At 35.9% G+C, this 72,089-nt stretch overlaps 3 protein-coding genes across 3 annotated transcripts; 1 reads left to right on the top strand and 2 right to left on the bottom strand.

Moving 5' to 3' along the window:
• The first annotated feature begins 40,818 nt into the window (after positions 1–40,818).
• Positions 40,819–44,811, top strand: LOC120072522 (soluble inorganic pyrophosphatase 4-like). The gene is made up of 9 exons (XM_039024903.1): positions 40,819–41,035; positions 42,594–42,732; positions 42,834–42,862; positions 43,119–43,184; positions 43,261–43,368; positions 43,457–43,522; positions 43,598–43,718; positions 43,818–43,899; positions 44,435–44,811. The coding sequence occupies exons 2-9, from the start codon at positions 42,603–42,605 to the stop codon at positions 44,475–44,477; spliced, it is 645 nt and encodes a 214-aa protein (XP_038880831.1). The 5' UTR covers positions 40,819–41,035; positions 42,594–42,602; the 3' UTR covers positions 44,478–44,811.
• Positions 44,812–45,741: 930 nt separating this feature from the next.
• On the bottom strand, positions 45,742–47,711 carry LOC120072871 (probable histone H2A.4). The gene is made up of 2 exons (XM_039025397.1): positions 47,410–47,711; positions 45,742–46,249 (listed from the first exon to the last, which is right to left on the bottom strand). Exons 1-2 carry the CDS (start codon positions 47,620–47,622, stop codon positions 46,001–46,003), a joined length of 462 nt encoding a protein of 153 aa, XP_038881325.1. The 5' UTR covers positions 47,623–47,711; the 3' UTR covers positions 45,742–46,000.
• Positions 47,712–50,483: 2,772 nt separating this feature from the next.
• On the bottom strand, positions 50,484–52,623 carry LOC120072760 (organelle RRM domain-containing protein 2, mitochondrial). The gene is made up of 3 exons (XM_039025239.1): positions 52,410–52,623; positions 51,213–51,281; positions 50,484–51,119 (listed from the first exon to the last, which is right to left on the bottom strand). Exons 1-3 carry the CDS (start codon positions 52,531–52,533, stop codon positions 50,875–50,877), a joined length of 438 nt encoding a protein of 145 aa, XP_038881167.1. The 5' UTR covers positions 52,534–52,623; the 3' UTR covers positions 50,484–50,874.
• Between the last annotated feature and the right edge of the window lie 19,466 nt (positions 52,624–72,089).

The raw sequence follows: 72,089 nt of genomic DNA, 5'->3' as shown, positions 1-72,089 counted from the left end.
TTTGAAATCATGTGTGACGCAAGCGGGTATGCGATAGAGGCTGCATTAGCACAAAAGAAGAAAACTATTTTGCACCCCATCGCATATACGAGTAAAACTCTAAACCCTGCTCAAATAAATTATACCACCACTGAAAAAGAACTCTTGGCTATGATTTTTGCGTTGGAGAAATTCAGGGCATATCTGTTGGAAACAAAGATGCTCATTCACACTGATCACTCGACAATCAAATATTTAATGACAAAAAAGACTCAAAGCTGAGATTGATCAGATGGGTTCTCCTCCTTCAAGAATTTGATATTGAAATAATTGATCGAAAGGGGACAGAGAATCAAGTTGCGGATCACTTGTCCAGATTGGAAAATCCTGAGGTTGACCGCAATGAATCTGAGGTGAGTGTCGTGTTCCTGGATGAGTAGCTGTTCCACATAGAAGAATTGCCCTGGTATGCGGACATCGTTAATTATTTGGTTTGTGAACAATTTCCTGAAAATTACACCTACCATCAACAAAAGAAGCTCAAGCATGAATGCAAACACTATTATTGGGATGAGCCGAATTTGTATAGAAGAGGTGCAGACCAAATAATTTGATTATACGTACCAAATGCTACTCAGCAACGCATATTGTCACAGTGCCACGATTCACCATATGGCGGGCACATTGGAGGGCAATGCACTGCACCTAAAGTTTTGCAAAGTGGATTCTTTTGGCCTTCATTATTTAAGGATGCTGATGACTACGCAATGAAATGTGATTGGTGTCTACGCACCGGCAACATTTCATGGAAGAACACAATGCCAATGAACACTATCTTGGAGCTGGAATTATTTGACGTATGGGGGATTAATTTCATGGGACCATTTCCTCCTTCGCATGGTAAGCATTATATCTTATTGGTCGTCGATTACGTTTTCAAGTGGGTAGAGGCAATTGCATGCGCCGCAAGTGATGCGGTTGTAGTCTCCTAGTTCCTCAAGAAAAATATTTTCACTTGTTTTAGTACTCCCCGTGCTATCATAAGTGATGAAGGATCACACTTTGTCAATCACAATATAAAGGAGTTGCTGCACAAATAAAATATCCTCCACAAGGTGGGCACCGCATACCATTCGCAAACGAATGGTCAGGTTGAAGTGTCTAATAGAGAAATTAAGTTGATACTTGAGAAGGTGGTAAAACCTTCACAGAAAGATTGGGCGATGAAGCTTGATGATGCGTTGTGGGCATACTGGACCGCATTTAAAACACCTATAGGTCTGTTCCCCTGTACGTTGGTATTTGGCAAGGCGTGTCATTTGCCTTTGGAGCTAGAGTATAAAGCATTATAGGCGGTCAAGAAATTGAATTTTGATTTGAAGAAAGCAGGGGAAGTGCGAAAACTGCAGTTGGTCAAGCTAGAAGATTGGAGGGTCAACGCATATGAGAATGCGAAGATTTATAAAGAGCGCACCAAGCGCTGGCATGATGAACACATATGCACTAGAAACTTCTAAGTCGGGCGAAAGGTCTTACTTTTCAATTCAAGATTGTGGCTCTTCCCGGGAAAATTAAAATCGCGCTGGTCCGGTCCCTTCATCATCAAAGCAATATTTCCACATGGTGCGATGGAACTGATCACTAAGGATGACAGTCAAACATTTAAAGTTAATGGACAAACGGTCAAAGGCATATTGCAGAGGAGATTTCCAGCCAGAAACAATCTCTGCAAAGTTGAAAAACCCGGACTATCCCTTACTCAACTCTTGAACATTTAACTCTTCGTCACTTTACTATTATCTTTATTTCACTTATTTTTCTCTTAAAAAAAACTTGTTGTTTTGTTTTAAAATCATTTGACCCTCTCTTTGTCTGTTTACAAGGATTAAGGCACAGGATTGCAACGAAGCAAATGATCTCAGTCCATCACCGTAATCCACAGAAGAAAATATCGTCGCAAGGATGGATGAATCAATACACAATGCGAGCGACAACGCAAAATTTGAGGGTGTACTCTTCCTTATCTTTATTTCAAATTTTGCACTATCACATTGCATTTCACTTTTTACAGTTTTATCACCGCATACTCCTTGATTACCACAATTATTTAACAAGTAGATAAATTTAATAGTTCACCGCATGTTGTTTCTTTGCCAAGTATGATTTCAATGATGAAAAATATGCTTCTATGTCTTTCGTATATATCAGAGTCAACTTAATCTTAAGATAGTCACCTTATGAAATATTTCTAGAAGTTAGGGATTTGCTAGCTTTCTTTCAAACTCTCTTTACAACGTATTCTATGACCATCGCATGACCTATTTTAATTTCTTTTGGCAATGAGGATATTACCGCATTTTAAATTTGGGGGTGAGGTATTTATTTTCGATCTTGCTATAAAAAAAATAAATAAATATATATTTTTTTTAGAATAAAAACTCCATTGTCAATGCAATGGGAAACCCATGTTGATAAAAGTTAAGTTGTGAAAGGCACTTACCTGTAGTTGGATGTCCGCATGACACCCGTGGGGGCAAGCCAAAACGAAAGTAAGACATCAGGATCAAGGCATAAATAAATAATCGTAACTCCAATGCCAAATCGATATGAGTTTAGTTTTAGAAAGAGTGCATTGCACGTAGTTGGATGTCCACATGACACCCGTGAAGGCAAGCCAAAACGAAGGCAATACACTCGGATTAGTGCAAGGTCAGAAGAAAAAAATAGCAATAAAGAAATTTTTTGTGCAAGGATAAATCATTTAACACCCCGGAGGAAAATTTTCTTTTTGAAATAAATCATGCAATGTTCCAGAATTTAGTAAAGTCCTTTTGAAAGTTAAGCTTGCAATCCCTAAGTCTTAGAAATATTTTAGGAAGAGACTTGAATAAGACTTAAGAAAATTCTAGCATATAGGATTTGAACGAAGTATCTCTTAGAAATCTAGGGAAAGAACTTTGTGGTTAACTTGTTAAAGGAATCTTTAGCTTATGCTTGAGGACAAGTATTATTTAAATTTGGGGGTGTGATAACGGGTAGAAATGCACGTTATCATAGTACTAAGTTCTTAAATAATATTGGATTGCGTTGATGAAATATGTTAAATTGCGTCCATTAAGCATAAATTCTATAATATTGTGGTCGCATGCGTCCAAGCATTAGAGCAGTTGATCTTTACATTTTTGTGCAGAATATGCATTAACGCAATGCAGAGATTGCGATCATAGGAATACATTGATCGAGCGTAACTTCACCGCAAGACTTTGCGATGATCATGCTCGCAAACATTCGCCCAAGAAGAATCATTCGCCCAAGAATTTGCGATGATCGAGCGTAACTTCCAAGTGAAAGGATAATTGAGAGCGATGGGACAGAAAGCTGATGATAGTCGAATCCAAATTAAGTTGACAGCCGATAATGGTCACGAAGTACATTCAGCTTTATCGATGACAATTATCCAACGCATCAGTCAGGAATTAAAGTTGTCCCATCTGTACAACTGGGAGAGAGAAGCCGCCTTTCACCGTGGAAAATCTATAAATACCAAGTGCACTCTTCAGAGAAGACGGAAGTAGTCGATTAATTCACCACTTTACAGTTTGCACATCTTCATTTTTAGTTTTCCTTCATCTTAAGGCAGACGCGAGGGAGAAGTTGTGCTGGTAGATCCTTCTGATAAGCTTGGAAGAGCGTTGGAAGTTACAAAGATAGAGAGAGGGCCGACGCCTGCGGAAGCGGGAATATCTTTAGATCAGAATAGAGATTCCAGTGTATGCGGTCTTAGCGATAAGATATGATTGTATGCGGTCACCTTGCTTTCATGCATTTTGCATCAACGTATAGGACTAGAGTAGAGACTTAGAGATAAGCTCTATGGAAATTTTGCATTCAACACATGCGTCCTAGACTTAGGAGCATCGCATTTACATTGGAAAATGACTTGCTGTGCATGGTAGTAACATGATCTCAAGGTCTACGCATTTTCAAGTAACGCCAGCTAGAGATCTTCTCAACCCATTCATCGCATACTCATTGCATCTATCAACGCAACTTTGGTTTCTCAAATCTGTCGCATTTATTTGTTTCTTTTTAATCAATGCAATCAACAACCAAACACTTTATTTATTTTCCCCATTAACGCAAAGTTTTCATAAAAAAGTATCAACGCAATCTATTTTTACAAGTCCCTGTGTCCGACCCTGGACTTACCAAGAAACTCAGAGGAATTTACACTTGAATTCCGCTGGGGAAACTTGAGTACACAACGCAATCCATCAACGCATATCATCCGTATTTCCACTTAATAAAATAACGCATCAAGTTTTTGGTGTCGTTGTCGGGGACTTCGGCAAAATAGTTTGTTAACGGTAATTTTTTTTTTTAATTTCTTTGCAGGACTCTCAATCTCTGGCGAATTACGACCCGGAGATTGAGAGGACTTTTAGACGAAGATTAAGAGACCGCCAACAGCAACCACAATCCGATAAAGAAGAGATGGAAGAGCAGCTTGAAGGTGGAGCACCAAATGATAACAATGTCATGGCGAATCCGATTCTGTTGGCAAACGATCACAATAGGCCCATTAGGGACTATGCATCGCTAAACCTCTATGATATCTCTCTGGGAATCATGAGGCCTGCCCTCGATGGAAGCAGATTCGAGATGAAACCGGTGATGCTGCAGATGATCTAGACTGCAGGTCAATTCAGAGGAAGGCATGGCGAGGATCCACACGCCCACCTCCAAAGTTTTATTGAAATCTGCAATACTTTTGTGTTCCCAAACATCTCTGTTGAGGAAGTTCGACTAACGTTTTTCCCATTTTCTCTCTGTGATTAAGCTAGAAAACGGGCTTATTCGCTCGAACCAGGAGAGATTACTTCTTGGGAGCAGGTAATGGAGAAATTCATGAAAAGTATTTTCCACCTACCGAGAACGCAAGACGAAGAAAGCTTATTACAAATTTGGAACAATATATGGACGAATCGCTCAGTGATGCCTTTCTGGGCGAGGTTTAAAAGGTTGGTCCAAGATTGTCCACATAATGGGCGACCAGACTGTCTTCAAATAGAAATGTTCTATCACGGTTTGAATCCCGCTTTAAAAACCACTGCCAATGCAGCAGCCGCTGGTGGTATGCTTTAAAAAACTTACGATGAGGCGAAGAATAACCTAGACCGCATCTCTAAGAACCATGAAGACTAGAAGGAGAGAAACCAGAGATTAAGACTTAAATATTTTAACGCAAATAACAGTGCTATTGTTTTATTACAAAACCAAATGACCACAATGAAGAATTTGATTCAAGGAATGGTGATCGACAGCCTAACACCGCAAGGTGGACAAATCAAAGCAATCAGTCAAAACACCTCAAGGTGTACGACTTGCAGTGATGGACATGCAATGGAAGATTGCTCGCAAAATCCACATATTGTATATTTTGTAAAGAATAACCCCTTTTCAAACACTTACAACCCCGGGTGGAAAATCCACCCCAATTTTGTTGGAAGAATCAACAACAAAATTTTCAATCTATTGCGCAAAAAGAAGGGCCACTAGGATTCTTCCAACGGAACAACGGTCAACAGAGCAATCAAGCAAGTAGATCACAACAACCAACGCAATCTTCTTCTCTGGAGAGCCTGTTGAAGTAATATATAGAGAAAAACGAGACAGTGCTTCAAAGTCAGGCTACGTCTATCCGCAACCTCAAATTGCAAATAGGCCAGATTGTGTGTGAGCTGATAAGTACACCGCAAGGGTTCTAATGGGATTAGCAACCTAGTTTAATCTTTTTAAATCGGTTTAATAGGATTAAAATGATTGACATAAAAGATTAAAATTGTATTAAATCTATTTATAAGGGACCTTTTATCTAAGGCGGGTTTTGTCTAGGCTGCGGTTCTTAAGCTAAGGGAAACGGAACACCCTTACTTGGGAACCTACCTGGAAAGGTGAATTAGATAAATTTGCTACAAGCATGCGATAGTTGGTCAAAGTCTCCGTTAAAGAGTTTAATGGATGATGATCAAAAGTTGTTTCAATTATCTAAGATAAAAGTTACTATTGGGCAAACCTAAAAAGTCACTTAGTTAAAATTCTTAGACGTGTTTTTTCTAAGTAAACTAAACCTTAGGTTATAAAATACTCAGTGGGAGGAAGAGATGTATCTGATATGTCAATGATTCCACTCACGTTTCTCCCTGAATGTTTACACCGTGAGATTCTTGTTTGGCTTTGTGGTGCCTTGGGAGCATGATCCTTTAGATGGTGTTTGCATGAGTCAATATCAAGGTGGATGAAGATAGTGTTTATAGTAAGTGGGTGAAGGGTGTGTGTCAATATGTCCTACGATCTCTGTCATTGATTCACACCGTGAAATCATTCTGTACTCCCTCGTGACGCTCTATGAGTGTCTCCCGTCGGATGGGTTTTGTGCAATTGGTCAAAATCAAGGTGAGCTCCAGAAATGGATAGGGTCGCATTAGGTTTTGCCCCAATCAGATTTTTTTCCCTTTGGATTAGCTGCTTGGGACAGATCTCTAGGGCCTAAAATGGTGGGTCACACTTACGGGAGGTTGTTAAGTAAGTTATTGATCTATTGACCAAATCAATGATGGCTACTCGTTATAGGAGCAAGAGTTATTTTGGTATTAATGTCTGGTTGAGAATTTCTCAATTCAGAGGAGGGATAATTGACCTCTCTTCGGCGGCTTTTGTCCTAAACCTTTGAAGCATCATTGCTAAACTAGATGTCACACGGGGTTTATGTTAGTTTTGCTAAACCTTATTGGATGTTGTACATTTTTTTAACGGGTATTCGCTTAAAACCTAAGATAGGTCAATGTGTTTTTGTTTTCAGCAACTTGTTAGTATTTTCGTTTAATGCCTCAAATTTGACCAATTATATACATTGGAAAGAGTATCGTAATATGTCTTTCGTGGTAAACGATCTCGAATTTGTCATGGTTGAGGAATATCCTCAAGTCTCGACCCTTGATGCACCGCAAAGTGTTTGTAATGCATATGAGGTGTGGATGAAGGCTAATTCATTGACCTGACTTCACATTTTGGCTAGCATACCTAATGTTTTGGCCAAAAGGGTTGAGAACATGGTCATTGCATACGAGATCATGGACTCATTACAAGATTTGTTTGAACATCAGTTTTTACTTTTTGAGGATAGAGGGATGGATGACATAAACAGTTGTGTCAGTTCCCAAGTTAAACTCCAGAAAGAGAAAGCAAATATTGTTGACTCGGTTGCAGTTCATAGAAGAGAAGTGTTTTCTAACACAGAACTTGGAGATTATTTAGGTTATGATACAGATCCCACAACTCTCCAAAAGAAAAGGATGTCTAAAGACAGTAAATCTGATTTACTGGTCTTGGAGACGTGTTTGGTAGAGAATGGTGATTTTGTCTGGATCCGTGATTCGGATGCTACTAATCACGCCAGTTCCTCTTACCAAGGATTTAGTTCCTTGTAAACATTGCCATAGGGAGAAATGACTGTTCGAGTCGGTTCTGGTGAGGTTGTTTTGGCTGTTGATGTAGGCAGACTGAAGTTATTTTTCGACAAGAAACGTTATCTGTTCTGGTAATATTTTCATAGTTCCTCATATCCAAAGGAACTTAATCTCGGTTTCTTATCTCATTGAACAAGGGTACACTGTCTCCTTTTCTGAGAATAAAGTGTTTATTTTCAAAAATAAAATGAAGATTGGTTTTGGTTCAATAGAAAGTAACTTGTATGTACTAAGGCCGTGAGTCATAAAAGCCTTGTTTAATACTGAAATGTTCAATACAGCGACAAAAACTAAAAGACCAAAGGTTTCTCCTAAGGAAAATGTCCATCTTTGGCATCTAAGGTTATGTCACATCAACCTCAATAGAATTGAGCAGTTGGTGAAAAGTTTAGAAAAAAAACTCCTTGCCGGTGTGTGAATCATGCTTCGAAGGCAAGATGACCAAACGACCTTTTACTGGAAATGGTTACAGAGCCAAGGAAGTCTTGGAGCTTGTACATTCTGACCTCTGTGGTCTGATTCGTGTTAGGGCTCGAGGTGGGCATGAATATTTCATCTCTTTCATAGATGATTATTCAAGGTACGGGTATCTCTACCTAATGCAATGTAAGTTTGAAGCCCTTGACAAGTTCAAGGAGTGTAAGGCTGAAGTTGAAAACTTGTGATAGAACATGGGATTTCATCCCAACTCTCGTCCCCAGGTACACCTCAGCAGAATGGTGTATCAGAAAGGAGAAACTGGTTGGACATGGTTCGATCTATGATGAGTTATACTCATCTTTCAGACTCGTTTTGGGATTTTGCAGTGGAGACTGCTGATGCTCGTATTTATGAAGTGGAAATATGGATGATATGTATTGATGGAATTGCGTTGTGCACTCAAGTTTCCCCAGTGAAATTCAAGTGTAAATTCCTCTGAGTTTCCTGGTAATTTCAGGGTCGAACACAGGGACTTGTGATAGATTGCGTTGGTAATTTTGATGAAAACTTTGCGGTAACTGGGTAAATAAATAAAGTGTTTGGTTTGTTGTTTGCGTTGATGAAAAAGAAATATATAAATGCAGCGGATTTGAGAAAAAACAATTGCATTGATAGATGCAATGAGTATGCGATGAACGGGTTAAGAAGATTTTTAGCTAGCGTTACTCGAGAATGCGTCAGACTATGCGACCATGCATAACAAGTCATTTTCCAATGTAAATGCAATGCTCCTAAATCTAGAACGCATGTGTTGAATGCAAAATGTCTATAGAGCTCATCTCTAAGTCTCTACTCTTGTCCTATGCGATGATGCAAAATGCATGAAAGCAAGGTGACCGCATACAATCATATTCTATCTCTAGGATGCATGTGATGCGTTGATAACAAATAGTGCTCATTTCTAAGCGCCTATCTCTTGTATTATGCTTTCTAATCTGACTCTCCCAAGCCTAGATTCTAACCTGACCTTCCTATGCCTAGATCCTGTCCTTAAACATCTTTAGATTTCAGTGTAAATAGTCTCGGTCAACAAGGAATTGCTACCAAGTTCTCTATCTTTAACTTCCATTGGCATTTTATACTCAACTCATTTATAAGAATGAAATTTCTTTCCCTATATCTGTTCACTCTCTGTGATTCACGCATGAGTAGCTATTCTTATCTAAAGATGTTTCCGCTTCCGCAGGTGTTGGCCCTCTCTCTGTCTTTGGAGCTTTCAGTTCTCTCCCAAGCTTACTGGAATGATCTATCGGCACAACATTCTCCCCCGCATCTACCTTAAAATGAAAGAAAACTAAGAACAAAGACGTGTGAATTGAACAACTTGTTGTAAAAACAGTGAACCCCTTTTCTGAAGAGTGCACTTGGTATTTATAGAGCATCCATGGTGAAAGGTGGCTTCTCTCTCCCCGTTGTACAGATGGGATAGCTTTAATTCCTGATTGACGCGCCAAATAATTGTCACCGATAAAGCTGAATGTACTTTGTGACCGTTATCGGTTGTCAACTTTATTTGGATTCGACTGTCGTCAGCTTTCTGTCCCATCGCTCTTAATTATCCTTTCACCCGAATGCACCCACCATGTTGTGCTGACCAAGTTGCGGCGATCCTTCTCGGACGAATGTTTGCGAACACGATCAACGCAAGGCCTTGCGGTGAAGTTGCGCTCGACCGATGATTTCTTGTGATCGCAATCTTGCATTGCGTTAACGCATATTCTGCACAAAAATACAAAAATCAATAGTTCTAATGCGTTGAACGCACGCGACTGCAATATTATAGAATTTATACTTAATGAAAGCAATTTAACATATTTCATCAATACAATCTAACATTGTTTAAGAACTTAGCACTATGATAACGTGCATTTCTGCCCGTTATCACACCCCCAAATTTAAACAATGCTTGTCCTCAAGTATAAGCTAAAGACTCCTTTAGCAAGTCAACCGCAAAGTTCTTTTCCTAGATTTCTCAAGAATACTTCGTTCATATCCTATATACCAGAATTTCCTTAAGTTTTATTCAAGTCTCTTCTTAAAATATTTCTAAGACTTAAGGACTGCAAGTTTAACTTTCAAAAGGACTTTACCAAATTCCGGAACATCGCATGATTTATCTCAAAAAAAGAAAATTTTTTTTCTACTAGGGTGTCAAATGATTTTATCCTTGCACAAAAAATTTTCTTCATTGATATTATTTATTTATTTATTTATTTTCTAACCTTGCGCTGATCCGAGTGTCTTGCCTTCGTTTTGGCTTGCCCCCACATGTGTCATGCGGACATCCAACTACAAGCAATGCACTCTTTCTCAGACTAAACTCATACCTATTCGGCAGTGAAGCTGCAGTCATTTATTTATGCATTGAACCTGGTAACTTACTTTCGTTTTGGCTGGCCCCCACGTGTGTCATGCGGACATTCAACTATAGGTAAGTTCCTTTCACAACTTAACTCTTATCAACATGGGTTTCCCATTGCGTTAACAGTGGAGTTGTTATTCTCAATTTTTTTAAGAAATAAATAGCAAGGTCGGAAACAAATACTCCACCCCTAAATTTAAAATGCGGCAATGTCCTCATTGCCAAAAGATTAAAATAAGTCATGTGATGTTCTAGAATGCGTTGTAAAGAGAGTTTGTAAAAAAAGCTAGCAAACCCTTAAGTTCTAGAAATATTTCATGAGGTGACTATCTTAAGACTAAGTTGACTCTAATGTATACAAAGAAATAGAAGCATATTTTTCATCATTGAAATCATACTTGTCAAAGAAACAGAATGCGGTAAAGTACTAAATTTATCTATGTCGATTTGATTGCGGTGATGAAAGAGGATGCAGTGATAAAACTTGTAAAACTAACATGCGATGTGATAGTGCAAAATTTGATATAAAGATAAGGAAGAGTACACCTCCAAATTTTGTGTTGTCGTCCGTATTGTATTGACGCATCCATCTTTGCGATGATCTCTCTTCTGTGGATTGCGGTGATGGGGTGAGATCATTTACTTCTTCTTGAAACATCTCTGCAATCCTGTGCCTTAATCATTGTAAATGAAAAAGTGATGGTCAAATTATTTTAAAACAAAATAAAACTCGTTATCACATGTTTTTTATTTTTTATTATTGAAATAACAAACGAAAGACAACCATGAGGTAAAGAGTCTACGATCTACTATCCCTTGTGCACGGTAGATAGCTACTTACTACTGGGAATCGTGGGTAGTAAAATAAAGATAGATAAAGATTAAAAGGATAAAGTGCAGATTTCGAATAGTGGTGAAGAATTGATGAGTTGATGCTTCCAAAAACTTGCGTCTCTGATATGTTGCGATCATTTGATAACATAGGGACCACTTATTTCAGCTGGTTTGTTCACGTCCATGGTGGTTTTCTCTCTTTTCTTTGTCCTCGAGGATCTTTACTGCCTTAATCGGAGTTTTTCCCCATGAATGCTCATTACAATTTCCCCCTTGCGCACATCAATTTGAGCGCGACTGGTTGAAAGAATGGTCATCCCAATATGATGGGCGCATCTTCGTCCGCTTTATAATCCAAAATGAGGAAGTCTGCCGACAAGATGAATTTATCGATTGAGATTGCGACATTTTTCAACTCTTCTTCAGGTTGTATTCGAGATCTGTTCGTGAGCAGGAGAGTTTCCTTTGTAAAGGGTTGGAAAGCTTAATAGGTCCATTTATGGGCTAAAACAAGCATCTAGATCATGGAACATTAGATTTAACACTGACGTCATGTCATTTGGCTTTGATCAGAATGTTGATGAGCCTTGTGTTTACAAGAAGTTCATCAACAGCTCGATAGCTTTCCTGGCAATGTATGTGGATGATATCCTACACATTGTGAATGATGTAGAGTATCTGACTGATATTAAGAAGTGCTAGGTGCCCAGTTCCAAATGAAAGATTTGGGTGAGGCACAGTATGTTCTAGGGATCTAGATTATTTGGGATCGTAAGAACAAGAGGTTAGCCTTGTCTCAAGCATCGCACATTGATGAAATGTTGATCAAGTATAGGATGCAGCATTCCAAGAAGGATTTATTACCCTTCAGGCATGGAATCATTTTGTCTAAGGATCAATATCCTAAGACACCTCATGAGGTTGAGAAGATTAGATGAATTCCCTATGCTTCAGCTATAGGAAGCTTAATGTATGCAATGTTGTGTATCAAACCTAACATTTGTTATACAGTAGGGACTGTCAGTCGGTATCAGTCCAATCCAAGATTTGATCACTGGACGATGGTCAAGATGATCCTCAAGTATCTTCAGAGAATGAGGGACTACATGCTTGTGTATGGAGATAAGGATTTGAGGATACTGATAGAGATTCTCGAAAATCGACATCGAGGTCAGTGTTCACTCTGAATGGAGGGGCTGTAATGTGGCAAAACATCAAGCAAGGATGCATCGCAGACTCCACTATGGAAGCCGAATACGTAACCGCTTGTGAAGCAGTTAAGAAAGCTGTTTGGCTGAGGAAATTCTTTACAGATTTGGAAGTTGTTCCAAATATGGATTTGCCGATCACTCTTTATTGTGATAATAACGGGGCTGTGCAATTCGAAGGGGCCTCAGAGTCATCATCGGGGCAAGCATATAGAACGAAAATACCACTTGATCAGGGAGATTGTACATCACAGTGATGTGATAATCACGAAGATTGCATCGGAGCACAACTTGCTGATGCCTTTACAAAGGCTCTCATGGCTAAAGTGTTCGAGGGTCACCTGGAGAGTGGGTCTGCAGGAAATGCAACATCTTATCTAGGGCAAGTGGGTGATGATACTACGGTATGCCCTAGTTTATTGTATATTATACATGTATTTATCTTGTATTGTACATTAGTCTCCGAGGCATTAGGACAAGTGAGAGATTGTTGAGTTTGGTGTCCTTAATTCTCTCCAAAGTCTTGTTGTTTGTAATTTATACACATTTTTATGAATAAAATAAGAGTTATTTCATTCTTACATTTACTCATATCCAATAAACAAAGCTCCATGGTTATCATATTGTAAACCTTAAAGCATGTATATGAGATATACAAGTGGATCATATCTTAAGTGATAACCTAAATAGGTCTGTAGTATAAGGATTAATGAGGGATTCCTGATCCTGGTGACACTACGGATACGACCCACTTTATAGTGGTTTACAAGTGTTGTGAACTACTACAGATGGTAGATCCTGAGTATGACCAGATTGCCAACTCAACATGCCTACCTTTTTGGGGACTTGTCTGATTTGAGAACTGGGAACTCAGTTACACAAGATGGAATTAATTCCTTCCCCGAAGTAGGGGTAAGTAGATAGATTGTTCCCTTATGGGCTGATTTCGGGGCTTGAACATGGTAGCCACAACTTCTCTTTGGAAGAGAGGACTTAGTCATAGTAGGACTATGACTTATGTTCATTAAAGAGATTAGTGGTACTTAAGGAGTTAGATGTAACTATAGGGGCATAACGATTATTGGCCAAGTTGTACTTATGAGCGACCTATGAAGGGTTGTCGCACTATTGATAGGTTAAGATGGACACATAATATATCTGTAGTAAGGAGAGTTCAGCTGACGGTCTTTAGTGGACTGCCTGGCAGTTAATGGATGGTGGTCCCATGACTAAAGAGTTTAGTTAGTTATTCACATACCGTTGGAGCTTCGAGCTACAAGTCCATAAAGTCCCCTTGGTAGCTCATTGGATTTAAGTTAAAAATCAGTTCTTGGTGTTGATTTGAAATGTTCAAATTGACAAGAGGTAATTTGATTATATATCATATGATTGGTGTGGTGTATGAGATACATTAAGTGCTATGAAATAGAAAAATAGCTATGGTTTATATGTCTCATGAGATGAGATATGAAAACTATAGGTTATAAATATAGTATGGTAAGTTGGTTATCATTTATATTTATAATAATATTAATTATTGGATAATTATCTTTTTTCTCTAATAATTAATTGAGTGGGCGGTTATTGGTAGTTTCATGGTAACCGTGAGATAAAAGGAAAATTTTTTTCCAAAATTTAGTAGTTGTTGATTTGAGATTTTCATTCTCGAAAATTACTCACGATGGCTGTCAAGTAAATTAGATTTGCTAAACAATAGCTTTGAAAGACTAGACGATCGTGGAGTGTTTCTATACGAAAGATCATTTCGTTGGCCAATTAGCTAAACGATCGTGCAACTTTTGCTAAATGATCGCATTTATTAAACGATTGGGCATCGTCTATGTGATAGGCTTTGACATCTCCCACTTGCTCAATCGTTTACACGATTGTTCTCCTCCGGTCTCATCCTCTAACCAAGTCCACACAGAACCCACACTTTTGAATTCTCACAACGAGAATACCAAGATAGCCATTATGGTGGTGTCGTACTCAACTCGACACTAGTCGAGGTTTTGTGGAGGTCGTTCGCTATGTTCATGATCTGGGTGATCGCTCTATTTGAGTTCACTATGATCGTGCGGTGTAACAGTCATGGTGTACGAGCGTTTGTGTTGCAATCTTGCGAGTTGTTCGAGTGTTCGTGATCAAAGGTGTTGAAGATGAGTCTGCAAATGTATGTTTGTTCTATCCCTTGATCTTTAGAAAAGCATGCTGTAATTTCATTTTCTGCATGATCGTATGTTTCCTTTTTGTGATTGTAACTGTAATGTTCATATACGAATGAAATTTGGATCGATTATTCCGCTGCTCATGGAAATCCTCGGTTACGATTTCCTTCAGATGCAAGATTCCAAGAGGGTTTTTTTACCCTTCAAGCATGGAATCGTTTTGTATAAGGATCAATGTCCTAAGACACCTCAAGAGGTTAAGGAGATGAGACAGATTCCCTATGCTTCAGCTGTTGGAAGCTTAATGTATGCAATGTTGTGCACTAGACCCGACATTTGCTACGCAGTAGGGATTGTAAGTTGTTATCTGTCCAATCTAGGATTTGATCATTAGACAGCGGTCAAGACGATCCTCAAGTATCTTCGGAGAACGAGGGACTACATGCTCATGTATAGAGATAAGGATCTGATCCTTACAGGATACACAAACTCTGGCTTTCAGACTAATAAAGATTCTCGCAAAACGACATCGGGGTCAGTGTTCATTTTGAATGAAGGGGTTGTAGTATACCAAAGCATCAAGCAAGGATGCATCGCAGACTCCACTATTGAAGTCGAATAGTAGTCGCTTGTGAAGCAGCTAAGGAGGCTGTTTGGCTGAGGAAATTCCTTACAGATTTAGACGTTGTTCCAAATATGGATTTGTCGATCACTCTGTGTTGTGATAACAATGGTGCTATGGCAAATTTGAAGGAACCTCAAATCGTCATCGAGGCAAGCATATAGAACGGAAACACCACTTGATCAGGGAAATTGTGCATCGCAGTGATGTGATAGTCACGAAGATCGCGTCAGTGATGAATTATAATCACCACCCACTTGATGCATTATGAATGTGATGAAATAACGATATGAGATTGCGGTGATGAATTATGCGTTGCACACATGCAAGTTTTCCTAGTAAACCTCAAGTATAAATTTCACTAGGTTTCCTGGTAAGTCCAGGGTCGAACACAGGGACTAATGAGTTACTATGTAACGGTAAATTTTGATTCCTTTGCGGTGAAAAAAACAAATAAGTGGTTGATGTGTTGTTTAAGTATAAATTCTACGACGGAATTGAGTAAAGAGTTGACGACAGTGAAAGTTACAATGAGTATGCGGGGAACGGGTTAAGAAGGGATTTAGCTAACACTTCCTAAGATTGCATTCAAGTTATGCGATCATACTACACACACACAAAAACATGTCATCTCTCAATGAAAATTCCATAGTTCCTAATTCTAGGACGCATGGAATGTATACAATAATGTCGATAGGACTTATGTCTAAGCCTCTATTCTTGTCTATGCGATAATGAATGATACACACATACACAAGGTGACCGCATACTATCATATCCTATTTCTAGGGTGCATGCGATGCATAATAGCAAACATATCTTATCTCTAAGTTTCTATCTCTTGCTTATGTGGTTCTAATCTGACTCTCTCAAGCCTTGATTCTAACCTGACTCTCTCAACTCTAGGTTCTTTCTTTAGACTATTCTCTCAAGTTTGATGCGCCGATTAATGGTCACCGAAAAGTTGAATGTACTTGCTATAGTGTGTTGTTAACGGTTTGTCAACTAAATTCGGATTCGATCGTCATCAGCTTTCCGTCCCATCATGATTTATCATGATTTCACCTTGATGCACCATCTTTATGTGACCACCTTCTTGAGCAACTTCTCGCGAGTGCATACGATTGCGTGGCTTCGTGGTCGTAATCTTTTAGTGCGCTCGGTCATCGAATTCCTTGGATCGCAATTTGCTTTGCGCCAACACATTTTTCCTGCACAAAATAAGTAAATTAGCTGCTTTTATGCAATGGGCGCATGCGATCGCTATTCTCAGTTTAATGCTTTTGGACACGATTTTGCATATTTTTATCATTACATTCCCACTTTGTTTTATATCTTTGTGCTGTAATAACGTGCATTTCTGCCCGTTATCACACCCCCAAATTTAAAACAATGTTTGTCCTCAAGCATAAATTAAAGATTTTCTTTATCGAGTCTAGATTTCTCGAGGTACCTTATTCAAATCTTATGAACCAAAATCTTCTTAATTTCTTTCCTGGTCTCTTCTTAAAATATTTCTAAAACTTAGGGACCGCAAGTTTAAACTTCAAAAAGACTTTACTTGTTTCCAGGACATCGCATGATTTATTTCAAAACTTTTTCCAACCGGGGTTTTTCCAAATGATTTTTTTTTTGCGCAATTTAGATTTTTTTTTTTTTGTGATCTTGCGCTGATCTAAGTGCCCAGCCTTCGTTTTGGCTTGCCCCCATGGGTGTCATGCGAGCATCCAACTTCGAGCAAGGCATACTCTCTCAGTCTAAACTCATGCCCATTTGACAGCGGAGTTGTGATCACTTGATTTATGCGTTAATCACGATTCCTACCTTTATTTTGGCTTGCCCCCACGGGTGTCATGCGGACATCCAACTACGAGTAGGATCCAATCTCAACGTCAAAAGTTCCTTTTTTTTTAACTGTCCAAAAGTAGCAAGGTTGAAAATAAATACCGACACCCCTAAATTTAAACGTATCAATGTCCTCATTGCTGATAGACTGAAATAAGTCATGTGATGCTCTTAGGAAGTTTCGTAAAACTCATTTTGAGAGAAAATTGGTGAACCACTAACTTTTAGAAATGTTTCATGAATTGCCCGTCCTGAAATTAAGTGGAATCTAGTACATGGGATGAGAAATAAAGGCATGAGTTTCATCATTGAAATCATCATTGGTACGAGAAAAAATTGACTAACCAGAGTAATCAACATTAATGATTGCGCCAACTGAAGAGGATGCGATGATAAAATTATCAATGTTAAAAATGAGATGTGATGATGCAAAATTTGGAATAAACAAAGTCAAAGAAAGATACAATCCCCAAATTTGCTCTATTGCCCGCATCATCTGTGATCGCATCCTTCTTTGCGGTGAGCTGATTTCTTCGATTGTGATGGGCTGAACGAACTAGTCATGTTTTCGCGTAGCTCCACCACAATCGTTTACCACGATTGTTGCTAAAAAAAATCAAGAGGGTCAAAATATAAAAGACAGAGTTGATAATTTTTTTTTTTTAGATAGTTATGTTCGTACCGAAAAGGTAGAGTAAGTTCATGAAATAAAGATAGAAAAAGGATACTTCAAAAAATTACGTCCCTGATGAGTTTGTGTCGCATACTATTGCAGGGACTACTCATTTCTTCTCCAATCAAGATATCCTCAGGTCCACGAACGTTTTCTCGCGATGCAAGTCTCCTCTGTGATATATCTTGACTCTTTGCGTGTTGACTTTAATGCGTTGGTCCCGTCTTCATTGGTTAACTCAACCGTTCCATGCGGGAATACCTCTTTGATCATAAATGGACTAGACCATCGTGACTTTAATTTTTCGGGAAAAAGTCGTAGCCGAAAATTGTATAATAAGACTTTCTGTCCAACTTAGAGATTCTTCTCACATAATCGTTTGTCATGCCAACATTTTACGTGCTACTTGTAGATCTTGGCATTTTCATATGTTTGAGTTCTCCATTTGTTTAGCTCGATCAACTGAAGTTTTCTTGCCTCCCCTACGGTCTTCAAATCAAAATTGAGCTTTTTCACTGCCCACATTGCTTTGTGCTCCAATTCAAGTTGTAAGTGACATGCCTTTCCAAACACCAGCACACACGGGGACATGCCTATAGGTGTTTTATAGGCGGTCTTGTATGCCCACAAGGCATCGTCCAGCTTCATGGCCTAATCTTTGCGTGAAGGATTCACCACCTTCTCTAAGATCAGCTTGATTTCCCTATTGGACACCTCAGCTTGGCCGTTTGTCTGTGGATGGTATGCGGTGGCGACCTTAGGTGGAATATTATAATTTGATACCATATTTGTTGAATGTATGTCCATTAACAAAGTGGGAGCCTTCATCACTTATTATGGCACGTGGGGATGCCAAAACGAGTGGATATTTTTCTGCAAGACTGTTGGAGACTATGCACTGCATCTTTTGCGACGTACGAATACGCTTTCAACCCATTGGAAAACATGATCAACGGCCAAACAGTAATGTATTTGTGACCATTTGATGGGGAAATGGTCCCATGAATTCCCAGTAATAATATTTACATTCGTGTACAAGCCGTCTTCTTTTGTGGGCTTGTGTAGTTTTCTTGGGAATATGTTCATGAGACCAGATAAGTTGACCACATCTGCGTACCATTGTAATTCTTCAATTTTGAACAGCTGCTCATCTGGGAAGGTTGCGTTCACTTTCAACTGGTTGCGGTCGACTTTCGGATTTTCTAATCTTGATAGGTGGTCCTCAACCTGGTTCTCCATCCCCTTGCGATCAATGATTTCCATGTTGAATTTTTGAAGGAGGAGAACCCATCGAATCAACCTCGGCTTTGTATCTTTTTTCTTCATTAAATATTTGATTGACGAGTGGTCGGTGTGAACGATCACTTTGGATCCGAGCAAGTAAGCTCTAAATTTCTTTAGCACAAAGATCATCGCAAGAAGTTCTTTTTCAGTGGTAGTGTAATTCGTTTGGGGAGGGTTCAAGATTCTACTTACATATGCGATGGAGTGTAGCATTGTTTTCTTCTTTTATGCTAGCACCGCCCCCATCGCATAATCGCTAACATTGCATATCAGCTCAAATGGCTGTGCCCAGTCCGGTGCGATCAATACAGGTGCGGTTATCAATGCAGTCTTCAGTATTTTAAATGCGTTGATGCATTGTTCATCAAAATCAAATGTTCTCTCGGCCTTCAGCAACACACTCAATGGTTGAGCAATGTTTGAAAAGTCCTTCACAAAATGACGATAAAATCCTGCATGTCCAAGGAAACTCCTGACAGCCTTCACATTTACTGGAGGAGGAACCTTTTCAATGGCCTCAATCTTTGCCTTATCCACCTCCATCCCTTCCTTGGAAACTTTATGCCCGAGCACAATACCTTCATTCACCATGAAGTGGCACTTCTCCCAGTTCACAAGATTTGTCTCTTCACATCTCCTTGGTATCTTCTTCAAATTGTTCAGACAGACTTCATATGTTTGCCTGTACACCGAGAAGTCATCAATAAAAATTTTCACTGAATCTTCAAGATACTCAGAGAAGATGGCCATCATGCACCTTTGGAACGTGCTCGGTGCATTGCATAATTCAAATGGCATGCGGCGAAAAGAAAATGTTTCGTAGGGGCAGGTGAATGTGGTTTTCTCTTGGTATTCAGAAGCAAGCATTATTTGGTTGTAGCCCGCATACCCGTCCAAAAAGCAGAAGTAATCATTTCCTGCTAGGCGATCTAGCATCTGGTCAATAAAAGGCAAGGGGAAATGATCCTTCTTCGTCGCCGCATTGAGTTTGCAGTAGTCCATGCAGATCCGCCAGACAGTGTCGGTCCTCATTGGTATTAATTCATTATTTGCATTAAAAACTGTCGTCAATCCTTCTTTCTTGGGCACACATTGCACAGAGATGACCCACGTGCTATCGGCGATTGGATAAATAATGCTTGTGTCCAACCATTTGACTATCTCCTTTTTCACAAGCTCTTTTATTGCAGGGTTTAGTTTGCATTGAGGTTCGATAGACCCTTTTTGGTTTTCTGTGAGACGTATACTATGCATGCAATATATGGGGGTGATTCCTTTTATGTCTGCTAGCGTCCATCCTATTGCTTTTATATACTTCTTCAAGATGCTAAGCGGCGCATTTTCTTGATCTTCTTGTAATGCAAAGGAAATTATAACTAGCAGAGTTTCATTTTGCCCCAAGAAAACATACTTCAGGTGGCTTGGCAAGGTTTTTAATTCCACAGTAGGTGGTTGTTCCAATGATGGTTTTTGTGCTTTTCTCTCTTCATTCAACGTCAGTTTTTCTTCTTTGGTTGTCGTTTCCATAATCGCATTGCAGGTGGCTACGGATGCGGTGGCATTCTCTCTTTCATTTTCATCTTCAGACTTTTCTTCTTCATTACAACTGGGTTCATTGTTGGAATCTATTAGGTCTTCTTCTTCCAAATACTTCATGGCTTTAATAATGTCAAACCTGAGCTTCTTTCCATTCACACTCAGCGTGATCTCTCCCTTGTACACATCAATTTGAGCGCGACCAATGGATAAAATCGTCGTCCCAATATGATGGGTACATCCTTGTCTGCTTCATAGTCGAGAATGATGAAATCCGCCGGTAAAATAAAATTTTCAATTGAGACCAGGACATCCTTCACCTTCACCTTTGGATGAACTAGGGACCTGCCCGCCAATTGGAAAGTCACCGTCGTGGGCGCCAGCTGCCCCACAATCAACTGTTTAAAAGTTGAAAGGGGCATTAAGTTGATACTAGCCCCGAGATCGCAAAGCGCTTGACCTATATATATCCCGCCAATTGAGTAGGGTATTGTGGAACTTTTAGGGTGGCACATTTTCGGTGGAATTATGGTGTTTGACTTCTGTGTTAACGCCACCGTTGCAAACTTTCCTGTGCTCCTTTTCTTTGTCACCATGTCCTTAAAAAACTTAGTATACTTTGGCATTTGTTCAATCGCTTCAGTGAAAGGGATGTTGATATGTAACTATTTTAATATGTCCATGAAGCGATGGTACAACACTTCATCATTTTTCTTCTTCTTAAGTCTCTGAGGGAATGGTGGCAGTTGTACCTTCACGGTTCCCTGTTCCATAGGCTTAGAAGTGGATGCAACTTCTGGTTCCTCTTGTGTCAATGGGGTCTGGGGTTCCATCGCAACTGGATCAATCCTACTTGGCTCCGTCCTCTCTTCCACTACTGTTTTTCCACTTCACAAAGTCACAAGTTGATATTGCTTCTTTCCCGTGTTCCCTGGGTTGTGAAGGAGCTCAGTTGAACTCGGCAACTCCCCTTGTGGTCTACTTTTAAGCTCGCCCGCAATCTGTCCTATTTGGATTTCGAGATTGCGGATAGAAGTCGCTTGAATTTAGAGTACTATTTCATTCTTCTCAATATACTGCTTTAATAGGCTCTCTAAAGAAGAGGATGGCGGCGCTTGTGAGCTGCTAGCTTGATTTTGCGATTGACCTTTTGTTCACAGGAAAAATCCTGGCGGTCCTTCTTTTTACGCCATGGGTTGATAATTTTGTTGTTGATTTTTTCACGCGAAGTTGGGGTGGTTTTGCCATCCGGGGTTGTAAGTGTTGGAGAAAGGGTTATTCTTTACGAAATATACTGATTGCGGGTTCTTGGGACATTCTTCGATCGGATGGGCTTCTCCACAAGCGGCACAACTTATGCTCATTTGCTCGATTGCGTTGACCTGCCCTCTATGCATTTTCGGGCTATTGATTGTGATGCCTTGTATCAAATTCATCATCGCATTCATTTGATTTCGCAGGGATGCAATGACCCTATTATTTACGTCGCCTTCTCTAATTTTAAGTCGTTGATCACTTTCCTTCCAATCTTCGTGATTCTTCGAAATGCGATCAAGAATATTTTTGGCCTCATCATATTTTATTTTAGGATATTGTAATTTTTTATTTATTTGTTATAGTATGGACTTCATTTTCGTTGTTTTATTTATTGTGTGAATCTGTTTATTTGGTTAATTATGTTTTATAAGTTATTCAGATCAAATTTTAAAAAATTACCAACTATAAATTCAAAATATTTGAAAGACGATTTTTAACTAATGAAGGAACTCCTCAAGCATATATTACTGCGTCGGGAGTTCCTGTAACTCCCCACGCGTAAAATAAATTGTCAGAAGTTTGAGCACTCCAGACGCATGAAACAAACCGTCGGGAGTTCGGGAACTCCCGCCGACGCATGTGTAGGCCATCAGTTGTTCCTCGACTAACTCTCGACGCCTTTCTTTCATGCGTCGGGAGTTTCTCTCTCGACGGGTTTTTTCCGACCAAACTCCCGACGACCTATTATTCGTCGGGAGAGACTCTCCCGACGCATATTCCACCTTTTCCCGGCGAATTGTAACGTCGGGAGAAGTTCGATTTCTTGTAGTGAAATTACATGTCAATTTGATTTGTCCTTCCAATTTCTATATTTTAGTTTCATATTTCTGCAAAACTTTGCATTACACAAAGATTCCTATGCCTTAATTTTCTATGTTAAGATATTGACTTTCACTTTATATACTAATGAAAAATTTTCAACTCCATTGCATGAAAAAATTATTTTAGAGATTGAAACAAAGCTGTAAACAAACTCCATATAGGAACCAATGACTAAAACATATATTTTGAAACTAAATATGAAACAATCAGTAGATACTGATTTTAAACTTGTATGGAACGATTATTAGAAAAAGGTAATACTTGAATGTAGTTTTCCATATATTCCTCCAATTACAAAGAAGAAAATCTATATAAATAATAATAATAATAATAATAATATATCATTAAAAAAAAAAAGGGAAAATCTAATAGGTGACAACTTATGATTATGGATAAACTGCGCAAAGACAAATTCAATTGAGGATGCACCCTAATATTTTAGGGTTGACTCGATTTTTAAATTTTGTGCTACCTCTATTTGATTATTCCAATTTCTAATGTCTAAAAAATCATGGCCGCCGGTCGGGAGCTGAGTTGACGGGGTCCGGTCACATTCTACGCGGATTCGAACCATTCCCACAACGCCGGCGTCAACCCACGTTGGCATGACTTGAATTTCAAACCCGCGCATCCGTTACCCGGTCATCCTTATTTTGAAACTTCTATTAAAAAGGTAAAATAAAATAAGAGGATGAATATATATATATATATATATATTTTTAACATTTATTTGAGAAATAAACAAAATAGTTACTAGAACTGGAAGAGTTAATTTGAAACATAAATAGATGATAGGCAAATTAAGCCAATCAAATTTCAAGTACATTGCTCAAGTTATTATAATTAAATGTAAAAAAAAAAAAAAAAAAAACATTTTTTGTCTTATACTTTTATTAAAATAACGATATCTATTAATTTAATTCACGTCTTTATGATTAAACATTAAGAATTGGGTAACAATTTGAGTTTTGTAAATATAGAAAATGATTAAAATGAAATTGCAATTTTTCCTTCTTCTTTTTTTTCCATATATGTGAATGATATATCTAATTTATTACTAAAATGTATATTAAATTAATAAATATTGATGCACCAATAATATATTGAAGACAAAGGAGTCATTTGGATCAACTAGAAGTTGGTTGAGAAGATTATTGTAGCTCACTCCATGTTTGAGACATCAAATATAATAGTGTTGTGTACAACTATTTATAACCTACAATAAAGTGTAGTTGATACTATTTTAAAATCCTATTGTATTGACTATTTATTATTTACTATTTTTTTTTATTCTCTCTTTTCTTTCTTGCTACAGTGTTTACTAGTTTCTATCTAAACAAAAATAGTTTATACCTCAAACACTAACAATTATAACTCATACGAAAATAGTATACACCCAAAACATTAATTATTATAACCAATCGACTATTATATTTCACAACTAAGTGTCCCAAATGTTCTAAATTGACGGACCTAATTCATTTATGAACTATAGTTTAGGGCTATTATGAACTCTTCACAAATTTGGTTTGGATTGCTAGATTTGCAATATCCTATTATTATTTTGTTAAGTGTGCAAGCGTCATTCTAACATTTGTAACGCTTTTGTTTGGTTAGGATTAAATGGATCTTTTTACGTGTGTAAATTCATAAATTGTGATCAGGAATAAAATGTAGGGAAATGGAATGAAATAACAAGGTTTCAGGTTTCGTTTGGATTTTTGGTAAAATCGAAAAAATAATAAGATTTTTTTGTAAAACGTATGCTACTCATGTGAAATCATTTTTTTAATATACGATTTATCCTTAGTGTGTTTTCCATTAAAAATAATAAATACAATGTAATTGCTATAATCTGAATCAACTTGAAAACGAAAATACAATGTAACTAAGTCGATTATTAGTAAAAAAGATGATACATTTTTTGCTCGATTTGAAATCTGAATGAGCAGTTTTCCTCATATTTGATTTTTATAACCACCTTTTCGAAGCCATTTAAAAAAATCAATCTCTCATCTTTATCTCTCCATTTTAAATTTCAATTTATTGTAAATCTTTAAATTTTACACTATCTTTTAAATTTTTTTAACTTATTATATTTATTAACATATTTAATTCTAATGGAATGATTCGTCCCGATTCTTCTATTTTTTAGTTTTAACACTTATCATATTATTATAGTTATGTTTATATTCTAATGGACAAGAATGGTCATTCTCTTGCTTTTACTATGGGACCCCACTCCACCATGGCAAATTTCAAGAATATATTTACCAATCGAATCACTAATAGACTCAACATGAGCTTGTTGCATTTAAAACACGTATTGTTCCTAGATTTCCAAAATCTACCATACAATGATCGACCTTATTAAGATCCATAGGAGTAACACGGTAAAAAAATCAATGTTAATAGTATTGATAGTTCCATTCAGACTTGTCATCCCAAAAACCATTAATATTAGTTGAAATAAACCGAGGTCAGATCTCCTTAAATATCATATATTTATGTAGAAAATGTGTTGTTTCTACATAGTCCTCGGAAAACACATACAAAAGATCATAATTGACTCCCTTTTTACTAGATTAATTTTGGTAGGAAAGATGAAAGCCCTAAGAATTTGATTTCCCTATAATTGATTAAGCTCCTCTTTCCCTCAAACTTTGAAGTCCAACCTCAATTACTATAGTTACCAATACCTTTTAATTAGAATATGGATCATTTAGCACACAAAAAGCCTTAAAAACCATGGTTTCCTTTTCATCCTAAAGAACCCATTCTATCCCCACTAGCTATTTGATCCTCCAAAAGAACATTTGCAAGTTAAGGGCATTATACTTGGCATATTCAGTGACCTTTGCATTGGGTTTTGTTGACTTCTAAAATCAACAGCTTCTTGATCATTTTGATCATTGATCTATTTGGAAAATGAGAATCTTATAATGAACATTTTATATACACAAGGCTATTGTGTGAGTACTCTTTGAAGACCTTATGTGTTTTATTTGAATTCTGGGATGATAGTTGAGAACAATATGTTTAAAAGTAAATTATTACTTTTGAAATAAGTATTAATTAATAACACTAATTACCATTCAAAGCGATTTTAAGTATTGAAAAGTACCTTTTACTTCAATCTAACCACTTTTCATTATTTTAAAATTCATATGGAAACTTACGGAAAGTATCCAATTAATTCTTTCTTCATTATTGTAAAATTCACAAATTCAAATATTTATTTGGTTAGATCCAATAAAATTCTTTTACGAGTTGATTTTGGCTTTCAATACATGTACATGAATCTTTGCTTTAATCATTTTAAATCAACACACTTTTGTGATGTTCACTCCACTAAATACAAAAGCGTAATTGATAAGATCTAATGTAAACCCAATAATGCATAGATCAATAATACTAATAAAAAAGATGCACCAATATATCAAATAGAAAGAATAACTTTCATCCAATCAAAACAAATATCACATTTTGTTTGTCATGTAAGGATTAATTATTTGATGGGACGTAACCCATCTTTTTTTTTCCCCCTCCAAAGTAGATGAAATCAAACATGTGCTATGATAAAGCATTAGCTTAGGTTAGCTGCGTAAAGAGAAAGCAAATAATTGCATCAATCATAGGGACTAACAAGCTAAAGGTATAACCAAAGATGGAAATCAACACGCCAACTTTTGCCTCTTTTATTTTATTATTTTTTTTTAAAATTTTTTTATTTTTACAATTTCGGTCTCTTCCTTCCTTGTAAAAACTTTGTACACTTTGATGTCATGTTGTAACATATATCACATCAATAGTGGCACTATGATGTTTATAACTTTAAAGAAAGTTTAATTCAACGGTAATTGACATGCACTACTTTTGAAGTTGATTTGAATTCCCTTGTCTATAATTATTGTACTTAAATAAGAGAAAAAGAATATCAATAATTCTAGAAATCAAAAGCGTATTTTTACTAAAAATGGTGTAAGGTTTGATCCTTCATCTTTGATGCAGCTTGGCCGAAAGAGCGTGGTTTTAGAGGTATTATGAGGATTATGTGGGATCATGAAGGAAGAGTAATCCTGGGTGTTTGTAAATTTATTAGAAAGAGTTGGGCCATGTTGGTAGGAAAATTTATTATTATTATTAAGGACGGATGGAGTTGTACACGCAATCATGCGTTAGATATGGCTTGTGCGTTTGCACCCATGTGTCTGAGGTCATGCGTCGGAATGAAGATGCGTTAATCTAGTATGCAATGACCACGCGTTCCTATCACAAGTTTTCTTACGCTCACGCCAAGTATAACGCGAACACAAGTTTCTCGGGTAATCTGAGGTCGAACACTGGGACTTGTTACTCAATAATGCTTGTGAAGCAATACGTTTGAGGCGATGAATAAAAAATAAAAAGAAGTTTAATGGATTTACACACTACTCCTACTCCTAACTAAACAGATTGAGCAATAGAAGACTTGCGATGAGAATAGGTAGAGACACAGCAACCATTAACGCATAGTAATGTTTATTATCTTAAATTGCCCGAGTAATCCCAGTTCATTGCACTAACGCATCGCACACCTCTCGGTGGTCAGCCGCATGACTATATCTCTATAGTGCATGGTTGCGTCAAGCATAAGATTGTGCCTATCTCTAAGAACAATGCGAACTTTGCTTTAGTGCGTTCCATCTCTTACCTTCTCAGGTAGTTAGATGCGACTATTTTACTTATAGACAGGCAATGTAACATCCCATATACAAGCATTGCTACAGCCTTTCACCAAGCAAAGAGGATTAACTTACTATACTCGCACAACGCACACCTCTCGGTGGGCTGCTACATGCGTCCTATCTCTAGGCTACACGATTAAGCATGTGATCGCCTTTGATAAATAAACGCTGAAGATAAACTATGATAGAGATGAAGATGATGAAGAAGACAGCAATGAAGGAATCAAGATTTGCATTGATCACAAAATGTCTTAATATCTTAAGCTAAAATGTAATACAATACAGAGATTAAAAGAGAAATGAAGGACTCTGCGTCAAGGCTACCGGTGGTGCCATGGATGAATGGTGGAGATGTCTCTCTCGAGCTCAATCTCCGGCGAAAGCTGCGGTCGTCACTCGGTCTGCTTTGTGGAGGTGAATAATTCTCACTGAAAATCTTGTTCAAGCTCTCATCTGTGATCACAAATCTCTGCCTTGAGGCAGAAGTTCGGATGTCTTGAAATGAAGGTCTAAAAGCTATTTATAGAGTTTAAACGCCGACAACTATCATGATTGCGTTATGGCTCACTGATGCTTTTGTCGCGGTATGGGCAATGTCACATAGTCTTATCTTGTTGATACTCCCAAGGTATACGTCCGAGCTTGATTCAGCTGAAGCATCAACGCGTTCTACCCATCTTGTGATCGTCCTTCTATTATGGTTGTCACTCCGTGGCCGCAATTTCCAATTGATCACCGCATTCGTTTGATCACCGCAACTTTTAGCGCATGCATTTGTCTTTGCGATCGCCTGTCTTCAGCGCATGCGTTTGTCTGCGTTTGATTCTTGCGATAACTGCAAAAATAAACACTTTGGCATGGAGTAACGCATAATATTGGGGTCAGTGAGGAATTAGGTGCTAATTGACGCAAAACTCAATTTTTCGCAAATTCTAAGTATTATCACCGCATTTCTACTTATTAGTCCTCATGATTCTAAGTAAAAAGCTTATAATAACTGGTATTTCTGCCAGTTATCAGGGCATCAACTAAATGGAAGCTAAAGTCATTTTGGAGGCTTTGATTGCGGTGCAGCGTGAATGGGCTAGAAATAACCTCTGATCATGATGGAGTTTGATGCATTAGAGATGATTAACTTGTTGTGTAAGAATGATGCATCTTTTGTTGGATTGGGCTACCTCATTGAGGATATTGTTGGTGAAATTTTGGGGTTTTTTAAAAATGAAGAATTTCTTTTGAGAATTTCACATTACTTAGGTTGGGAAGTGAACTCTCCTTCATATACTCCCATCTTAGACATTGGGTTTAGGCCCCATGGAGTACCCATATTTTAGAGGGAGTGGGGAGATAGACCAGTGTGGGTACGCCGCTGGTTGGACAGGCGAGGCGAGGCGGTTGTGTGATTAATTTTTAATATAAAAATATTTTTAATTTAATTTTACTTTAATATTTTTTTCCTTTTCAACCGAAATCGAACCAACACATGTCGCTCGTGAGCTGGTAAAGTAGTCGCATTTTGCAGAATTGCACATTCTCTGGCCAAGCATTCTTTTCATCATCTTCTGTTGGCTCTAAAGGCCTATAAAAGGCGCAAGCCTTTTAAGCAGTGAGACACAACACGATTTTCTATCACCATTTCTCTCTCGCTTTTTTTTCCTTCTTCCGTTTAAGTTTTCCGAGCAAGTTAGTCTGAAGGGTGTGAGTTTTCAATCGTCACGGTGCTACTCCAATCGAGATAGTATTATGTTGGGTTTTATGTCCTAAAACTCGTGTTTCATAAACAATAGAAATTATTCTGAAAACTCAATAAGTTGTTATTGAATATATTACTTATTAGAAATCCAATAAACCTAAAAGTACCTTGACTATTATATGAGTACTTGAACTTTATGTGGAGACATACAAGTGGATCAGGTTCAAGTTAATAGTAAAAATTTATCTATAGTATATGAATAAGGTTTGGTGCCTTATTCTGGTAACACTATTGGATGCGGCCTACACTATAGTTGTTACAAAGAGTTGTAAAGTGCTACAAACGAAGTGATCCTAATTCGTACATGTTATGACATGAGGAGCAGGGGCGTCCTGTGCAAATGAGTTTTGTCCAAGATCGGACCATGAAACTAGTCACTCTTACTTTATAACGCTGTTTATTATTTAAGACTGACTATTTCAAAGCGATGACCTAGGTAACTTGGCCTTAATCCTGAGCTAACTATGAACTCTTATTTGTTCGGGATTATCCTTTGATCTGCAAACATTGAGAGTAGACCAACATCTCTGCTCAATAAGCCTGCCATTTTGGGGATAAGACCGGATGAATAGCTGGGGACATAGCCTTGCAAGATGGAATTCACTCCTATCCGATTAGGGTTAGTAGAGAGGTTGTTCCCTTTAAGTGCCGATTCTGGGTCTTGAACAAGAGGTCTTACCCTCTCATTGGCCTGAGAGGGATTCGATTTGTTGATTGGATCACAAATCAATTGTTCATTAGGGATCAATGGGACTTAAGGAACAAGAGGTAATTTCGGGGGTAAAACAAAGATTCGACTCGATCATTATTATGAACAACCTGTGAAGGGTTAACTTACTAATCATGATTATATCAAGTGGACATAATATATCTATAATGAGAGGTGTTTAGCTATGGGCTTTAATGGAATCACTCATTAGTTAACGAATGGGAGTTAGTTCGGTCTAATAAGTTTAGTCGATTAATCAGATCGTTAGAGCCCATAATCTGTAGATTCACGAGGTCCCCCTACTAGCTCGTAAATGGATTAGCTCTAGAGTAGCGTGATAAGTTAATTTGAAACATTCAAATTAGAATTAAACGAAATTGGAGAATTAATATTTAAATATGATTTAAATATTTGAAGACGGGATTGTGTAAAATTAATTTAATATTTGATATTAAATTAATTAGAATTATTTAAATTGTTTAAATAATTATTTATTAATTTTATTTATGAAATTAATTTTGTAAAATTAATAACATTTTCAATTGTATAAAATAAAATTGATTTGTGAAATAAAATTATTAAAAGTTGAAAAAGAAGGAAAAAACATAAAATAGAAAATTGACATTTTCTATTGTCTTCTTCTAGTTGCTCACATTTAACCCACTTCTTAAGTCTTCATTTACTCTAAGCATGAGCTGCATCTCATGCAGCTATTCTTTTTGCATGATCATTTGCAATATATTGAAGAGAGTGGAGTGAATTTGAGGCATTGCAACCATAGAAATTTAGCTGGAAATTCGTGAGAAGAAGGTATTCTTCATTTGGGTTGCTGTTGTGAGTTCCTCCCTATATTTCCTTAATTCTGGCTTATTTTGAGTCCCACAACTCAATCTAGAGCACCAAGAGGATAGTAGGAAAGATGTTGAGGTGGTCTACAACAAGATTCGGAGAAGCTTTGCAGCTGGATTCAAGTTTTGAAGAAGTTCTACTAAGGTACATCTTGAAACCTAATTATTTCTACTATAGCATGCTTTCGTTTCTACCAAAATTAATGAATTAGAGTGCTTATGGATCTTGGTCGCTTCCACTGTGTGCTGGTACGTTCCAACATATTATCTATTCTGGCTGTTTTATCTTAGGGACGATGTGGAATTTCAGTTGAACTTCTTGCACATCTAGGCAAAGCTGCGAAACGTCTTAAAGAAAGTGAGATTCGTGGCTCAACCTGTAACGAGTTTTTATTTTCCAGATTCCACATTTCTGATGACTATCATTCGTGACTGTTCGCTACTGTCAAGTTTCATCATCCGAGGGGAACCGATTCCAACAATTTCAAGACGTTTATCTGTCACTGCTACAATGGCCCTCACATATAATAACGACATTATAACATTTGATCTCAACTGTTCATTCTAGTTCGAATGAGCGAACTTCAAACGGTGGAAGTAGAAGATGTTGTTTTTCCTTACCATAAGAAAAGTGACCGACGCTTGTACCGCAGATAAGTCAACCATTTCAAACGAAGATCTGACTGAACAACAAATAAAAGCAGTTGATTGGGAAGAAAAAAGAATTTTTGTGTAAAAATTTCATTTTAAATGATTTGACTGATGATTTGTATGATTACTATAGCATTATGAAGACAACAAAGAAAGTTTAGGACGCCCTGCAGAAGAAGTATAATACCGAGGAGGTCGGATCAAAAAAATATGTCGTCGGTCATTACTCAAGTTCTAGATGTCGAATGAAAAATCTATGGAGGCCCAGTCCCATGAACTGCAGAAGATAGCCTATGAAATAATAACTGAAGATATGCCCCTAGACGAATAATTCCAAGTTACTATTATTATTGACAAACTGCCCCCCTTATGGAAAGATTTTAAGAACACCTTGAGACATAAGACCAAGGAGTTTTCCTTAGAAAGTCTTATCACCCAACTAAAGATTGAGGAGGAAGCCCGGAAGCAAGACCGAAGGGAGAAGGTGAACATTGTACTTGGAAAATCTGTCTCTGCTATGATAAAGGCTTACTAAAAGTCCAAGGGGACAAAGAAAAAAGGTTAAAATCGTGATTCTAGCAACCAGAACCAACGGAAGAAGCAGAAACCCCTCCAGGAGAAACGGTACAGTTTCTTTGCTTTAACTATAATAAATTTGGACACATGGCTAGGAACTATAGGAACAGACATCGTCCTGCTGATCAGGCGAACTTGACAGAAGAACCATTAGTTGCCATGTTCATAAAAGTAAATGTGATCGGTGGTTCTGAGGGGTGGTGGATAGATACTGGCTTTACGCGCCATATAGTCACGCCTTAGTCTCTTTAAAACTTATACTAAAACTAAGGATAAGAATATTCTATTGGGGGATCACCATTTAACAAAAGTTTTTGGAATCGGTGAGATGGAGCTAAGGCTTTCCTCTGGGAAAACCCTCACATTGAAGGATGCCCTGCACACTCCGGAGATAAGAAAGATCTTGGTCTCAAGCTATCTTCTCAATAAGGTCGGATTTACTCAAACCATAGGGACAAATTTATATACCCTTATTAAGAATAATGTATTCATAGGGAAAGGGTATGCAACTAAGGGAATGTTCATATTAAATTTAAACATTAATAAAATGAAATCTTCTATATATATGTTGTGTTCTTTGAATGTTTGACATGTTAGACTTTGTCATGTTGATAAGAAATTAATTAGTACCATGATTAGGCTGGAAATGATACCTAAGTTATCCATAAATGAATTTGATAAATACGAGTATTGTAGTCAGGCTAAAATAACTAAAACTCCGCATAAATTTATACTTAGGCTATCTGAACCTCTAGATTTAATTCATTCTGACTTATGTGAATTTGATGACATCTTGACTTGGAGCAGTAAAAGATATTTTATTACTTTTATTGATGATTGCTTTGATTTCACTTTTGTATACTTGCTGAAAAAGAAAAGTGATGCGTTTGATGCTTTCAAATTATTTGTAGCTGAAGTAGAAAATCAGTTTAATGGAAAGGTTAAAAGACTTTCTAGTGATAGAGGAACTGAGTATGACTTAGACTGCTTTAATGAGCTCTTTAACTCACATGGAATAATATACAAAAAGAATGTACCTTACTTTCCTGAAATGAACGAAAAAGTCGAAAGGAAAAATAGAACTTTAGTTAAGCTAGTAGTTGCTATTTTACTTAGTTCAAGAGCCACATTTTATTGGTGGGGTGAAACCACCCTTACCATGTGGTATATCCTGAATAGAATACCAAAGACTAAAAACACAATTTCACTTTACGAAATCCTCATGAATAAGAAAACAAACTTGTCATATTTTAGAACATGGGGATATCTAGCTTTTGTAAGGATTCCCAACCTTAAAAGAAGAAAGCTAACTAGTAAAACCCATAGATTCTATGACCTAGTAAACCAAGTCAAATGATGTCGTCTTCTTTGAGGATAGATTTCTTTTTAAATCGAGAAATAGTGGGAGCTCGGGATCCAGTATTCTAATCCTAGTTAGGAATCTTACCCCTATAGAGGAAGCCGACCCAGAACCTAGAAGAAGTAAAAGAACTAGAACCACCAAGGATTTTGGGAATGACTTCCATATTTATAATGTAAAAGAATATCCTAAAGACCTAAAATCTGCTTTGTCCTCTACAGATGCTAACTTATGGAAATAAGCCGTAAATGATGAGATGGACTCTTTTGAGTCAAATAGGACTTGACACTTAGAAGACCTACCCCTAGGTTGAAGGTAATAGCGTGTAAATGGATCTTAAGGAAGAAACTTAGACCTGATGGAATAGTTGACAAGTTTAAAGCCAGGTTAGTAGCAAAGGGCTTTAGATAAATAAAAAACATAGACTTCTTTGATACCTTCTCCTATAAGTTTGAAATATAGTTAATCTCTATATGATTTGAAATAAGCTCCTAAGCAATGACATGAAAATTATGATAACTTAATCTTATCTAAAGGTTTCAAGGTTAATAAAAGTGACAAATGCATCTACTATAATTTTGAAAATAATCTCTACTATATCATGTGTTTATATGTAGATGATTTGTTAATCTTTGGGTCGAACTTGCACGTCATAAATGATGTGAAATCTACATTGAGTGCAAACTTCGACAAGAAAGACTTAGGAGAAGCAAGTGTAATCTTAGGCATAAAAGTGACTAGGTCTAAAAAGGAAATTTCTTTGGATCGATCTTACTATGTAGAAAAGATTCTAAAGAAATATAATTACCTTAAATGTAAACCATCATGTACTACTTATGAACCTAGTGTTAAGTTGTTCAAAAACACTAGTGACAATGTTAATCAATCTGAGTATGCGAGCATCTTAGGCAGTCTTAGATACGCTGCTGACTGCACTAGACCTGACATAGCTTATGTTGTAAGATTACTCTGTAGGTTTACAAGCAGGCCTAATATAGAGCACTGGAATGCTATAAAAATGATTATGAGGTACTTGAAGAAAATATAAAACCTAGGATTACATTATAAAAAAAAATTCCACTGTCTTAGAAAGATTCAACGATGCTGATTGGAACTCCCTCCTGGATGATTCAAATGCTACAAATGGCTATATCTTTAATATAGCAGGCGGAGCTGTCTCTTGGAAGTCTAAGAAACAGACTATTTTAGCTAAATCTATAATGAAGTCAGAAATGATAGCATTAGCAACAACTAGTGAAGAAGCAAGCTGGCTTAGAAGTCTGCTATCAAAGATTCCCCTATGGGGAAAGCTGGTGCCAGCCATATTGATCAATTGCGATAGTACTACAGCACTCCCAAAAGTTCAAAAATCGTTATTAGAGACGACAAATACGTCGTAAGCATAGTACCATTAGAGAGTTTCTCACCAATGGTGTAGTTAGAGTAGATCATATACGGACAGATGAAAACTTGACAGATCCTTTGACGAAAGGATTGGCCAGAGAGAAGGTTTTCAAAACCTCAGAAAGGATGAGACTAATGCCTATAGAAAGATGAATCACTATAAGGAAAACCCAACCTGTAGACTAGAGATCCCAAGAAACAGGTTCAACGGATAATAATTGATCACAAGTGACATAAAGTGAATCATGCTAAAACTAACACAGAGTCCCCTTCCTATGACCTAGAGTTTAAGTATGATATTCTGAAGCATAAGAAAAGTTGAACTTAGTTCTTAATGAGATCTATACTTGATGTCAAGTGGGGTACCCAACTATAGGAGTACTCTTGATAGACTCACCTATGTGAATGTGGAAGTGGAGGTCGCTTCCTATAGAGTTTTTAGGCAAACTCTTTAGAGCGTTCACTAAACTGGAATGCACGTGCTATGCCTTAAAGCACGGACTTTCAAACTATACTCTAATGATACTGTGTGTGAGATGTTGTTAGAGATAGAGTTTAAAACCAAGGGTTACCTAGTTTATTCTGAATCATCTACATTATGTAAAGGTTCAAGTCGTAAGACACCTTTGCTTATACACAGTGTTGTTTAGACTGATATTGCTTGATGAAAAATTCTTTTCTCATGTTTTTAAATTTTCAAGTGGGGGATTGTTGGTGAAAATTTGAGTTTTTAAAAAAGGAAAATTTTCTTTTGAGAATCCCACATTGCTTAGGTTGGGAAGTAAACTCTCTTTTATATACAATCATCTTGGACTTTGGGTTTGGGCTCCAAGGGATACTTGTATTTTAGAGGGAATAGAGAGATAGACCAATGTGGGTACGGTGGATATCCCACACGCACACACTGTCGCTGCCTTCCGTCCAGATGGATAAGGGCGAGGCACGTGTGTGATCATTTTTTATTTTATTTTAATATTTTTGTTCCTTTTCAATCGAAATTGAACCAACAAGTGTCGCTCGCGAGCTGGCCAGGTAATCCTCTGTGCGCACATGCACGATCTGTGGCTCCATGTATTTTGCAAAATTGCACGTTCTCTAGTTTAGCATTCTCTGTGTCATCGTCTGTTGGCCCTCGAGGCCTATAAAAGGCGCAAGCCTTTTTGGCAGTGAGACATAACACGATTTCCTATCACCCTTTCTCCCTCGCTTCTTTTTTTTTTTCCTTCTTCCGTTCAAGTTTTCCGAGTAAGTCAGTCTAAAGGGTGTGAGTTTCTGATCGGTCACGGTATTATCTATTCAAGCTGTTTTATCGTGGGGACGACGTGACGTTTCAATTGAACTATTTGCACACTTAGGCAGAGCCGCGAAACGTCTTAAAGAGAGCGAGATCTACGACTCAGCCTGTAACGAGTTTTTGTTTTGCAGGTTCCACATTTCTGACGACTGCCATTCATGACTGTTTGTTACTGTCAAATTTCACCGTTCAGGGGTAGCCGGTTCCAATAATTTTGTATGTTGGAAATGTGTTAGTACCTTCCTTTTTTTTGTCAGATCCTTGGATAGGAGAACAAATTTGTTTATGTCTTAGCAGCTTTATCTTCCTTTCATGGTTATTCTTTGATCGAGAAAGATGTTTTTCATAAAGTATTCTTCCCCTCATTCATGATGAGATGGTTAGAGAGTAATTGGTCGGGTATTTTGCTACCCAAAGAAAAGTGTTTTTGTTCTCTTACTTTTACAGTTTTTTTAGTTCAATAATTGTAAAGCGAAGGTCAAACCACTTGTATTTGAAATGGTAGTTGATTTTCTTATCCACTAAATTATGACATTTTTAAGTAGTTTGTGTCTCCGCAATACATCCTTACTAATCTCTTTATGCATGTTATTTCTTACTAATTAGCTTAAATACACCAACAAAATTTCTCTTTACAACATTTTTTTCCCTCTAATTGATTCCACTTTTCACTTTCTCCTATAACGTCTTTCTTTTTATTTAATTTACACACACTTTCAATAATTCGTTTCTTTCTAGACTATTATAATAATATTTCAGTATTAGAGAGTCTCTTCGGAAATAATAATCTCTTCTTTGTATAGAATCTCTTCATAAATAATTAATCTCTTATTTGTATACATTTTCTCCTTGTAGATTGTACAAAATATTCTTTCCTTCTAACCTGAGAAAATGAAATTACTTTAATTTTTGGAACATATGTGTGTGCATATAGTATATGTTAGGAAAGGCCTCCCAATATTATCACAATAATAAGCAAAAAAAATTAAAAGAAGTTGAAACACAAGAAATAATGCAGAAAAGCTCCAATCCGGAGAAAAAACCGCGAACCAGAAAAATTTTACTATGTAAAAAATTATTAAAATCACATAAAAATAATTCATATTGCTCACACTCTTTAATTCCACTCTCAAACTAAATAATACAAAAGGAAATTTAATAAGAATTCATACACTCAAATTCAAAATGTTTATAATTAGGATGATTTGAAACCAAAGACATGATCTCTTTTTATAGTAGAGTCCATGACTTCTTTGAATTTTTTCAATGTTGAATAATTATATTTCACTCAACATGATGAACTAGTAATATTATATTCAAATATTCAAAGATATTGAGACTAATGCAAATGGTCTTATATGGTTTTTAGAGATAACAAATTGAATTTACTAATTCAAATGTTGACTAATTGTTGCTTAATTAAAATATGCCAAATGTAAATACGAAAACATTATATTAAGCAAAAAAAAGTATTCAGCGTAAAGTATAATTGTAAATTGTAGTTTGAAAAGGATTCACGTGGAAAAAAACAAATAATTTAAAATTGAAATATTCTCGTAAAAAATTGGAGGAGACGTCCATTGTCGCCTAACTAACCGCCGATTGCCAGATATTTTTTCTTTATGCGATTGTACCTTTGCACACGAGTGACGGTCCACCCAAGCACCGACAAAAATATTTAGTGCAAATTTCATCCTGAAATTGTCCAATCATAATTTATTATGTAACAAATTTTGTTTCTTTTTCAAAATATTTTAATATTTTTTAGATGCAATTGGTAAAAAAAAATACATAAAGATAGATGATATCTGAAATGCATCCAAATATTACTTCTTTTGAAATATCTATCCATTCATTGATGTCATCTATATATATATATCCATAGAGAATATATAGATATTAAGATTTTTTTTTGACAAAATATACATATTATGGATTAATCAATATCTCCCCTGTATTTTATAAATATAAATAAAACATAAGAAAATCAGAAAATATTTTAAATAACAAAATATTTGAAAATATTGTAAAATGATATAGTATAAATTTTTTGTCATTTTACTATATTTATAAATAAGTTGGTCATTTTATTATATATGAAAAGACCTCTATAAATTTATCATTTATTAATTTCAATGTGAATATGGAAATTAATAATTTAGTTTGGAAGGAAAAAAATCTAACTAATTTTTAAGGAAAAAAATAACATAGTCATTAATTTAAATAAATTTTAACTGAAAAACTTGCGAGAAATTAAAATAAAGCAACCGACATGGAAATACGAGAATTTATGAAAGAAAAAAAACTCTAAAACCGAAGAAAAGCCACAATCCACCAAAAAGCAATCCTCTATGATAAAAAATCGTTACAATCACACATAATAATTTCACCTTTTTTATTTTAATTCCAGTAATGCTCTCTTAAAGTTTGTACCACTCATACCATTTTTCTCGCTTTCAAACTAGAGATTACATAAATGAAATTGAACTAGAGTTAGCACACACAACTTAGAATGATTTGAAACTAAAGTCATGAGACTCCTTTTATTGTGCTTTGAGCTCGTAACTTTCTTGAAGATTCTCAATTTGAGACAATTGCTCTTCTAATATTTTGTCAAAACTCAACATTATCTAGCTTTTAAAATTTTTCGTTGTGATTGGATTTTGCCTTTTTTTTTTTGCTCAACAATATGTATGGTGGGGAATTCAAACATCCAGCCTATTGATCGATAATATATGTCTTATATCATTTAAGTCATACTATGTTGTCCAATAATTTTGATGAATGCACATAAACTCGAGACTTTACTTTTTAAAGTCATGTTGGGAATAATTCAATAGATAAGATATTAATTATTATTATATAGGTCAATTGTTTGATACTTACCTTTGCAGTTGTTGAACAAAAAAATCATATATAAAAAAATATGATGACGTGAATTAATCTAACCTGATGAAATATGTACGAAGGGAACCAAATACAAATAACCTAATTAGATATCGTATTAAAATACAATCCAACTCTTGAAATATTGTAATAAAATCCTGAAAGACATCTAAAAATATCACTAAACAAAAAAATGATCGGTGTTTTTGAATTACCTTTTATGTGTTTAAAGTCATTTCAAACATGCATTTGTATTTTCAAAATAGTAAAAATAAAACGTTAGCATATCAATGAATATGAAAAAAACTCAAAAGGTAGTATTTAATTTTAGCTATAAATATAACCAATCTAACCCAATTTGAGAACATGATTAGAGTAACTATGTAATAGATATCTAAAACTTATATCAATTGAAGTTGAACTAAATTTGCTAGAAGTTTTAAATGCCTATTCATAACAACATTTTTAATTTAATTTTCCTTTAAAAAAATAATTAATGTCTATTATTCCTTGTTTCCTTTTTTTATAAATAATTTCTTACGAACATTTCTAAAATTCCAAAAATTATAAAAATTTTATACTTTTAATATCTATAATAACTAATGGCGTGTTTGATAGTTTTTATATTCAATTCTATAAAACATATATCAAGAAACAATAACAATATGAAATACGATTCATTTTTTATATTAAATTATTTATTTCAATTTTTTTTAATGATGAAAACGTCATATGAAAAAAGAAACCGAGGAAACGGAGGAAAAAAAAAAGAAAAAGAAAATGCTGCTTTATGAATTTTCAACCAAACACGTAATAAAGACTCCTCACCGTCTTGGCTTGGCCAACGCTTAAGCTAACGGTCACGGTAACGCCATTGGATCAAACCAAACAAACCGCACCGCACCGCACGACCGTTAACAAAAAAAAAACCTCCGTTTTCTTAGTGGGTCCCAGTCCAGTCATCGGACCGAAACAACGCGTACTGACTCACGAATAACAACTGTATCTGAAATTAAAAAAATGGTAAATAAAAGGAAAATGGGTATATTCGGTAAAGCATGACTGCAATTTTAACCCTATAACTAAGAGAAATTGGATAAATATCTATTTATATTTATGAATTTTGAGACTTTTATCTATTTAAACTCCAAACTAATAATTATATTAATTTAAATCACGAATTTACATAAATATATCATTAAATCTTAAACTTTTATATGTGTATCTAAATAAAATATAATATAAGATTTAAATTGATAAATTTATGAAAATTCAATATTTAAATTGATACATTTATAAAAGTTCGAGTTTAAATTGATATAATTATTAATTTGAGGTTTAAATTAAAAAGTTCAACATCTAAATTGATAAGATAATTAGTTTTTGTTCTAAATTGATATAACCACCAAAATTTAGGGATGTAAATTGATATTTTTTTTAATTTTTTTTTTTACATTTATGTATTATATAAAATTGATAAAATTTTAGAAAAAATATGAGGAGTTCATTTGTTTGTTTGTTTTTTCCTTTTTGAAAATGAATGAATTTTGATAAAATTATTTTATAATTAATAGGACTATTTTCAAATATAGTAAAATAAACTAATTTATTTATAAATATGATATCACTCACATATTTGTCAGCAATTTTGTCATTTGAAGTTATAATTAATATTTGTCTTAGATAAATTATTATTTTTTTTTGTGTAAATCCTTATTTTATTAAAATTGTGGAGTTTTTGAAGATTTTAACATTGGATTTCGTTAAGATTAATGGTCAAACAAAATTGAACTAAGGTCAGATGAATTTGGGCGTCGAATTTGATTAAATAGAAAGTTTAGAATCTAAATTGATTTCATCTTTTATTTCCTGTTTTATTTCTTTTTTTTTTAATAATTTTTTCCTTTTTTGAATTTTCATTTTTTAATTCGCTGAAGAAACTGGAGAATTTTCGCTTTTGTCTGCTCTGTTCTTTCTCTCTCCTCTTTCGTTCCCTTTAAAATGGTGTAAGAGGAAGAGAGCGGGAACGTGTATCGTACAGCTCCTCTTTGCTTTCTCTCCTGCAGAGCATTTCTTGCTTGTTCTTCCTTGAAGCTCAATCTCTTGCATTGAGATCCGCGCTTCGGTTTTTGCCTTCCATTTCCATTTCTCCTCCAAAGCTTTTTCAGGTTCGATTTCTGAGCTCTAGATCTTCAATATCTCCAGCTTTTACTTTCGGTTTCTTCTTAGTTCTTGCTTCTGGCTCTCTCTGTGCTCGTGGAGATCCACACTGGAATGAATCTTGAATCTTGTTTGTTTGCCATATGGCTCCTTGCGGCGTTGTTTGAAAGTTTTTGAATGGAGTTACGGGAGCGGATGACTGATTTTGACTGCTCTTGAACTATATTGTGATTAATGGAGTTTGTTTTCTATTAAATATATCTATCTTTATTCTACCTCGTTTGCATGGAAGGTGCTGGTCTGATAGATCCAGGCGATCGTTGTTTGTTTAGTTTCTTTTGCTCCAATTTATTGCCGGTAATCTACTTATGAATGCATTGTGAATCTGTGGCTACAAGAGGCGTTGTGTTGTGTCGTATTGAAAACGTTGATAACTGTTACTCCGCTTAGATGGCTACCTGAGAGAGGCAGAAAGGCAGAGGGGCGGAGATTAAAGAGAAACTAAGCAGATAGTCAAAACGAAAACCGTAGGGTTAAAATATAGAAAAGAGAGAATGAATTCGTACTTGAGTGCTTGACGGAAGTTTTTCGTATCTGGAAGTTATGAATATTGATATTTAAAGTTGTGGACGTAGCAATCTAGTCAATAAGCACGCGGTCTTTGGATCTATCGTTTTTAATTCTACCTAAAATCAACATACATTTTTTTTTTTTTTTAAATCTTATTCCTTAGGGGCAATGTCAATTGCCACGTGTGTTTTGTTGAAGACCTGTGAAGTTGATGGTACTGCTGATATTTCGGTTATCGTTCAATGACAATAATCATGATGATGCTCATTAATTTATGAATCTGAAGGATCAGTGTCTCCGTTTGTGAATGTATAAGACCTACGAAGAAGAAGACGTGACTTTGTATTCTGTGTTGCTTTTGAATACCCCTGAATGGACTTTTGTTTCGATTGTTATTTTCACAATTATTGATCCTGATTTCTTACTCTTGAAAGTGCAAGTTGATGTTGCAATATAAGTTAGTACTCTGTCTTCTTCTATGATCACGAGTATGTTGACTGGTCGAATCTGATAAACCTGCAAAAGAGCACGACGAATATGGTGCTACTATCTCCACTTTCCATTGTTAATGTTGCATTAGCTTTTGGATAGCGTTTGATGTTTAAAGTTTTAATAGGCACTTCTGATTATGCATTCTTTCTTCAGAATTCCATTCATGTATAAGATATTGGGCTTTTCCTTGCACCATATCTTTCATATGCCGGTCAGTAATTCTTAAATATGTTCACGCTTAATGTAAACTTCATTCATTTCTCTATTTATGATGATGTTTAGTATAAACTTGATGGTGTAAGGCACTTGTTACATCCATGGGACATATAAATTTATATATCTTGATCAAACTTCCTTTTCTGATTATACTGGTCTGCTATAAGTATTGATGTTAAATGAATAACGTGCTTGGAAATGTATGCTTTATAGGGTGTCTTAAGATACATCCTCAAATTGAACTTTCTTTTGAAAGTAAATGTGCTGATTTTCTGTTTACACTTCCAGCTTGCTGTTATGGCTCCTTCACCAAATGGAACAACAAACAATGCTCATCCTTCCCCACACCCACCACTAAATGAGAGAATACTTTCATCAATGACTAGGAGGTCTGTTGCTGCACATCCCTGGCATGATCTTGAAATAGGTATGCGATATACCTCACTGTCATTTATTGTACCTTTTATGTGGCTGAGATTTTATAGTTAGAATGAGTTACTAATAAACAAATTTTCAATTCTAATTCAGGACCTGATGCTCCAAAGATTTTCAACTGTGTAAGATGCTGTCCTGAATTCCATAATATCCGTTTTCTTTTAAAATGGTTATATTAGTATGTGATATAATTTCATGAGTTGCCATGAGGCTTGAACCATAACAACTTTATAGTTGGACATTGATGTTCAAGTGGCGGATCAGTATTCTTAATTGCTACCCTGTTCTCTTCTTCTTATATTAGCACTTTAGCTGCTACAAAAGTTTTAGAATATTGATGCTTAAATTGATGAGTTTTGATTAATTTTCATCATGCAGGTGGTTGAAATAGGAAAAGGAAGCAAAGTGAAGTACGAACTTGACAAAAGAACTGGTCTGATCAAGGTAATAATACGCTGACCTGTATTTGTGTTGGATTTTATCTGTCATCAGTTCGATAAAACGGCCCACGTTTGTTCAGGTTGATCGGATTCTTTACTCATCTGTTGTGTACCCTCATAACTATGGCTTCATTCCTCGAACTCTTTGCGAGGACAACGATCCCATGGATGTCTTGGTCATCATGCAGGTATGACTACAATTATTTCTTTAATGGAAGTTGCACTTGTAATAATATGCTGCATATTTCACTTGATGTTCTTCTGAAATATTTCTAGGAGCCAGTTCTTCCTGGATGTTTTCTGAGGGCTAAAGCTATAGGCCTTATGCCTATGATTGACCAGGTAACTCTTCTTGAATAAATGCTACCTTTTATTTTTCTTAAATAAGAGAGGTCTAATTATAATTAATTAATACAGGGTGAAAAAGATGACAAGATTATAGCAGTTTGTGCTGATGATCCCGAATATCGTCACTACAATGACATCAAGGAGCTCCCACCACATCGATTGGCTGAGATTCGCCGCTTCTTTGAAGACTGTATCCTAAAATTAGTTTGATACCTTACAGTACCATCCTAATCATTCCTTATAACTTTTTATCCTCATCTTGTAATGTTTCCTTGACAAAACTATTCAGACAAGAAGAATGAGAACAAGGAGGTAGCTGTGAATGACTTTCTGCCAGCCGCTGATGCCTTCATGGCCATCAAACACTCAATGTAAGCAATTGTTACCCTGAGGCAATGCAAATTTTTTCCCGCATCTGTAATTTGTTGATACAAATTGTTAGAATAAACTTTAGTCTATTATGATCAATAAAGGATCCATGCCTGGTGTAAGCCAAAATCAACAACCTTATGTGAAATACCTAATCCATGAGTAGGGCTTGAGTAGGGTTGTCAGATTTTGTGTAACTTGGACCTGTGGGCTAACCTCACTATTAGATACGGAATAGGAGAGTGAAGGAACACCATAACTATGTATTTATAGATTAACTATAAGGTTTCCCACAATCTGCTAAAGTTAATGGGCCCATATCTGCTCAGCGGGTCACACCTCTAATTGGAAGTTAATGGGTCCTAATTAGACCACTTATACCACTTATTTCACCTAAGGATAACAATACATATTATTAACAACTTACATTGTTACCCATTAATAAAATTAATAATATTAATTCTAACACCAATAGCACAGCCAGCTTTGATCTGATGAATGAATGATTGTGTTTGTTCTTTTTCTTTTTTAATGCAGGAACCTCTATGCAGACTACATTGTGGAGAGCTTGAGGCGGTAGTCACCTCTAAGCAAAATTTGTAATCGTGATTACATTCACATCATAATACATTGGAAAGCCTTCATCGAAATTGGTTTTGTTTCAAAGGGAAAAAGTTCGTCGTCTCTATGGTTTGTTAATATGCTTTCATACTTGAATTTACACTGCTATATGTTAGGGAAAAGATGATGCTGATAAATGATTGTATCAAGGATTGAACCAAAATATGTTACACAGCTATCATACTAGTGTTAGAGTAATGGCTTTATTTTTTGATTTTTTTTTAAAGCCTATTGTAATGAATCTATACTTTCTATTCTACTAGTCTTATTGGGTTCCATGATCATTGATCCCATCCGATCTCTCTCTCTCTCTCTTCAATCAGTTATCCTCGTGGTCAATATCTGTGCACTTATTCTCTAACTTCGAGGTTGTAACATTGTTGGTCGAATTAGGCTCATTTTAGCTAATTCTCCACACTTGAGAATTGGTATGTTTATTTCTTTTCTTTTGGCAGAAATATCATTAGGGATTAGGGAATTCTAACTCCAAGTCATTCCTAAAAATCAGATCCTCTGTTTTGAGTTCAACTCAACATTACCATTTGTTTAATTTAATTCTTTTTGTTTGTCGTGCAATATATTTTGAAGTGGTTTTGTTTTTTCAATATTTTTAAATTTTCTTTTCTTATTGACCGGTTTTTGAGAAGTATTAACAAATGTGAAATACAAGTAAAAAATATTGTGTATGCTTTTCTGAGTATAAACTAGTAAATTAATAGCATTTTTAGATTGACCAAGGATTTTTCAACAAACTTATTTTTATTTAAACTCTTTTCATGAAAAGTGTTTTAAATACATTTTAAAAAGTTATTTTTCGTGATTATATATTTAAATTTTTTTTCTAAAATGATTTATTTTTTAAATTAAATAAGAAAGTAACTATAATTATTCTTTTTTCAGAAAAAAGACAAAATAATTCCCACCCTTTTCTCTCTCATGGACCAAGATATTTAATTTTCTCACCATCAAATATCTCCTTCCAAACTTCTCTCCCATGGACCAAAAATGTTTTCATTAACATTTCAATTACAAATTGACGGAAAAATCTGAATCCTTCACCTATTAATCAATTAAATTATGCTCATGTTGACTCGCAAAGGTTAAATTGACTCGAATTTTTACCAACATCCGATTGATGAGAGTTCCAATTTTAGTTCTAATTATCTCCATATTTCAAACCATTAGACATCTAGAAATATTCAAGAGCAAATCACATAGCATGGTGGTCTAATTTTATCCATCCCATGATCCAATCATTCAATCCATACATTGAAGGCCATGTCCCAAATACATCAACCCATTAGTGGAGGAAGATACAAAGATTCATAAGAAAGGTTAAATCTTACATTATTTCAACTGAGTTGTGAACACAAAGGAATGTCCTACAATATAAAGGCACAAACAGATAAAGTGGTCCTAAACATGAAGATAAGTCCAATCTAAATACAGAAATAAGTGGGTGGGGGCATATGAGAAGCAAAGCTAGGCCTTCTTGGGGGACCTGGTGCTCTTGGAAGAAGACTTGGGCTCCTTTGCTGCTGCCACCGCCCTCTCGGATTTCTTTCGAAGAAGGACCGGGTTGATGTTCGGAAGCACCCCACCATGAGCGATCGTCACCCCGGCAAGAAGCTTCCCAAGTTCCTCGTCGTTCCTCACAGCCAAAAGGACGTGTCTCGGGATGATCCTGTTCTTCTTGTTGTCTCTTGCTGCATTCCCAGCCAGTTCCAAAACCTAAAGCATAATTCAGTATTTAAACTGATAGGTGATAGTATATGCTTAAAGGAATTCTTAATAATTCCTTGTTCGAAAATTTGCAAACAAATCCCCTCTCCTCCAATTGTACTAAAAAAGAAATCAATTAGTATTAATAATTGACAAATAATTATCAATATTAATTGAAAATAAAATAATATTATATTAAATCACCACTGCACCCAAAACAAAAAAAAGTGTACCACTTCCAGTATTATTATCAAACTCCTGTGTAAGTTATAAAAATTAAAAGCAAGCAAAGCGGATAACGGGGGCAGTTGGGAATCTATCCAGATTGAATTTCTAATTTTTCATATTAAATATTTGAAAAAAAAAATGAATTTGTTTTTGAAAAATTCTATTTTTCATCCAATTATTTGTTTACAAATTTCTGTATTTTGATCACTAGCGTTTGATGAAATTTTTATTTTTAGTTTCCATGCATTTTCTGAAAGTACTTTCATTCAAAATCATTTTCCAAATCATAAACAGTAACATTAGAAAATAATTTAGATCTCATTCGAAAACAACTCAATTTTTTCTTTTCTAAAAACCTAAAAGAAATTAAATTCAGATACACTACTTTCACCCATCAAAGTTCCTATGTTGTGTTATTATCTACGTTCCAATAATCGTTTTCAAAAATCAAAGCCAAAATTTGTATTTGTTTTAAGAATTTGACCAGAGATTTAAGTGTACCTTTACAAAAGCGTGATAACAATAATAGGAAAAGTGGACCAAACAATCATAAATTTCAAAAACAAGAAAGTGAAAGTGAAATTGATACCAAACAGACCTTAAATTCCATTTTTTTTTTTTTTAAAAAAAAACAAAAACTGTAGGTGATTTTTTTTCTTTCTTTCTAGATTGTACGAGAACTTAGAATGGACTTGTTTATATATACAAAACCACATAGAGAGAATAGATAGAATTTAAAAAAACACCTAAATCCATCAGATTGGGGATTTTTATCTCCGAAAAGAAAGAGCTAAGAAAATCAAATTCAAAGCCATTGACAAGAAATAAAGAAAATGCACTTAAATCCAAGCATTGAATCCATCAAAAAGAGGCTCTGATTTCGCACACACAAACATTCAAAAAGTGTAAAACTGAGAAGAACAAAGTAGTATAATATTCACCTCTGCAGCGAGGTACTCAAGAACAGCAGCAAGGTAAACCGGAGCGCCGGTTCCCACTCGTCGAGAGTAACGGCCCTCCTTCAAGTAGCGGTCGATTCTGCCGACGGGAAACTGGAGGCCAGCTTTGACGGAGCGAGAGACAGGCTTTTTCTTCGGTCCGCCGCCGCCTTTTCTGCCGGCGACGCCTTTCTTAGCCTTGTCGCCGGTGTCCATTGGAAGGGAAATTTTTCTCGGGAAAAAAAACAGAAAAATGAAAAAGGTGAAAATGTGAAGGAGGTTAACGACGGGTTTTCAACGGAAATGACATTTTTTTTTTAAATTTTAAATTTTAAATTTTTTTTTTTTATGAAATGAGAAATAAAATGGAAAGTGAATGACACACGCCGTATTCGTGATGACATGGACACATCGTTGTATTTTTATTCATTTTAATTATATATTTATCCAATTACAAATTTATAGTAAATTACACCTTAGTCCCTAATAAACCTTTGAAATTTCTATCTATATTTGGCTTTTAAATTTTAAACAATGTTTACTATTGGTTTTTTATATATATTCAAAATTTTAAATTTTAAAAGTTTGTGACGATTGACGAGTATTATTTACGACTTACTTGAAACTTCATGATTGTGAGGAATTTCAATTTATAACGAATTTCAAATAAATTCCATTGTTTGTATATATAGAAATGAGAATGATTTTAAAATCTAAAGTGATTTCAAATACTGTTTTTAATTTAACAAAAAGTATTTTTCTGATTAAAATGTTATGATTTGGTAAGATTTCATAGGATTTAAAAGTAAATCATTTAATTAACATTATCATGTTCTAATTTTTAGTTAACACATCATATTTAAAAGCCTATATTATTTGTAAATTCTTAACTTTATTTTTCTTTTCAATTATCATCCAAACACAAAATTGTAAAAATATTTTAAATAAAATAAATAATTTAAAATCATTTTTCATAGTTCAAATTATAGGATTTAAAATCATTTCTTAAATTTTATTGAATCCACAGAGGATTAGACTTTTTCACTGACGTGTGTGTCATTAAGTCTACTAAAAATAAAGAGAAGAGGGACACGTGTCTTGACTCGATTAAGACCAAGTTTAATAGGTTGGGCCATTGTTTCATGATTAGTGTTCATTCTCGACTCGGCCTTGGGAGATCGGCCAGGGATTTTTCATTCGGTTGGCCTGTCGACAAGATTTGGGACCACCCTATGACATTATGAATTAAGATATATATAATAAATCAATAATCAAATTAGAATAAATTGAAATATTTAAGGAGTAAAATAAATATTTTAAAGGTACAAGATCGAAAATAGAAAAAACAATATGAAAGTTTAAGCACCAAAATGAGGTTTGAACAACATCCATATTAATTAATTTTAAGTTAAAATATAAGGTTGGTCCCATATTTTTTAGTTTTGTTCTATTTTAGTAATATTCAAAATTTGTCCATTTACTTTTAACATTAGCATCTACTTTATTCTAAAAATGTATTTAACTTTTAATATTATGAATAAAATTATTACATATTTAAGTTCAAAAATTAAATTTTCACAAAGTTAAAAGCTTAAGACACTGGTTGGTAATCATTTTATTTTTGTTTTTGAAAATTAAATCTATGGACACTATTTTCACCTCTAAATTATTTACTTTTCACCAATAGTTTAAATCAAGCCAAATTTTGAGAACTAAAAAGCGTAACTTTCAAAAAGTTATTTTTGTTTATGGAATTTGACTAAGAATTCAATCATTATAATCAAGAAAGATCAAATCATGGTAAGAAATATGGATAATATATATTTAATTTTAAAAAAAATAAAAAATAAAATAATTACCAAACGGGACCTAAAATATTACAAATAAAAGTTCATAGACTAAATCATTATTTTTATGTCAAATCTTACCAAGCTGAGTTGGTATATATTTCCTAGTTGGGTTTTGGTGTATCTATCATGGTTTGTGGAGTTAGGTATGTCCATTCATGAATTCATTTATCTCATACACAAACAAGAGAAGGCAAATAAAAACTCCTCACATCATGGTTGAATCTGACTGTTGGGAGGTTGTTATTATTCTTAGTGATCCCTTAGTGGACATTACTAAGGTCTCTTTTTTTTTTTTTTTTTGTGAGGAGGCGTTATCTCTCGTTGGGCAATGTCACATTTTCTCATAGACGATGTTAATATGTTTGCACACTCGCTTGTATCTAAAGTGTTGGAAGAGTAAAGTATTTCTTTTCTCTTGCATTCCATACCCCAAGTGATTTTATACGACTTCTTTTCTTTTGCATTCCATACCCCAAGTGATTTTATACGACTTCTTTTCTTTTGCATTCCATACCCCAAGTGATTTTATACGACTTCTTTTCTTTTGCATTCCATACCCCAAGTGATTTTCTTCACTCGTATAGTTGGTTGTTTTATTGTTACTTTCTTGCCCAGAAAAAACAAAACAAAACAAAACACTCCTCCCAGCATATGCTACAACTGCACTTGATAATTTACTATCGTTATTCATAGAAAGAGAAGCTCAATATGTCTTTAACAATTGGCGGTTGTAAAAAAAAGTAACACTTTATCTGATCAAGAACGCTTTATTTAATTAGCCCACTTTGTTGGATCAAGTTTTATCTTGTTTGTAATATGCAGTATTTTTAGGTTAAAACATCATTTTTGCTCTCTACTTTGAAAGATATTTTATTTTAGTCTTTCTACTTATAAGTTTTTCAAACATAGAAAAGAGACAAAAATAAAAAATAGAAAGGACCTTTTTTTTTCAAAAAAAAAATAAAGCTGAAAAACATTACGATTCGTTTGTTGTATTGTCTTATAAAGTTTTCAAAATTTAAATCACGTTTTGAAAATAAACAAAAATTGTCATTAAAAAGTTGTGAAGGCCAAGTTTTATTATTATTATTTTTTATTTTTAGAATTAAGATAAGAATTCAAACATTTACTTCGGAAAAATGAAGAAATGATAAATGATTATCAAACGGATGCATAAACAATTATCAACCGCAGAATAAAACATGCAATCTAGTCTAGACTAATATTTTGATTTAGTCATTGGTGTGATATTACATTCGAATATTAGTCTAAGATATAAACAAAAATACCAAAATAGGTTCTCATTTTCCACAGAAAATTAGAGAGCAAAATAGAATAATTAAATATAAAACTATAACAAAATACGTATAAGTTAAAAATTAAAGTATGAATAATAAACCTAGGTCAATAAATACTTTTCTGGATCCAAATCCATACTTATAACAAGTACCCCAAGGCCAAAATACCCTCTTTCTGGCAGTTTTGAGGCTCCCTTGAGAGTGCTGTCTCATGAATTTTATCTATAGTACCCATGGATGATGGCCATACATCAAATTCAACCATATGCTATTGGAAAAAACGACCAAATGCTATGAGATTTCATAAATTTTGCAAGCAATCATCCACACCAACCAATTGTCTTGTTTGTTCTGATACCGAATTCAGAGGTCTCAGGTTGAGGCTGTGGAGGAGGCCTAGGCTCCCTGGGCTCCCTGGGTTTGGCAGGATCAACAAAAATAACCCACCCATCCAAAAACTTGGCATTCATTTCTTCTCTAGCTTTCTCAGCCTCTTCAATTGTGTTGTAGGATACAAAGCCGAAGCCCTTCGATCTTCCCGTCACCCTATCGGTTATAACCTTCGCTGTACAGATGTTGAGGCAATGTCAATATGTTGCACTCCGCAACAAATGTTCATATAATTGTAAATTGGAGAGAGGGAGAGAGAGTTTTAAACCTTCTACAAGCTGACCAAAGGAAGAGAATGCTTCCTGCAGTTTCTCATCTGTTGTTAATCTTGAAAGACCTGTTCATTTTATAGGAGTGAGACTTTCCCAAGCATACATGATCCAAAACAGATCAAACAACTTAGTTTATTGACCTCGACTAATCTCACGAGACAATCCGTCTAACCCTACAACATTTGGGTATAAAGAAAACTCATAGGATATTAAATCTCAAGTAGGTGACTACCATGGATTGTAACCATGATCTCTTAGCCCTTTATCCAAGTCATGCCTCCTAATAAAGAATATTAGATTATGATAAACATCATATCTATCCATTAATATCAACTACAACAAGAACAATTTCTATGATTTTCATATTACCTTCATCTATTATCTTTCATAACATAAGCATTTAAAAATGGTCTACGTCCATGAAATAAAATAATATATATCGCTTCATAATGTGTTAAATTGTTAATAGAAAATGTAGGCATTGAGGGTGCTGTCTCATGAATTTTATCTAATGAGAAGGTTTATCAATGCTTTACTACTCCATTCGTTCTTCAGAGAGTTTGGTTTTAGTACTCTCATCATGCCTACTCCCTTCATTCTTTGGAAGGTTTGTCAACCAAACTGCAGACCTTCGAATGCAAAGGGCATATCATATCACATAAGAAATGACTTAGCAAAGCTTTCTTACGACCTTACTTGAACAAGATATGTTCTACAGGTTGTACAGCAGTGTGCTTCTGTTCTAATTGGCAAAGCATTCTAGGAACTTTCCAATGCAGGAACTGCTACAGCTATCAAGCAGGCACACAAATCTACGTATTGATAAATGACAAGTATCATTAAGATCGGAATAAATTTCTAATTTTCCTACACCAAAACAAGCCCCACCACTGAAGAGTGACGCAATTTCATATATGCAAATAGGAAAAGACGCATCCAATTGAAAAAAGAGACCAGAAATAAAGGGTATGCAACAGAACAGAAAATCTCTGATTAACTGGATTCCATTTAGTGCTCTGAAACTAATTGTTCGAGTGTAAGAGATAAAGGGTAAGCCAACAACATCAGAAATTTCTCAGTATCCAAACAGAAAATTGATTCCAATACTAGATTTCCGAATCATTCTCAATAATCCAAATAAGAAGAAAGGCGTCACAAGATGATTCTCATTCATTTTTTTCTGCGAGACGTACCACTGATGAAGAGCCTTGGGGATGTGAGAGTTGAGCTGAGACGAACGGCAGTCCACTGGGATCGGAGAATGGAGGAAGAAGAAGATCCATTAAGAACGCGCCTTACAGTGGAGAAGAAAGCCATCGGATTCGATCGGTCGATGAAAATGAGGAAACCACTGCGATGGAGAGAGATTCAGGGGTTAGGGTTTTGGCTTCACATACGTTGGGTTACTTCTCGTATTTTAAGGGTGATTTTCATTTTCGTTATTATTATTATTATTATTATTATTACATTTTTATTAAATTAAATTACCATTTTGGTCTTTATATTTTAAAATTTGTTTACTTTTAGTATATATACTTTTAATTGTGCAATTTTAGTTTCTTTATTTTCAATAAATTTAAATTTAGTTCTCAATTCTAGTTTATCGTTGATTTTTTTTAGTGAAGTTTTTGTTATCTATAATATTTTTGTTATAAATTTTAAAATATATTCACATATTTTATTTTCTTGCATGAAAATTATTATTATTATTATTAGTCTATCAATTTCAATAGAAGCTAACTTTTAGAAACTAAATTTAAGATTTATTGGATGTACGGGGACTAAAATTGGATAATCGAAAGTATAGGAAATAAAATTGAACAAACTTCAAGATATGAGGACCAAAATGATATTTTTTTCACATGATTATTATTATTATTTTGAATTTAAACATTGAGGGATGAGGTATCAAAAGTCGAACCATCGACTTTTAGTTTATGTTTTGATTTTTAAATGATTAAAATCATTTTTTTCATTTTGAAAATAAAAAACATGTTTTTTAATCTTTCAAAACCAAATTTGACTATATGCAAATGTTCGCACGAGATTTCAAGAGAAGTTTATTTCGTGGAACTTGAACTTTGTATTTGTATTAATTTTGTGGAAAATGAGTATAATCTCTAATACATAGTATTTTGATGCCTTTTAAAATAAACTATAATCGTTAAGTCGGTTGATCTTCTCGAATGAGCTTGTTGATCTTCTTGGATTGGGCTTGTTGATCTTCTTAGAGGATCGGCCTTTGGGCTTGATGATCTTCTTGGATGATCGTCCTTGAGCTCGTTGATCTTCTTGGAGGATCGGCCTTTGGGCTTGTTGATTTTCTTGGATGATCGGCCTTTGGGCTTGTTGATCTTCTTGAACGATCGACCTTTGGGCATGTTGATCTTCTTGGATGATCGGCCTTTGAGCTTGTTGATCTTCTTGGAGGATTAGTGTTTGCACGAGGCTTCTGGAGAAACTTGTTTCGTAGAGTTGAATTTGAGTTGGTGTTGATGTTGAGATTGATTTGATGCGATGTGGTTTGATCACTAGTACTTGATCCTCTGATTCTCTCTTGGTTGAATGTGTACGCTTGATGTTTAGAAGCGGGGCATGTGGATGTTCTTAAGCTTCGAGTTTTGGAAGAATGTTTGTATCTTCAAAGGACTTCAGTCTTCAAGCGTGGTCAGAATGCTTGTATCTTCAAAGGACTTCAGTTTTCAAGCGTATTCAGAATGCTTGTATCTTTTTCAACCTTCAAAATGCTTGTGTCTTCAAAGGACTTCAGTCTTCAAGCGTGGTCAGCTTCAGGAGTCTTCTGATTGTAGAGAATTCCCTCTGAGCTCTATGGAGTGTAGAATTGCTGACCTCTCCAAATGAGGAGAGCTTCTCTATTTATTAGAGTTCACAAGTGGACTTGGGTTTGGTTGATCCATGGGCCTGGCTTTTGGGCCCAAATAGTTGGACTTGGGCTTAGTTGGTCCATGGGTCTGGCCTTTGGGCCTAATTAATCGGATTTAAGTCTGATTTGATATTTGGATCAAATTCAACCTATTTTTGGGCCTAGTTGGACTTTGATCTAAATAATAATATCAAATTGGGTCAAATTAATCTTATCTGATTCAACGGTCATGATAAAAAATACGTGGCGTCATCGAAATTTGTCTTCAACTTCAATTCAGGACATATGTCAACTCCTAATTGAGCCCAAATTTAATGATTTGGAATTTTGTCATTAATTTAGTAAATGATGTGGCAACTTGTGATTGGTCCAAAATTTCTCATTCAATAGCAAATTACATTTAAAATTATAAAATTAAACATTAAATTGATTTTGAGAGATAAAATACATGTTTTTCAGTGATATTGAACTTGAAAAACAATTTTAACAATTTTAAAATCACTCACTAACAAGTATTTCGAATGATAATTTGGATTGGTATGACTTTTCACTATGTTAGTGTTAGTGTTAGTGTTAGTAGCTGTCTAGAAGCGAGAAATTATTTATAGGTTAAAATATCATTTTAGTCGGTGTAGTTTGAATTTGATTCTAATTTGATTTTTTTTTATTTTCAAATATTCAATTTTAGTTCCTATACTTTTAATAAATCTTAAAATCAGTCCCTGCATTTAGTATGTTATTGATTTTTTTTAAAGAAAAGGTATTTAGTCTCTATTAATATGTCATTTATAAATGAAGAAAATATATTCACAATGCCTTTTTCTTACATGAAAATTGTTATTTTTACTTGACCAGTGTAAGCCCTCGACTCCTTTTTTTCCCCCTCCACTTAAGTTTAAGAAGCACTAAACAATTAGCTAAGCTAAGAATATTTGGTTAGAATGCATGTTCAAATTTTGGAAGGTAAGAATTTGTCTAGGTATTAGGAGAAAAAATTGGAATGCAATAGTTGAAAGCATAGTATATTGGAGTCAGAATTTTGGCTAAGTGTTTAAACTATGCTTTGGAGAAAGTTATGGTACTTAGGAAAATTTCAAAATGTTCAAACCATGTGTTGAACCGAGGAAAACATTTAAGAATGAAGCATGCGTTGGGACTAGAAGGTGAAGAGAAAAAAGAGTAAAGTTGGTTAAGTATTGGAAATGAGGGTTGGATGCATGGTGCAGTAGGAAGTTAGGATTTTAATTAAATGTTAGCAGGTGAAGAGTATGACTTTATCTTTGTTGGTAGCATGGACAAGTTCAACTCACCATCTTAAGATTGGAAGCATGGTTGGACACATACTTGGGCCAAGAAAGGACACATTGGATGCACGCTAGGTCAAAGGACCATCTTGGACGTGTCTAAGGAGCTTGGTTGGACATATGAGAAGTTAGGGCTGAAATCTTGAAGGATGAAAGTTGACTACATGTTGGACGCATGGTATGACAATTCGGGTCCACGATGGAAGATCTTGGGTGCATGATAAGGACAAAAGAAGAAGACATTAGATGCATGACTCAAGAAGATGTTTTGGGCATGTGACCTCAAGAGATTGGTCTCGGATGCATCATTTGAAGGAAGGATGTGTTGGACACATCTTGGATGCATAGTAGGAGTAATATGGACGAATGGTTGATCAAGGATGGATGATTTGGTTAAGTGTTGGACAACACATAAGTAGACTAAACTCAAGAGATTGTTACCTCTTAGTAATAACTCCCTTGGAAGCATAGGAGGACCACTTTGGACACATTAAAGGACATTCTTGGACAATATCTTAGGCTCATGAGAGGTTAACAAGTATAAAACAACTACCTTGAGGAAAGTTCCACTAAGCAATGATTCATGCTATGAATTACATGTTTTCAGGGCACTTTTTTAAGTATTTTTTATTAATAAAAATGAATTATTTCATGAGTTTCTCCTCAATCTCGACCTATCCCACAAAGTTTCTGAAGGTTTAACTGGGTTTTAATTATGATATTTGCTAATTTAGATTTAATTTGGTGAACTTTGACAGCTTTGGGCCATTTTTGCTGAAATTAGATCTAATTAACAACATGTTGATGCGGGCACAGTATGGAGCCTTAAAAATCTAGATTTTGTTTCAGTCAAGTTCAGTCTTGATTTTTTCGAGATTATCAGTTGATCAGTTTCTGTTTTGCTTAGAAATCGCTCAGACCTTGATGCCCTAAATCTCGTAGGGTCCTGTAATTTATAATTGTATTGTACAAATATTTTATTTATTTAATAAAACATGAGATGTTTTATTTGACATTTAGTAGCATTAAACCCACAAATCAATAAACTAACATCCAAGGTCATCATCTGTAGCTTAAACATATTTATAGAGACATACAGGTGGATCATGTTTAAGTGATAACCTATATGGTCTGTAGTAGATGGATAAGGATGGATACCTTATCTTGGTGACACTACGTATACGACCCGCTTTGTAGATGTTACAATTATTGTAAAGTGCTACAAATGATCTGATCCTAATCATTCATGTGGAGACATGTGAGCAAGAGTATTCTATACAAAATAGTTTGTATAAAACTGGACCGCACCACGAAATTACTAGTCTCATTATATTAACGTCGTTCATAATAGAGACTTACATTTCACCAGGATGACCATAGGTGACATGACCTAAATCCTGAGTGAGTTGTGAACTCTTACCTATAAAGGCTTTCCTTTGATTTTTATGGGTGAGAGTGGCCAGATCACTGTACTTACGAACAATTTGTGAAGGGTCATCACATTGTTGACTGATTATATCCAATGGACACAGAAATATATCTGTAGTGCGAAGAGTACAACTATCAGTCTTTAGTGGAATGCTTGACAGTTAATGGATGTTGAATGATATAATAAAAAATAATATAATTAAAAGAGTTTAATTAATTATTCAAGTACCATTGGAGCTTTAAGCTACAGGTCCATGAGGTCCCCTCTGTAGCTCAACAAGGATTAAATGAGAATCAATTTTGGATTAATTTGAATTGTTCAAATTATTTGAGGAAATTAATTATATGTGATATAATTAATTTAATTATATATGATATAATTGCTATAATGTGGAGCCATGTGAGTGAGAATATTCTATACAAAAGAGTTTGTATAAGACCGGATCACGAAATGACTAGTCTCATTATATAACACCATTCATAATAGAGACTTACATTTTACCAGGATGACCATAGATGACATGACCGAAATCCTGCATGAGTTGTGAATACTTACCTATGAAGGTGGTCCTTTGATTTTTATGGGTGAGAGTGGCCAGATCGCTGTACTTATAAGCAATTTGTGAAGGGTCATTGCACTGTTGATTGATTATATCCGATGGACACAGAAATATATCTGTAGTACGAAGAATACAATTGTCAATCTTTAGTGGAATGTTTGATAGTTAATGGATGTTGAATAATTAATTAAACTCGGAGTTTAATTAATTATTCAAGTATCATTGAAGCTTTAAGCTACAAGTCCATGAGGTCCCATCTGTAGCTCAACAAGGATTAAATGAGAATCAATTTTGGATTAATTTGAATTGTTTAAATTAATTGAGAAAATTAATTATATGTGATATAATTGCTATAATGTATTTGATACATTATAATATAAAGTTTATTTGAGATAAAATAAATATTTGAATATGATTCAAATATTAATTATGTAAATTGGATTCATGTAATTAAATTTAATATAAATAGGATTTATATTAAATACCGTGCATTAATAAGAGAATGAAAACTATAGGTTATATTGTATTTGATACAATATTAAACTATAGGTTATATGTAATATTTGATATAACATATAGTTTAATATATATTATATGATAAAATGGTTATCATATATATATATATATATTAATGTTTTATTAAAATATTTTTTCTTTTATTTATTTTAAATTTTGAAAATTATTTTCCCTTTTTTCTCTCTAGTACGGGAACGTGGGGAGTGGTGTAGAGAGGTTGTTACTATCATCTTCTTCCCTTGAGTTTGATAGTGTAGAGACTCATAGAAAAACTCTCTCAGAAATTAGTTCTCTATTCTTTCCATCTTCCTCTCTCAAAGTCTATCTCTCATTTCCAAAATACCAAAAGCCTGTAACTCATTGGATTCTCATCCTAGAGAATACAAGGGAAGCTTTTGTGGTATGGTCAAATTAGGATTTCGAGTTTGTAACCATTTTGGAGAGGAGGAATCATACGAGAAGATTAGATCTTCAAGGGTTAGTAATTCTTCTCCCAATCTATTTTTTTTTTTTTTTTATAATTAGCATGTTGTAAATTAAATTAATTGCATAATGCATCTGTTTTGTTTCTGAAAATTCACGTTTTATAAAAATTGGGATTTAGGCCCAATCCCCGCTTTCGCTCCGAATCTTAACCAGTTCCTTCAGAATCTCAATCTTCCCCAACCACTTGAGGGCCCAATTGAAGGTCGTCAACTCCTAGCCAAACCCATCTCCCTCCATCGATGCTCTGCCATCTTTCCATTAGCCATTTGGGGTTCATCTTCACGTTTCAAGTCAGAACCTTATTAACGAAAGTTTCTCTAAGGTAGTTTGGCTCTAGGGATTATTGTCCCATGGAAGTGAGTGCCGAGAAGTAGTCTTCACCCTTGAAAAAGGGAAGATTGACCTAGGGAAAGGCTTGAACCTTGAAGATTATCCTTAAGCTCATTAGAAGTAGCATCCATATTTATTTTCTTTGCATTCCATTAGTACCATGTAGTTATTTATCTATCTTTTTCTAATCGAACTCATTACAGCAACTAATAAAGGAGTTTATTTTGCCAATCATCATGAGCTAAATTTTTCCTAGGGGTTTAGCGATGTGAATGCCCTAGGATTTTTACAGCTTAAAACTGTTGCACTCGCACCACTTTATTGCTAGTGCATTCTCTTTGTTGATTATTAACAGAGGTTTTGGTAAATTAACTTGATCATTTAATTTAACAAATTAATAAAGCTCTAGTACTGAGAAGGCTAGGGTGTAATAGATCTCAGAAAGGGATATGAGACCATGAACCTAGGAATAGGAGGGGCCACATCACCTTAGGAATAAGGGACACCATAGGGGAAGGGACTAAACTTAAATTAATCTAAGATTAAGCTACCCGTGGGAACACTAGGTTGTAGTTGCTTCAAACATCTAAAGGTACTGGACACCAAACTGAATAGTTGTAGCTTCTCGTCCATGCATACTTATTGTCCGGGTGTGATGCTGCAGCATCACTTTTGTTGTAGAACCTAAAAGGTTGAAGCGTCGTTAATCCCATTTGATCATCATTACTTGCTGTTTTATTTAAATTTTTGTTTATTTACAACTCTAAAATTCCTCTTGATATCTTCAGTTTCATTAGGCCACATTTCCAAAGAAAGTAAGTTACTACTAGTCCTACGGGTTCGAAACTCGAAATACTTTGAGATCATTACTTCTTCGATTGTGTATGCTTGCACACAAACCTTGTCTAAATGGAATGTATTATCAATCATACATTGGGTCGATCAAGTTTTTGACACCGTTTTCGGGGTCTAAAAGAATTTTATTTTGTTTATGATTGTATTACTTAATGCAACCGCATTAATTCTATCTTCAGGAAACATCTAACTTTTTTTGTTGTTTCCTTTCTTGCAGTAGAAAGTTGGTGCATGAGAAGAGGGCCTGACCTTTTTTTTAGCCAGATTTCAAGATAGAAAGAACCTTTTGCCATAGGAAACGAGAATAAAGTTGAAAGCACCAGAAGAAAAAGGAATTGAGCGCACAAGAGACCTTACAAGCAGCTGCGTTTGTGTGACCTGTTCCAATGAATCCTCTTGGAACGATCCCCCTATCATTCCCATAGATAAGATACAGCAAAATGGAGATCAACATCCGTCGGTCGAATCTACCGCACAGCAACAAAATCCCATCTACATAACAGATGATAGAGATAGAGCCATCGGGGATTATGCAGCTCCTGCATTCCAAACCTTAGACACGGGCATTTTAGTCCATCAATTGATGCACCCACATTTGAGATGAAGCCATTAATGTTTTAAATGTTAAACTCACTCGGACAATTCACCGAGCTACCTAACGAGTATCCCCATAAGCATTTAAAACACTTTATGAAAGTCTAACGTTCGTTTAAAGTTAATGGTGTGTCTGAAGAAACATTAAGACTTAAATTGTTTTCTTATTCCTTGTAGGGAGATGTGGAGGCGTGGCTACATTCATTGCCCCCAAATTCTATCACCACATGAGACAACCTCGTGGACGAATTCTTGGGAAAATATTTTTTGCCAAACAAAAATGTAAAGTACGGAGGAGACATCATAACATTTAGGCAATCTTCTTCCGAGTTAATAGACAGGGCGTGGATTAGATTCCAAAAATTGGTTAAGAAATGCCCACACCATGGACTCCCAACCTATATTTCACTGAAGCAATTTTATAATGGGTTGAATCATACTTTGAAAACAATGGTTACTGCATCTACATGAGGATCTCTGTTAAAGAAGTCTGTTAACGAATCCCAGAAAATTATGGACATGATAGCAAACAACAATCAAAATTGGGGCAACAAGGAACACACTTCAATTACAAAGACGGTTGTTGAGATATAAGAAGTGGACACACTTGCTACCATGGAGTCAGTAGTTGACATTAATAGGAAACATGATTCAAATTTTGGTGATAGGGCCACAAAAAGTGGCCACTGTCCAGGCTGAACCTCAACTTCAAACTTGTGAATTTTGCACTGCCAACCATTTAACAAGTGTCTGTATGTATAACCCCATTTCAGTATGTTGTGTAGGTTACCAGAAAGAATAAGAGTATTGAGACCCATATTCTAACACCTACAACCGAGGATGGAGGTCACACCCAAAATTTTCATAGGCAAAACTAGTTAGCAGTACGACTACCCCTCAACAACAAACAAGGACAACCCCACCAGGATTCCCACAAGTGTCACGACAGCAGTAGTGGAGAGCACAACCACCAGTACCACCCCCTGAGAAAAGCCCTACAATGGTAGAATTACTAAAGGAATACATGATAAGAAACGATGCCGCTCTCCATAACTTGAAGATGTAAGTGTAACAACTAGTGAAAGAAATTCATAGTAGGCTGCGAGGGGCTCTACTAAGTTGTATAGAAATTCCAAATTCAAATGGAAAAGAGCAATGCAAGGCTATCACTTTAAGGAGTGGGTTAGAATATGAAGGGCCACAGATACCAAAAGACTACAAATAGAGTCGAAAGGAAAGACCAACCGATGTTAAATCTAAGGAATGACTAATCCCATCAATAGAAGATAAGATGAAAACTGAGAAAAGTAAAAAAGAAAGACGAAGGTGGAACAACAGTGGTGGAAAAAGAGAAAAGTGCAGTCCCAATATGTAGACCGCCAATACCTTTTCCCTAGAGATTGCAGAATGCAAACCAAGATACACAATTCAAAAAGTTCTTGGATATTTTAAAGTAACTTCGTATCAATATTCCCTTAGATGAGGCGTTGAAGAAATGCCAAACTATGTGAAATTTCTAAAAGATATCATGTCCAAAAAGTGCAAACTACTGGAGTATGAAACTTTTACGATGATTGAATGTTGTAGCACAATGATCAACAACAAGCTTCCTCCGAAACTAAAAGACCCAGGAAGTTTCAGTATCCCATGTTCCATTGGAGGACATAGTCTAGGTAGAGTATTGTGCAATTGATAACTTTTAGAAATACAAGTTATTGTCTCTTAAAGGTTGAAACAATTAGGATTTTGTAATGATAAAGACGCGTTCATCATAAGAAAAAATACATGTAATTCCTTAACACATCACTAACGCATACAAAAGTAGCTTTCTTGCAAATCTGCTCGACTAATGCATCTGGTTGTAGGATTTCAAGAAATTTCACCAAGTGTGGCAGACCAAGCTAATGCAAGGGCATGCGTCCAAATATGTCCGACACAAAAGAGATACATTAACTCATACTTTTTCTGTCAAATCACCACTTGTAGGTATGAGCATCTGACTGGCAGCATCTTAAAAGCTTTAAAATGGCAGGCGACTGACCAAGGCATGGAATTTAATGTGAGTCTTGTCACAAGTTGTTGAAGGAAACGCCTACAAATAGGGAAGCTTGTTGCCAAGAGAAATAGTTAGACTTAATAGAGGACTTAGAGGATTCAGATAGCCAGAACCTTTACCATTGCAAGAAGAAGATAGGAGGAAAAGATCCAATGTCATCGTTGATCAAGAAGAGTTGTTGAAGACTAAGCTCGAGAGAGAATTCTTTATCACCTCTTCACCAAGTTGATTGCAACAAGCATTTAAATCAAGTCAAAGTGGACAAGAGGTTGAACTCTACGACTTAACTTTTTTCTCTTCTTTTACTTCTCACTTTCATTTACCATCCCATTCGATTAAGTTGAGATTGTTATAAATATATTTGCTATCTTTAAATTCAGTCTTACATTTGATTAATCTGCTTTTGTTTCTCTTTTTACATTTAAATATGTGTGTGGCTGCCATTTTTCTGAGTTGTCGCATACTTGAATTCCATGCTTTAATCATCTTGATCACTTGATTGAAGTTATTACATAGTTAAACTATTGAGAGAATGCATAGTAGATTTAGAGATAAAAATACTTGCGTTTTCACCATTTTTTTGTCACCAACGCATGCACCCTAGAGATAGGAATACATGTGGCATTCATATTGAGAAATGTTGAACAACACGATCTAAGGAACAAAGACCTAACACATACACATACACTTAGTTTGTAAACAAGCATCCATATCATCTCTATCCTGATGGAACTCGAGACATACGTAGCGGAATTAGGATCTAATTACACTCTAATTGCTTTTAACTTAAAGAAAATAACATGTATTTGAAGGAAAAAAATAGTGAATTAAAAGGGATGGGATACAACATTTGTAGCTCCCGAAAACCGCTTTTTCTCACTGAATCTTGACCCAAAGTCTTCTGTACTACCACTAGATTTGACCTACTATCCTCTGGACTCAGAACCGAGTTGTGGGACCCGGTGATGAAGAAAATGAGAGAGAGAAAAGAGATAGAAAATAAGATGGATCTTTGGTTTTGGGTTTTCCCTTTGTTTTTTAGCCCAATTTTGAAAAACTAAATTTGACAAAATTGCAAGAGATTCAAATCCAAATTCAAAAGCCCAATTTATAGAAAAAACCATGCAACAATTACATGAACCAAATCCATAAAAACCCAACACCTATAATCCACTATCTTAGTGGGCCTAATGTCTCTACTATAAGCCAACACCTAGCCCACTATTTTATTAGTGGAATTATCCAATAAAAGTTTGGATTTTCCCACTAACTTTAGTCAAAGGGCAAAATAGTCATTTGGTCAAAGTTTGACTTTGACCAAAAAGTCAACATTTTGACTTTTTATGATTTTTTTTCCGTGTTGACTAATTTTGACCTCCTGAGCATGAATCCGCATTCATTTTCTTGAAATTCAAATCACATTTGAATATAAGGTCGGTCAAAGTTTGACATTTTCAAAGTCAAAAGTCAACTCTTTGATTTTTACATCTTTGACCATTTCCATTATTTCCAAGCTTCTGAATATGAACGTATTCATATTTCTTGATATTTAATCACATTTAAATATTAAAGTTGTATCTCTAAACTGAAAACCCGGCCACTATATCACATATACTTTTCGGTTTCTCTCTCTTCACCTAATTCGAACAATTCAAATAATTCTATCATACCTTCTAGTTTATTCCCATATGAGCTAGGAGGGAAACCTAATGGACCTATAGTCATGGCTCAACGATCCGAGATTAGCTAGCTAAACTCTTTAGATGGAGATAATCAACATTCTTAACTAACGGTCATTCCATTATAGTCCCGTAGTTGCACTCCCCTCCACTATAGATATATTTGCATCCATTTGATATAACCATATTAGTAAGCTAATCCTTCACAGGTTGTTCGTAATTCGTTGGGTCATAAAAAACCGTTTTTACCTTTAAGACTACATCTTGCTCCTTAAGTTCCACTGACCTCTATATGAACAATTGTTAAGGTCCAACACTATAAACTGGAATCCCTTCGGGCCAAGGAGAGGGTGGGGCCCTTTGTTCAAGACCTGGATTTAATACTAAAGGGAAAACCCTATCTACTATCCTTTAACAGGTAGGAGTGAATTCCGTCTTGCAGCCTATGTTTCCCAGCTATCCACTCGATCTTACCCTGAATGGGAGGCTTATTGGGCCAGCGATATTGAGCTGCCTCACCTATGCAGATCTTAAGGATAATTTCGAGTGAACAGGAGTTCTAGTTAGTTCATGATTAAGATTAAGTTACCTAGGTCATCAATTAACAAAATAGTCGTTTTATACATAAAACGACATTTAGAACGTAAAAAGTGACTATTTCATGGTTCAGTCTTATGTAAATCTTTATATAGGATGCCCCACTCACATATCTCTATTATGAACGATTCAGGATCACATCATTTGTACTAACTACAAAGTGGGCCGCATCCATAGTGTCCCTAGAAATAATGGACGCCCAACCCTTTTATTCATTTACTATAGATCATTTTGGCTATATATTTGAACTTGATCCACATTTATGTCACTACATAAAGTTCAAACTACATTAAATAGCCCCAGGACCTTAGTTTATTGGATTCAAGATTACAATTTCAATAACAACTTTATTGAAAAACAAAACATAATATGTTTATTAATTTACAAACTACGAGTTTTGGGACATAAAATCCAACACATCTCACTCTCACATCTTCACACACTTGTTCATCTAGCTTGGAATCAATGCATACCCCCAAACACTTAGCATCATTAACCCATAAATTCCCCATTTCCCCTTGAACTCCTATGTTTTCCTACATGCGTGCATCAAAATTAGTTGAATTAATCTTCACTCTCATTAATTTGGGAACCATATACAATTGAAGCAATGCAAGGACTGTGTTAGGCTGTCCAAAAATCCTTGTGTTTGACCCTGGACTTACCAGGAAGCCTGAATCAGATTGATACTTGGGTCTGATTTAGGAAAGCTTGTACGCATTATATAAGTATGCCACATCCACTTTGACGCATCGCCTACTCTTCTCACATAGAGAAACAATTCATCATTCATCTTCATTCATCTAGTATCATCTTTTACCCTTATTCATAAGCACTTTTAGATACATATCACGAGATGAACAAGTTTTTGTCGTTGTTGCTGGGGATTTTAGTAACAGAACTAACCAGAATTTCACTTGTTTCTTTTGTAGAAAACTTTCAACTAAAGGATTATTACAAGTCAAGCCTAAGCTTGTAAACTTTTTTTGAGAAGAGAGAATACTTCTGAACTCGTCTACGACCTAGAGGTTGAAAGGACCTTTAGACAAAGGAACCGATCTAATCATCGAAGGTTAAGACAACAACAGAGACAAAAAAGACAACAACAACAACAACAAATGGCGGACGAGCAGAGGAACTAGAACTTAGCTCAGCAATTAGCCAATGCTGCCATGAACTCGATCCTGATGGTAAATAATACCACACATCCAATGCAAGAGTATGCATCGCCTATATTGTATGACTTTTCACCAGGGATCATATATCCAACGCCTGATGGGACGAGATTTGAGATGAAGTCTGTGATGCTTCAGATGCTTCAAATAGTAGGACAATTTGGAGATACCCGCGGTGAAGATCCACAAGCCCATATGACATGCTTGCTGGAAACATGTAACTCGTTTGTGATTCTTGGAATCGCACTGAAAGCTATCAGACTGTCCTTATTTCCCTACTCTCTTCGTGATAATGCCTAGTAGTGGGTGAGTTCTTTAGAACCTGGTGAGATAACAACATGGGAAAAATTGGTGGAAAAGTTAATGCAAAAGTACTTTCCTCCCACCATCAACGCAAGGAGGCGTAGGGAGATTATGAACTTTGAACAAGGAGAGTTTGAGACCTTGAGTGCGGCATGGGAAAGATTCAAGAGATTGGTCAAGAATTGTCTTAACCATGGACTTCCCTTGACTATCCAGATGGAAACTTTTTATGGGGGGTTGAATAGACCTTCCCAAATGGCGATAGACACAGCTGCAACTGGCGGTATATTGGATAAATCGTACAATGAAACTAAGGAAATTTTAGACCGCATCGCCAAGCACAAATGGAGTGGGTTGATGATACTTATGATTCTAAAATAGACGGTAGAAGGTGTTCTTAGAACATGAATGCGATTAACTCTAATGCAATAACCACTCTCTCTGTACAGGTGGTTGTGATGACAAACTTATTGCAAAATTTAACAATGGGAAACACAACACAAACTCGAAAGGTGCACCAAGTGGACATATTTGCGCAGCCTATGGCTAGCTGTGTGGGTTGTAGAGAACCACACTCCTATAATGACTACCCACAAAACCTACAGTCAGTCTGTTTTATGAAAAAGAAAACCCATTCTCAAACACATACAATCCTGGATGGAGGAACCATCCAAATTTTTTTTAGGAAGGTCCCTAACAAGAGCAACAACATCCTGGGATGCATCAGCAACCTAGTCAGAGGCTGTCGTTTGGATTCCAGTAGCATTAAAAACCTCAAAATTAGACCTTTAATAGAGGGGGTCAGGCGTCGAGTTCAACGTCTTCGCTCGATAACCTATTGAAGGAATACATAACCTAGAATCATGTGTTACTGAAGAGTCAAGCGTCATCAATTCATAACTTCAAGATGCAAGTAGGGTAAATTGCAAGCGAGTTGAAGAATTGGTTGCACGAAGTATTGCCTAACAACACTGAGGCTCTAGGAAGTAACAACGGAAAAGAGCAATGTTATGTGGTGATATTGTGGAGTGGTAGACCTTTAGTTGAGAAGAAATAAGCCCATGAAATGACAGTCATCCTTGAGCAGTTGAGAACACAATGTAAATAATGGCATTTGAAAGAAAACAAGAAGAAAGAGCACCTGGCTCTATCAGTCATTCACAAATGAGCACGTCTGATGCGGGGCATCTGCGATGAAACTGAATGCACCATTCCCCCGATGCCTACAAAAAAAGAATGACGAAAAACAGTTCAAGTGCTTCCTTGAAATCCTTAAGCAATTGCATATCGAAATTCCCCTCATAGAAGCATTATAACAGATATCAAGCTACCTAAAATTCTTGAAGGATTTCTTAACAAAGAAAAGAAAGATCAGTGAATTGGAAGTAGTAGCACTAACGCAAGAGTGTAATGCGTTGATCAACAACAATATTCTTGAAAAGCAGAAGGATCCTGACAGTTTCACCGTTCCTTTTTCAATTGGAGGAATAGATGTACAGTATGCATTGTGTGATCTTGAAGCAGGTATTAACTTGATGCCCCTCTCAATCTTCAAGAAACTTGGAATTGATGAAGCTCAATTTACTTCTGTAACACTTCAACTTACTGACAAATCTATCATGTATTCTAAAGGAAAGGTTGAAGATGTCTTGGTAAAGGTTGACAAATTTATATTTCTGACGGACTTCATCATCTTAGATTATGAGGCTGATCGAGATGTTTCAATCATCCTCGGGCACCCATTCCTTGCTACCGAAATTTTTTTTATAGACGTGCACAAAGGGGAATTGACCATGCATGTGGACAACCAGAAAGTTAAATTCACGTGTTGAACACATTAAGATTTCCAGATGATGTAGAGTAATGCCAACCTATCAACTCATTTGAACTACCCGAAAAAGAGGAAATGGACCAAGTTTGTGAGGTTCATGCATCGGGTGAAACTATGAGAAGATTTGAACCGCTAAGTCTGAATGAGCGGCAGATGAAACCGATGCATCCTTCCTTGGAAGAGCCACCAACGCTCGAATTAAAAACTCTCCTTGACCATTTAAAATACGCTTTTGTTGGACCTGATAATACTTTGCCTGTTATTATTTCAGCTAATCTTTCTCAACCTAACGAGCTTTCTCTTTTGCAGATATTAAAGAAGTATACGCATGTAATTGGCTATGAAGAATCTCTTATCGAAGAGTTCCATGAGCGCATTCGGATTGCTCCAATTTCATAGTGACTAAAATACAACAATTTCACAGTATCTTGACGAGTACAGAGCATCGCATACATCAAACTGCTAACAGCAGACGCATATGGGACCCGTCTCATCTCCTCAACCTCTTGAGGCGTCTTAGGACACATATCCTTAGACAAAGTGACTCCATGCCTGAACGGCAGTAGACCCCTCTTGGAGTCTTGCATCGAGTACTTGAGCAACATCTTGTCAATATACGATGCCTGAGACAGTGCTAGTACTTTGTTCTTACATCCCGAAAGATCTGTATACCTAGAAAAAACTAAGCCTCTCCCAAATATTTCATTTGGAATTGGGTCGTTAACTAGTTCTTAACTGCAGTTAGTAGACCTACATCATTCCCAATGAGTAGGATATCGTTTACGTACAACACTAAGAAGACTACTGAAGCATTGAAAATCTTCTTGTAGACACAAAGTTCATCAACGTTTCGGTCAAATCCATACGACTTGATCGTAGTATCAAACCATATGTTCCAAGATCAAGACGCCTGTTTCAGTCCATAAATAGACCGATTCAGTTTGCAAACCTTTGGCTCTTGACCTTGGGCTATGAATCCCTCGGGTTGCACCATGTAAATGGTCTTCTCAAGATTTCCATTAAAAAAAGTCGTCTTGAATCCATTTGCCAAATCTCATAATTATAATAAGCTGCAATGGACAGAAGGATGCAGATCGACTTTAACATGGCAATAGGCGAGAAAGTCTGCTCATAGTCGACTCCCTCTACCTGGGTATAACCCTTTGCCACAAGTCGAGCCTTGAAGGTCTGTACCTTCCGATCAGCACCCCGTTTGCGCTTGTAGATCCATTTACAACCTATAGGGCGAACCCCATAAGGCTGATCTACAAGATCCTATACTAAGTTGAAGTACACCGACTCCATCTCGAGATTCATGCCCTTGACCCATTCATCCCGGTCAACATCTTCCATTGCCTTCTTATAAGACAACGGATCCTCAACATCGTCATCTGCTACCATAGCAAGGATTTCCCTGAAACCCAGATAACGAACAGGCGGGTTCGTAACCCTCCCACAACGTCGAGGTTCCCTAAACTCTGGAGGTGGAACCGATTTACTGGATGAATTCCCATCAACAACTCTTGCTGATGTAGCAGGCTTTTCAACAACTTTTTTTGAAGTTTCAGTAGTTTCATTGGAAAGCTCACGCAACACAATTTTGCTTCGTGGACTGTGCTCCCTTATATGATCCTCCTCCAGGAAAGTAGCATTTGTTGAAACAAACACCCTATTTTCTATTGGATCATAAAAATAACCACCTTGGGTACCTTTGAGGTAGCCTACAAAGAGGCATAACCTCTCCCGTGGTTCCAACTTCTTAGGATTAGCCTCAATCACATGTGCAAGGAAACCCCAAATTCGGAAGTGACATAAAGTAGCTTTATGCCCGTTCCACAACTCTAGAGGTGTTCTTGCAACACTCTTGGAGGAAACACAGTTGAGTATATATACCCAGTCTCTACTATTAAACCCCAAAACGAGTTCGATAAGGAAGCATAACTCATCATCGAACGAACCATGTCTAACAAGGTCCTATTTCTCCTCTCCGCTAAACCATTCTGCTGAGATGTATCCGGCGCTGAGAGTTGGGAAACGATTCCATGTTCTATCAAATAGTCCTGGAATACCGAGTCTAAAACTCCATCTCGATCTGATCGAAGTGTTTTAATCCATCTATCCAATGCATTTTCAACTTCAGCCTTGAACTCTTTGAACTTTTCAAAGGATTCAGACTTCCGTTGCATAAGATAAACATACCTGTACCTGGAGTAATCATCAGTGAAACTGATAAAATACTCATAGCCACCTCGGGCTCGCACATTCATAGGACCAAAAAGGTCAGAATGTACTAACTCAAGAGGCTCTTTGGCTCTATAACCTTTTCCAGTAAAAGGTCGTTTAGTCATCTTACCCTCAAGGCAAGATTCACACACTGGTAAAGAATTTTCTTTTAACTCACTTAGAAGTCTATTCTTCATCAATCTCTTAATCCTATTGAGATTGATGTGCCCTAAACGAAGATGCCAAATTTGGGCATTTTCTTTTGGAGAAATTCGTCGACGTTTTAATTGAGTTATGACAGTTCTGAACAATTCAGTATTATGGAGGGAATTAATGGCTAACGGCCTTAGCGCATATAAATTTGATTCCAGATTTGTTGTGCAAATAAAAACACCATCTTTATGAATAAATGCTTTATCCACATTAAAAGAGATAATATATTTACATTGCAATAAAACCTTTACAGAAATGAGGTTCCTCTTTAGTTCGGGAAGAATATATACATCATTTAAAATAAGAAACCTATTCTGTAAAGTTAACTAGAGTCCTCCCACTGTCACAGCTGAGACGACGTGCCCAGTGCCTACTCGCATCGTCATCTCACCAGCCTCTGGCTATTGCCAAAATCTAATTCCCTGAAAAGAAGAACAAACATGGTTAGTGGCGCCCGAATCAATTATCCAGACAGAATCATCATTCTCCATTAAACAAGTTTCAAGTACAAATAAATCACATTTACCTTTATTGGCCTTGGCCTTAGCCTTGGCTGCTTTCTTCTCTTTTAGATACCGAGGACAATTCCTCTTCCAGTGTCCATCTTGGTTGCAGTGGAAACACTTTCTCTTAGTAACCTGTGGACGTCTTCTTGGGGTGACAGGAGGTGGGTTAGCAAGTGCCTTCCCTTTTCCCTTACCACTTTTCTTCTTCTTCCCCTTTGTAGAGTTAGAAGCAAAAAGTGTAGACTTTGTTCCTGAGGTCGAACCTCTACGGAACGTCCTGAAGGATGAAACAACATTTGCCTCACCCTTCTGCCTTTCCTTACTTTTCAGTAAATATTGGTAGATCTACCACTCGTTGAGGAGATTTGTAAGGTTATATTTCACTTTGTTAAGAATCACATTGCTAACAAAGTGCAGGAAGCTCTCCGGCAAAGAATGCAGGATTATGCTAACCTGGCTACCCTCATCTATGGTAGACCCATTCAACTACGCCACATTAAAGTGGACCATCATGTTAAGCACATGTTCACGAACACATGTGCCTTCTTTCATTTTGGAGTTGAATATATATTTAAGAGCCTCATGCATAAGCTGTTTAGACGGTTGTCCAAACATCCCCCGCAGGGACTCCATGATCTCATGTGTTGAGACCATAGACTCATGTTTCTTGGCTAAGATTTTAGAAAGACTTGCCAAGATGTAGGCTCGGGCCTTCTCATTCTCCCTTGTCCATCGCTCGTATGCCTCTCGAACATTTCGAGCGGCATTAGGAGCTGGAATAGGAGGACAAGCCTCCGTGAGAGCGAACATGAGATCCTCGATGATAAGGATCGTTGTGATCATGTATTTCCATGTTGCGAAATTATCGCCAGTAAGTTTTTTGGTGCTTAACAATGCAAACGTGGTTGTTGCCATTTTGAAAAATTTGTTGAAAATACGAACAAAACTGTATTAGATTTTGCTAAACCACTTTTAAACCAATTAGTTTTGCAAAACAGTTTCAAGTACCCAAAGTTATAGACTTCTATTTTGCAATAATGCCCTAGTGAGGCAGGAAAAATGTCACCGGTGGGGTGATCAGTTGCCCCTTTGCTGGGATGAGACATTCTCAATCATTAGGCAGAACCAACTCTTGGAACTGAACCTAACAACCACCATTTTTCGGTCCAAAATCATTAACCTTTAACTATTCCGTATAAGTGTAACCCCCCGCTTCCGGTGCCAAAGTCCCGCCCTAATGAGCCCACCGTAGGGAAGAAGCAGATTAGGACAAGAGACTAAGTTACCTTATCCTCTTACAGGAGATCAAATAAAGAAATGCGCAAAACGGTCG

Source organism: Benincasa hispida, chromosome 3 (assembly GCF_009727055.1).
Source record: "Benincasa hispida cultivar B227 chromosome 3, ASM972705v1, whole genome shotgun sequence".
NCBI lineage: Eukaryota > Viridiplantae > Streptophyta > Magnoliopsida > Cucurbitales > Cucurbitaceae > Benincasa > Benincasa hispida.
The sequence above is the reverse complement of the archived record's forward strand: the minus strand, read 5'-3'. Positions and strand labels throughout refer to the sequence as shown.

What these genes read in the sequence shown, in the direction of transcription:
- LOC120072522 (XM_039024903.1), top strand. Translation starts at nt 42,603, where the DNA reads ATGGCTCCTTCACCAAATGGAACAACAAACAATGCTCATCCTTCCCCA. An exon ending in CTCCAAAGATTTTCAACTGT is followed by an intron (nt 42,863 to 43,118) that starts GTAAGATGCTGT and finishes TTCATCATGCAG; the next exon opens with GTGGTTGAAATAGGAAAAGG. An exon ending in ATGGCCATCAAACACTCAAT is followed by an intron (nt 43,900 to 44,434) that starts GTAAGCAATTGT and finishes TTTTTAATGCAG; the next exon opens with GAACCTCTATGCAGACTACA.
- LOC120072871 (XM_039025397.1), bottom strand. Translation starts at nt 47,622, where the DNA reads ATGGACACCGGCGACAAGGCTAAGAAAGGCGTCGCCGGCAGAAAAGGC. An exon ending in TTGAGTACCTCGCTGCAGAG is followed by an intron (nt 46,250 to 47,409) that starts GTGAATATTATA and finishes ATTATGCTTTAG; the next exon opens with GTTTTGGAACTGGCTGGGAA.
- LOC120072760 (XM_039025239.1), bottom strand. Translation starts at nt 52,533, where the DNA reads ATGGCTTTCTTCTCCACTGTAAGGCGCGTTCTTAATGGATCTTCTTCT. An exon ending in CCCAAGGCTCTTCATCAGTG is followed by an intron (nt 51,282 to 52,409) that starts GTACGTCTCGCA and finishes TAAAATGAACAG; the next exon opens with GTCTTTCAAGATTAACAACA. An exon ending in CTTTGGTCAGCTTGTAGAAG is followed by an intron (nt 51,120 to 51,212) that starts GTTTAAAACTCT and finishes ACATCTGTACAG; the next exon opens with CGAAGGTTATAACCGATAGG.